The sequence below is a fragment of the Phyllobates terribilis genome, unplaced genomic scaffold (genome assembly GCF_046119375.1).
Source record: "Phyllobates terribilis strain yellow unplaced genomic scaffold, ASM4611937v1 Scaffold_11__3_contigs__length_659146591, whole genome shotgun sequence".
Taxonomy (NCBI): domain Eukaryota; kingdom Metazoa; phylum Chordata; class Amphibia; order Anura; family Dendrobatidae; genus Phyllobates; species Phyllobates terribilis.
This window is the reverse complement of record NW_027362771.1, coordinates 124,953,997-125,026,085: the sequence shown is the minus strand read 5'-3', so window position 1 is coordinate 125,026,085 and position 72,089 is coordinate 124,953,997.

Sequence of the window (72,089 nt, the reverse complement as noted above, 5' to 3'; positions counted from 1 at the left end):
TGGGAAACCGCCCGCTTCAGGAACAAACAACACAAGGTTTAGCTTTCCTTCCATAGCTTGTGCCTCCAGACCAACCCCACACCAAATGCTCTAAATGGCTTTGAATTTATCCTCTGAACTCCTCCCTCTCTACAGGTGTTTAATCACCCTAGCACTAAACATGGCCGATTAACCCCTCTCTTCACTTCATGTGCTGGAACACTTTTTCTATGTTTATATTACTGGAGCTAACAATCTCAGTGCTACATATCTCTCCTCCAGTACTTTGCCAGTGACTTTGTCACAATGTACAGAAAGAAAAATGTGGTAAGCAGGCCATAATATAAGTTTGGTATGTATGATTATTAACTAGTAAGTCACGTGTGCAAAAACAAACATTGACCGTTTAAGGAGTTTAATTTTTTCATTTTTTTTCCATTTATTAAACAAAATTCAACCCTTTTCCAAAAATGACAAAATAAGAAATACAAAGTACTCACATGACCAAAAGCCAGCAACTACAATGGGACACTATATTGTTGTGGCGTGTATGGATGCAAAACTTGATTAGTAAAACAGATGTGTAACAAAATTGTTTGCGACTCAGACATTTTGTGAGGTATACAGTCGCAGTTAAATATCTGGCTCTTAGGGAGTTTTCTTTTGTATTGAAAAAAATATTCTGTTTCACAAAAATGATTGTACAAGAAATGAACTGACACTAATTTCAGATTTTTTTTTCTGTAAAAAATATTGTACTGTCTTCCTTCTTCTTTCTAAGGCATTATGAATTAAATAAAAAAGGTGTAATTGTAATGTAAATGCAGCAGTACAAAAGCCAGCTACACAATGTCACTAGAGATAAGTGGATCGAACTGAGGAGGATAGAGTTCAAGTCAAATTTCATGAAATTTGTAGTTTCACAAGAATTGAAACATTTTGAGATTCGATTTTCAGTTCACAAAAAAAAGCCACTCGCCCAGCACCATTAACCAAACTGCTGAAGCATCAGAGAGCTGGCTAACATAATTTTGCATTGCCGCACGGGCCTCCCCTTAATGACCTGCAAAAAAAGCATCTTACGGATTGTTATACCTTATACAGTGGTGGGCCATCTACGATCAGCTGTAGTTTTCTCCAGAGTTATTTGATAAGTCTCTCTTTTCTGTAGTGTGTAAGATCTTAAGATCGGCGGGATTCAAACTTTCTCTCTTCTGTTGTGTGTATGCTATTATGGTCAACGGGATCCTCCTCTCTCACTTGTATAGTGTAAGCTTTTATGGTCAGTGGGGTTATTTTTCTCTCCTCTCCACCACATATATATTTTATGAGCAATTGCAAGCTTTCAAATATTGAGATTTGCACAAATGTATTCTTTGTGAATCAAATTCAGCAAATTTGAATTTCAAAACTTCCACCAATCTCTACATATCACTGATCATCATGCAGTGCTGCTGCAAGCACCTCTAATATATCACCCACCTTACCCAATTATTTGAATTTCTGCATTATTCTCAAACTACTACTATGATCATCTTCAGTTCTAAAGTTATACAACACATTACTATCTGGAGTATTTGTCCAATGTTTTAGGGCCTTTTCTATACTATTTCTACAGTATCTGTATTGCTGAGTTGTGAGCTCGGATGCATTCTCATCATCACTCTAAAATGGCAGATGCAATCCTTGTGTAGGCTTTTATACAGACTATGCTAGTCCCTCCTGATTGGCTGTGTGGTACCGTGTTATCTGATAACTGCAAGGCATTAAGGGAAGCCCACCTGGTTTTCACTGACATCATGTCAGCCTTCTGTAAATGGTGAAATCTCCTGAAATGTATGAAAAGGTAATGGGCATATTTTTGGGTGATTCATGCAAATCAAATTGCATATAGTTTGCATTTTCTGGGACTTGAGAATTTCATAAAATTCAGCACAAGTTCATTTGCATCGAACAGATTTAATCATCTCTATCATAAACTGTAGCTTAACCCCTTAATGACCGCCGTAACGCATTTTCAAGGGTACTTATTCCTCAGTGCCGTGAACATGTGTTGCTGATGAATTAGGCTGTAGTGCCCCCAGAGTCGTAAATTTTCTGGGCTCTCAGCTACCAGGCATAGCTGAGACCCTGGAGAATATGATCAGGGCCGTTTTTTACAGTCCCCTGTAACGTGATCGGCGTTAATCACCGAATAACGGTGATCACAAAAAAAAGTGTGCCCACGGTTACAAGCCCCTGAGCCCTCCCGGTACCTTCACCATCCCCTGATCTCCCCCGGATCATCCCCTGACCCTCCAGGATCTTGCTGCAGAAAAAAAATGGCGGGCGCATGCACAGTGCACCCACCGAGATCATCCAGCCGCTACCTGGCAACAACAAGGAATTTTCCCTATTGCTTCCTTATTATCAATGTGATAAACCCTATCACAGTGATCAAAATAAAAAAAAAATAATAAATTAAAAAAACCTTTGTTCCTTTCTTAGTTAGATATTTAGTTAGATTTTTTCCCATTCTTTGCAGTTATGGTTAGGGTTAGGATTAGGGTTAAGGTTGTGTTAGGGTCAGGGTTAGGGTTGTGTTAGGGTTAGGAATAGGTTTGTGTTAGGATTAGGGTTAGGGTTTTGTTAGGGTCAGGGTTAGGGTTGTGTTAGGGTTAGGATTAGGTTTAGGGTTAGGGTTGTGTTGGGATCTTTTCAAAAGTAAAGAAAAATAGTGATGACAATATGGCGACTAGTGTCACTTGAGCACCCGCGATACTTGGTGGATACACGAGTACCCGATGCAAACTCAAGTAGCGAGCACTTGCGCTCAACACTAATGACAACTTATTCAATATGTTGACCTAATGTTATCAAATTCTGTGTCGTACATCCGGCTTCAAAATGTTCACTATACCCCTTGATAAAATCCTTGAGGGATGTAGTTTCCAAAATGGGGTCACTTGTGGGGGGTTTCCACTGTTTAGGCACATCAGGGGCTCTCCAAACGTGACATGGCGTCCGCTCTCGATTCCAGCCAACTTTGTACTCAAAAAGTCACCCAGTGCTCCTTCCTTTCTGAACCCTGCTGTGTGCTCAAACAGTGGTTTTTCCCCACTTATAGGGTATCAGCTTACTCAGCACAGCAAATTGTAAGGTGCAAATGACGCACCCCCTGGGCCTGTGTTGTGCAGGGGAACCCGGAACCGGGCCTGTTGTAGAATGCTGGGGGTTGTAGTCTCCGTGTGGCGGTGACCCGGTCCGTGCCCAGGGTGGTCAAACCAGTGGCAGTCTTAATGTATAGCAAATGTCCGACTACGCCACCCGTGGATTGCGGTCAGTGGGGACCGCCGCTGCGCTGTCGACCGCTGAGGCTGATGTTGTTTGCGCAGCCGAGTATGGGATAACTCCCCACGGGAGAAGTATTGCCTCAGGGCAGCTAATGTGAGAGATGATGGGAGTGATGGTGTGAGGGTCCCAGTGCTAATGGTGCTGGTGCGGCAAGGAATCACAGAGATATGAGGTGCAGTTCAGGGTCTTTACTGATGGTACAAGGCCGACCCTCCCGGGAGTACTGGCTAGTATAAGGGGCCTGGTCAGTCTGCGAGCAAGCAGGAGTTCCCCTGGCCAGGTGGAGTTGTAGGCCTTCCCGTTTATCTGCACTCTTCCTGGCTACCTTGCTGTCAGCGGTTACAAGTAGCCCACGTCCCTGAGTATACCGTGTGGTGCTCACCCGTATGGCTGGTGACTTGGGGCCTTCTGTTAGCCTCCGCTCCTGGATGGCGGCGCTGGTCCCTTCCTTGTGACTGAGCCTCCGGGCTTCTATGGCCAGAGGACCTGGAATCCCCTGCAGGCTGGTTTCTGCTGCTGGGTATATATCAGTCCCCACAGCCTCAGGCTCCTGTGTCCGGTTTTAGTAACTTCAGCCAGGGCGAGCTATATCTCTGCTCACAGCCCCTGGCCTTCAGCTGCTGCTCCTACAGAGCTCCTGTTCTCACTTTCCCTCTCCAGGCTCCGACTCACTTAATCCCGCCCCAGACCCAGTTTATAAGGGCAGATTCCTCCCCTCCCAGGTCTGGGTGGGTAGTGTTGCATGCTTAGGGCTCCTGACCAGAGAAACCTCCCACTTGCTCTCAGACATAATATCTGTATTACTGTGGCAACCAGACCCCTGGGTGTCACATTCCCCCCTAGTAAATTTTAGTACTCCGGGACTAAACACATTTTTAAAACATAATAACAGGGTATAACAATAACACAATAACATATTTACAAGAAGCTTTAGTTCTTTAAAGGTCACGGCGTGTCCGCAACCGGGTGTCCATATCACCCAAGGTGAAGTTTTTGAAACAAGAGGGTGTCCATGTCACCCAAGGTGAAACTTTAAGCGAAGTAGGGGACCTGTCCAAAGCAAACCCCTTGCGTTGGCCTTGGGCGTGGCTGCAAGGGTAGACTAACTACTTTGGGCCGCAAGGAGGCCACGCCAGACAGGTTTTCTCTTCCGCGGCCGTCTTCGCAAGAGGCACCATGGTGCAACTATCTACAAAACTGTTCCGGTTATCCAGCGTCCATAACCTGTTAGTCCATAAAAATCTGCAGGGTAACTGAGAAACATAATTAATAACAGGCAACAAACATAAACCATAAACAGTTAGCAGATAAATTCACAGTGCATTAGTTTAGATTCTCCAGCGAGCGGGCATCTGACCTCTAGTGATTCTAGTGGACCTACGGAGCTCACTAACTGGTTCTGCACTACAGGGTGTAGGAGGTGTTATGGGTAAGCTGGGCAGCTGTCTGCGCACTCTTTGGCTCACTAGGGGCACGGCAGGCTCACTACTAGCAGAGGGTTGATCCTCCTGTACTGCTGGTGTGGACTCTTCTGCCTCTTGGGCCGGCTGCTCTTCCAGCTCTACCGGTTCCTCTGTAGGCACTTGCGGGGCTGGCTGGAGAAAGGTGAGGACGGGTACCACGACAGCGCCGTTTACTTGTGTCCAAGACCGGGGGAAGTCTCCGAGTACGGTACTGATCATTTCTTCCCTTTCCTCTGCGGGTTGAGGGTTTCCTTGATCTTCTTCAGGGCTTTGCAGCTGCTCGGGACACTTCTTCAGGTGGTCTCTGGAGACAATGGCTGTGGTTTCTCCTCCATCCTTACTGATTACGCAGATTTTTGGGTTCTCATGGCTTGATGGCAGTACGGTGTACGGGTCCTTCTCCCACTGGTCGTCCAACTTGTGGAGCCGCCTCTTCCTCTTCAAGACCTGCTCTCCAGGTACCAGGGGAACAGCGGGAGCATACTGGTTATAAGCCTTCTCTTGCCTTTCTCTAGCTTGAGACAGACTTCGCTCGACGCTCTCCTGTACTTTCCGATACTGCTGCTGCCGTTCTGTATCCCAGTCTGCCTCTGGCGAGGTGTCCTCAGGCGTCAGGACTCCCATATCCAGGTCAATAGGCAGCTTACCAGGTCTTGCTCTCATTAGGTAAGCCGGGGTACAGTTGGTGGAACCTACAGGGATGTGGTTATACAGGTCCACCAGATCGGGCAGTTTCTCAGGCCACAGACTGCGTTCTTCCAGGGGCAACGTTTTTAGCAGATCTATCACCACCTGGTTCATCTTCTCGCAGTGTCCATTGGTTTGAGGGTGATAGGGCGTTGTTCTTATCTTCTTGCAGCCATACAGGTTGCAGAACTCCTGGAAGACCTCCGCTTCGAAGGCTGGTCCTTGGTCTGTCAACACTTGGTCCGGGTACCCGTGTGGACGGCAGAAGTGCTGCTGGAAGGCTCTAGCTGCTGTTTGAGCCGTTAAGTCCTTGACCGGTACCACCACCAGGAACCGGGAGTAATGATCTACGATTGTGAGGGCGTAGACATACCCAGATCTGCTTGGAGCCAGTTTCACATGGTCCAGGGCTACCAGTTCCAGTGGCTGTCTGGTGATGATGGGCTGCAGGGGAGTCTTCTGGCTGGCTCAGTCTTTTCTTCTTAGGTGGCACGGGCCACAGTCTCTGCACCACCTCTCGATGGCTCCTCTCATGCCTACCCAGTAGAACCGTTCACGCAACAAGAACTCCAGCTTCTTCCATCCGAAATGCCCTGCTCCATTGTGGTACGCCTTCAGAACCATAGCCTCGTCTCGTCTTGGGACCACTACCTGCCAGGTCAACTCATGTGTTCGAGAGTTAACCATTCTCCGGCACAGCTTCTCCCTGTAGAGGAACAGCTTACTTTTCTCCTTCCACAGTTGCTTGGTCTCCTCCGGAGCATCTGGGTCAAGACGGGCATCGGCCTGGGTCAGCATTTCCTTCACCAAATGGACTGCGGGATCACTGTCTTGCGTCTCCGCCCAGTTGTAGTGGGGCAAGGGATTGAACGTCACGGAGCGCCTGTCCTTCACACGGTGGGAATACAGGGTAATCCCATGACGGTGGAACGCAGGGAGCTCAACTTCTTCCAGATCTTCTGGATCTTCCCCTACGTCCGGTAAGTTCGGCATTCTAGACAGGGCATCTGCGTTGGCATTTGAGCGTCCTGCCCGGTATTTGATGGTGAATTCAAAGTTGGACAGGCGGGCCATCCATCTCTGTTCCAGGGCACCGAGCCTTGCAGTGTCCAGGTGTGTCAACGGGTTGTTATCCGTGTACACGGTGAATTTGGAGGAGGCAAGGTAATGCTTGAAACGTTCGGTCACTGCCCACACTACTGCCAGGAACTCCAGCTTGAATGAGCTACAATTCTCAGGGTTCCTCTCCGTGGGCCGTAGCTTTCGGCTGGCGTAAGCGATTACCCGTTCTTTCCCTTGCTGGATCTGGGACAGTACGGCTCCTAGCCCGATGTTGATTGCGTCCGTGTGGAGGATAAAGGGCTGGCTGTAGTCTGGATATGCCAGGATTTCATCCCCCGTGAGGGCCATCTTCAGCTGGCAGAAGGACTCCTCTTCCAGCTTTTCCCACCTAAAGGGCGGCTTCTGGTTTTTGGCTTTCCGAGATTGACCTATCAGGAGGTCCTGCATAGGGGCTGCCATTTTGGTGAAACCGGGAATGAATCTTCGGTAGTAGCCTACCAACCCGAGGAACTGCCGCACTTCCTTTATGCTGGAGGGTCTTGGCCAGTCCTTAATCACGGTGATCTTATCAGGGTCAGGAGCCACTCCGTCAGCACTCACCACGTGTCCCAGGTATTGCACCTTTGGTTTCAGGAGGTGACACTTGGAGGGTTTCACCTTTAGGCCGTAGTTTGCCAGAGCTTCGAACACTTCTGACAGGTGTTTCAGGTGGTCCTCGTAGGTCTTGGAATAAACGATGACATCGTCCAGGTATAACAGGACCGTCTCGAAGTTCCGGTGTCCCAGACAGCATTCCATCAACCGTTGGAAGGTTCCTGGTGCGTTGCAGAGCCCGAACGGCATACAGTTAAATTCGCTGAGACCCATCAGGGTGGTGAATGCGGTCTTCTCCCGGTCTGCCTCTGCTACAGGAACCTGCCAGTACCCGCTAGTGAGATCCAAAGTAGAGAAGAAGTTAGCAGATTTTAATGCAGCTAAGGACTCTTCTATCCTTGGTAACGGGTACGCATCTTTGTGTGTGATACGGTTGACCTTCCTGTAGTCTACACACATTCTCATGGTGTTGTCTTTCTTTTTCACTAACTCTAGTGGAGCTGCCCAGGGGCTACAGCTGTCCCTGATTACCCCAGCCTCCTTCATGTCTCTAAGCATCCCCTTGGTGTGTTGGTAGTGTGCCGGGGGTACGGGTCGGTATCTCTCCTTTATGGGAGGATGGTCTCCCGTGGGGATGTGGTGTTCTACCCCCTTTACTCGCCCGAAGTCTAGCGGGTGTTTACTAAACACTCTCTCGTACTCTCGAACCAACCGATAGACTCCCTGTTTCTGGTGTGAGGGAGTGGAGTCAGTACCCAAATGCAGTTGCTGACACCAGTCCTCCATTGGTTTCTTAGAGCCGTTACCTTCCTCTGGTTGAGATGGAGGCAAGGGTTCCACGGCCTGTACAGAGTTCTGGTTGATGGTGAACAATTTGGCTAGCGTGGCATACCGGGGCAGGTGTACTTCTCTCTCCCCGATATTTATGATGCGAACGGGCACCCTCCCATGGCGTACATCGACCACCCCCCGTGCTGTCAAAATGGTGGGCCTACTGTCTGAGTAGACGGGTTCTACCATTGCTTGGTAGTCTCTACCTCTTAGACCAATAGCTGCCCGGCACCAAATCATCATCTCACTTTTTGGGGGCATGGCAATAGGGAACGGGTCACACATTCTCACGCTACCTATCTCACCACCAGATAGTTCCACCTGTTGCTGCTTCATCAGAGCCTGGATCTCTTTTTGGAGCACACGCTGCTGGCTGGAACTGGCGTTCTTGGCAACCTGTTGCAAAATAAGAATCACCTCTGCAAGACAGTTTTCAATCACATTAGTTCCCAAGGTTATTCTAGGGTGACTCTCATGACGGTCTATGTCCACTATAATCAGTCCTTGTGCCGCCAGTTCGACTTTACCGACCTGAATGGTCACCTCTTTGAATCCCACCTGCGGCACGGGCTGAACATTGCTGGCGATGATACTCAGGTCGTCATCTGGGTAGCGGGTTATGTCCGAGTCATTCCAGTACTGTTTAAAGAGCACGTACGGGATGGTGGTCACCTGTGACCCAGTGTCTAGTAGGGCACTCATAGGAATGCCATCCAGTACCACAGGCAAAATTGGACGTCCCCCTACGTATTTATCACGCCAGTTTGATGGGCCTGATGGTCTTATGCCTGGGGGTTGGCCCTCTACCCCAGGTTGTGCCCGTTTAAATGACAGTACCTTGCCACATGTCCGGGTTGATTGCAGCGGCGGCAGATGGGTCGTCCGTCCTCGTTGTATCTGTCGCTGGGTCTTCCTCTGGCCGGTGGGGTCCTCCTCAGTCGGCGCCACGGGACGTCCTCCGGTCCGGATGCCAGCTGGATCTTTCCTGGAGAAGAGACCTGTAAAGACTGCACAGTTCTGGTTAGCGCGGCAACGCTCTTAGTCAGCTCTTGGACCTGATGGTGCAGGTCTGTAGCCGGGTCACTATTTAAAGCCTGCGCATCAGCTCCCACAGGCCCTGCAGACAAGGGCGCCGTCTCCTGGTGGTAAGTGATAGCAGGGCGCCTGTGGGTCACAGCGCCACCTGGTGCCGGTTCTCGGAGCACCCGGATGGCTCTGTCCTTGAACTGTGCAAAGTCCATGTCAGGGTCCTGTAAGGCCATTGCCCGCAACTGGGTTCGGTGGGCATTGCACAGTAGACCCTCAATAAATTGTTCAGTCAACAGCTTATCTTCATTTCCCACGCTGTCAGGGTCTGCCTGCTTAATGGCTCTCAGGGCCTCTTGTAGGTTTAGAGCATAGTCTCTTATACTCTCATGTGCCCGCTGTTTACACCCGTAAAATCTGAGCTTTATTTCGGCTGAGGTGCGGGTATCAAATGTGTCTTTCAGCCGGGCTAGTATTTCTCTGACAGTCCTCTTCCTCCCAGGTGGCCAGGACTTTACCTCCCTTTGGGCTGCCCCGATTAATTGGGCCACCAGAATGCTCATTTTTTGCTCTTCTGTGAGGGGGTACACCTGGAAGAGGCTATCCAGTCTTTCTCTAAAGTCATTTAGAGTATGTGACTCCCCTGAGTACTGGGGTAGCCAGGTTGCCCCCGGGATATAGGGCATGGTGAATGGCATGGCTGCTGCAGCGGTTGCGCTGGCGGTGGCTGTGGCAGTGGAGCTCCCCTCGGTATCCGGCATCCTCCTCCCCCCTAGTGGACCGTGGCCTACCTTGCGATGCTCTTCTTCCGTAGGCCACGGCTCCGCAGTCGATCGTCGTGGTTGAGGACCTGGCATCGCGCTCCGATGATGTCAGCGTCGCTCTTCCTCCCTTCCAGGACCTTGCGCAGCGTCAGAGTGTGGGGCGGAGCATGGGGCGGAGCTTCAGATCTCGCGCACTTTCGGCGTCCACGCCCCTCTTCTTCCCGTGCGGCGTCCCGAAGATGGCGTCCGAAGGCGGGAAGCAGCTGCGGATGGCGGGAAGAAGGCAGAAGACGGCGGGAAACGGTCCAAGATGGCGTCTGATGGCGGGAATCGGCTCCGGATGGCGGGAAACGACTCCGTACGGCGGGAAACTTCACCACAGGTAAGTATAAAAGTCTCTTTTTCAGGCACGCAGTACCCGGTGGTTGCAGGCACGAAATCCTGCCGACTACGCCAAAGTTGACGCGCCCCCTGGGCCTGTGTTGTGCAGGGGAACCCGGAACCGGGCCTGTTGTAGAATGCTGGGGGTTGTAGTCTCCGTGTGGCGGTGACCCGGTCCGTGCCCAGGGTGGTCAAACCAGTGGCAGTCTTAATGTATAGCAAATGTCCGACTACGCCACCCGTGGATTGCGGTCAGTGGGCACCGCCGCTGCGCTGCCGACCGCTGAGGCTGATGTTGTTTGCGCAGCTGAATATGGGATAACTCCCCACGGGAGAAGTATTGCCTCAGGGCAGCTAATGTGAGAGATGATGGGAGTGATGGTGTGAGGGTCCCAGTGCTAATGGTGCTGGTGCGGCAAGGAATCACAGAGACATGAGGTGCAGTTCAGGGTCTTTACTGATGGTACAAGGCCGACCCTCCCGGGAGTACTGGCTAGTATAAGGGGCCTGGTCAGTCTGCGAGAAAGCAGGAGATCCCCTGGCCAGGTGGAGTTGTAGGCCTCCCCGTTTATCTGCACTCTTCCTGGCTACCTTGCTGTCAGCGGTTACAAGTAGCCCACGTCCCTGAGTATACCGTGTGGTGCTCACCCGTATGGCTGGTGACTTGGGGCCTTCTGTTAGCCTCCGCTCCTGGATGGCGGCGCTGGTCCCATCTTTGTGACTGAGCCTCCGGGCTTCTATGGCCAGAGGACCTGGAATCCCCTGCAGGCTGGTTTCTGCTGCTGGGTATATATCAGTCCCCACAGCCTCAGGCTCCTGTGTCCGGTTTTAGTAACTTCAGCCAGGGCGAGCTATATCTCTGCTCACAGCCCCTGGCCTTCAGCTGCTGCTCCTACAGAGCTCCTGTTCTCACTTTCCCTCTCCAGGCTCCGACTCACTTAATCCCGCCCCAGACCCAGTTTATAAGGGCAGATTCCTCCCCTCCCAGGTCTGGGTGGGCAGTGTTGCATGCTTAGGGCTCCTGACCAGAGAAACCTCCCACTTGCTCTCAGACATAATATCTCTATTACTGTGGCAACCAGACCCCTGTGGTGTCACACAAATTCTCCTGTTACCATTATGAAAATGCAAAATTAGGGGCTGAAAAACATTTTTGTGGGAAAAATGTGAAAATTTTATTTTTACGGCTCAATGTTATAAAATTTTGTGAAGCACCTGGGGGTTCAATGTGCTCACCACACATCTAGATAAGTTCCTTGAGGGGTCTAGTTTCCAAAATGGTGTCACTTGTGGGAGGTTTCCATTGTTTAGGCACATCAGGGGCTCCCGAAACTCGACATAGTGTCCACTAATTATTCAAGCAAATTTTACATCCAAAAAGTCAAATGGCACTCCTTCCCTTCCAAGCCCTGCCGTGTGCCCAAACAGTGGTTTTCCCCCACATAAAGGGTATCGGCATACTAGGGAGAAATTGCACAACAAATTTTGTGGCCCATTTTCTCTTGCTATCCTTGAGAAAATTTGAAAATTTGAGGCCCGAAGAAAAATTAGTGTGAAAAAAGTTAAATGTTCGTTTTTTCCTTCCACGTTACTTCAGTTCCTGTGAAGCACATGAAGGGTTAATAAACTTCTTGAATGTGGTTTTGAGCACCTTGAGGGGTACAGTTTTTAGAATGGTGTCACTTTGGGGTATTTTCTTTCATATAGGCCCCTCAAAGTCGCTTCAAATGTGATGTGGTTCCTAAAAAAATGGTTGTGTAAATTTTGTTGGAAAAATGAGAAATTGCTGGTAAATTTTAACCCATATAACTTCCTAACACAAAAAAATTGTTGCAAAAATTGTGCTGATGTAAAGTAGACATGTGGGAAATGTTATTTATCAACTATTTTGTGTGACTTATTGCTTTGATTTAAGGGTATAAACATTCAAAGTTTGAAAGTTGCTAAATTTTCAAAGTTTTCGCCAAATTTCCATTTTTTTCACAAATAAACGCCAGTCGTATCGAAGAAATATTACCACTATCATGAAGTACAATATGTCACGGAAAAAAAAATCTCAGAATCAGTGGGATCCATTGAAACATTCCAGAGTTATTGCCTCATAAAGTGACAGTGGTCAGAATTGTAAAATTTGGCTTAGTTATTAAGGACACAATTGGTTCCATCCTTAAGGGGTTAAAAATCACAACGACCTGCCAATTTAAGGATACTCTGACCCAGTCATCTAATCATCATTTAACCCTTGTCTAAGTCTCTATGATCCTTACAATATCCCACTTTTCTTCAACAGATAAACTTCAAGAAAAGACTGTTCACTTGCTGCCCGATATACAAATCCCTTAACATGTGTCATTGTTATTCACATGGCAATTATTATAATGGAGAGAAATCAAAATGCACTCAGTTGAGGAGTTTGAGGTGTTGGTGAAATCAGATATATAATACCCGACATCTAATTGTTTCACGCATTCCACCACAGGTAACCCCAAAATAAATTTTATGAAAAAAATATTTTTCAGAAAACATTTTTTTTTGTCAGAGGAAATGTTCAACCTCCCAAATGTCTACCACCGTACAATAATAAACATAAGTCTAGGAATCCCACACACCATTTTGTCTAAATTATTCCACATATCTATTTCATGTTTGTTAACTGGTCAATTATATCCCTACAACCTCTATGATCTTTCATTTCTCCCATAGCATACAATATGTATACCATGCAAAACCACTAACACACTTATCAACTAAGTTTGTTTATTAGGTGACTTTGTATGCATGACAACATATAAACAGTGCATCAAGAGCCCTGACCACTATAGTGCATGCGCGGGCTAAGCCCGTCTCTATGGTTGCATTCAATGTCAGCCAAGTCAACCGCCTGTGATGCAACATCTGGTGGGCATGCCTGCCCCAATGTTTTCCTGCAACACATCTTCATCGTGTGCCACATCACCTGTATCAGCCACTTTTGGCTGGGTTTACACGGCGACATGTGTCATGCGACAGCAATTCTCGGTCATGTTGCGTGAACAGAAATGTCTGTGCAACGTGTCTGCAACTTACTGTCATACGAATATTTAAGAGCTGTGATTTTACTGTAAAAAAATGGCCAAATCACAGAAAAACCACACGTAAATCCCAGTCGAATGTGACTTGCTTTGATGTCAAAGACAAATGAGTCACATGCCACCAGCAACAGAAAATCCGAAACATTTGGAAACAATTTTGACTCGGTGTTGTAGTCGCAGGAGGTTGCAATTTATTTGAAGAGTACCTGTCACCAGTAGTGTTGAGCCACCCCCGTAGTGTTCGAGTTCGGTTCGGTTCGTCGAACACCCATGTGTTCGCCGAACTGTTCGTCGAACACCTTCGAACACCGTTAAAACCAATGGCAGGCAAACAAAAACACAAACACATAGAAAACACCTTCAAAGGTGTCCAAAAGCTGACAAACTGCTCAGAAGACACAACTAACACATGGAAAAGTGACAAGTACATATAGTCATGCGAAAAGAAAAGAGGTGGAGGAGTAAAAGGAGGGGGAGACACAGATATAGGCATGTCATGCCCTTCTAAAATCCAAAAAGTGAGAAGCCGACACGTTCAGTCCGCTCCTGCCCGTGCCACCTCCGCGTCGCAGGGTTTGTGCCAGAGCCGCGGTGAACCCTGACGGCCAGCCCCCCTCTCCCAATACTGGTGCCTGTCCGCTGGTGGGTTGAGCGAGCCCCCCTGTGGTGGAGGCAGCTCTAAGCTTTTTAATTTAAATTGTCTCTCTAATTTGAATGAATACACTTTAAATCCATTTACAAGGATCTATTGGAGGGCAAGTCTCATGCCAGCAGCCGCGTAATTCCAGCTCCAGTAGCGTCCACTAAAGCTGCTGCAGTTAAAAAGCTTTTATAAGGATCGAGCTCGGCTGTCCACCGCAAGGCATCCTACTGCCAGTCCCAGCCCCTATGCCTTGGGGTGCCTCCTGATGCTCTTCACTGAGTATCCCGTGGTCCCGAAGCATTTCCTTTGAAAAAATTAAGTGTCCAAACTACAGGTGGTGTAGCTTGCTTAACAGCCGGGATAATCCGCTGACTAGCAGACACTGCTACTAGGCACAAAGTATTTCCTGGGCTAGATGCAGTTAAAAATTTGTAATTAGATACTCTCGTTGGATGCTGAGAAAGCATTCCATAGAGTCTCCTGGCACGCCATATATGATTCTCTTAAAAAGCTTGGGGTAGGGATCTAGGGGACCCTTTTGTAGCCAAAATCACGACCCTGTATCGCAATACGTCACCTAGGCTGAAGATAAATGGAACTGTAGCACCCTGAGGGCTCGGTTGCTACAGAGGTATTGCACCTCACCCAGAGGTGTGATATCTCACTCTCAGGTAAGGATGTAGTGTGGATCAGGACCCGACACCTGCATGCATTACACCACATTGCCGTGGGGTAGGGCGACCAATATGCCCCTGAGATGGGCACGACAGTCCCTGTTCCTGGCTGGAGTGGGGGGAGGGAACACTGAGGAAGGGGAACCCTGTAGTGCAGGAGCAGGGAGGAAGCAGTTCCTGGGTGCATTGAGAAGGGAGTATAAAAGGTGGGCACCATCTTAGTTCAGTGCAGAGAAGTCTGAGCAGAAGTGGCAGGGAGCAGGGGCTCTGCATGAGCTCTGCTCCGGAGGCGGGCCTAGTAACAGAGGCCCAGGCCTGGAAGAGGGAGAAGGAAGGAAGAGGAGCGGAGAAGGCTCCAGGAACGAGGAACGAAGGGATCCCAGGGGTGCGGACGGGCGAGTCGCCACCGCACGCCCGAATCCACCTGCGTGGAGGGGTCAGGCCAAAGGGGGAGACCGGTCCCCGAAACTAGTGGAGGCAGGAAACGACCCTCAGCTAGAAACAGGAGGCTGTGACATTTTATGTGGCGCAGCCCCTCGCTACACCCGCTAGGAAGGCACCACATAGGGTCAGGGAAACTGGCGCCAAGTTTACCAAGAGGAGGCCCGAGGCAGCCGGACAGAAGGGTTGGTAAGAAAGGCCAGACAAAGGACACACAAAGGGGGTCCTGTGAAGCGCTCCAAAGTTATCTGGGAGTTGTCTGAGCCCCTCACCTAGTGAGCACAGTACGACGTGGGCAGCCGTTACCTGCAGACGTGGTCTGGATAATAAGAACTGTGAGTAAAGGCCCTGGACTGCATCACTGACTCCGTGTCGTTACTGCTGCTGCCCTGCACCATCACCCCCATCCTCCGCATACACTGCCCTGAGGCTATACTCCTCCCGTGGGGAGTTATGCTACGCTCTGCTGCACCCACAACACCAGCCTCAGCGGTCTGCCCTGGAGCGGCGGTTCACTCTGACCGCAATCCACGGGTGGCGTAGTCGGACATTTAAACATCAAAACCACATAAATAGTTCCGCCACTGGTTTGACCGCCCTGAGCCATGGAACCGGGTCGCCGCCACGGAAACTACAACCACCAGCATCCACCAAAAAGGGTCCGGCTCCGGGTGTCCCAAGGCCCAGGGGGCGCGTCAGAACATTTTCATCACCTTTCACAATCACCAATGGGACAAGGCAGGGATGTTCTCTGTCCCCTCTCTTATACATCCTAGTGACGGAGCACCTGCTCTCATCAATTCGCCATAACCCCAATATTAGGTGGATTGAGGTGGGAGGCACCGAGTACAAGTGCTCTCTATTTGCTGATGATGTCCTAGTATATATCACTCAATCACATATATCCATCCATGCTGTTATGGCTGAAATAGATCACTTTGTTACATGGTCAAATTTTAAAATCAATGCAGCGAAGTCTGAGGCCCTCGATGTCTCCCTCCCCAAATCCATATAGGATTCCATCCAGTCCAACTTTCCCTTTGCCTGGCCCTCACAGGGTATCAAATACTTAGGAATTCCTATTCATAGAGACCTCTCCCATCTATGTTATCTTAATTTTGGGCCCTTTATTGAACAACTCCATACAGACCACGGTTGGCAAGTTAGAACTGTAAGATTCACTACGTGAACCACTGGTGTTTTGTGGAAAAGCACACGTACACTGTGTTCCAAATTATTATGCAAAAAGTGTTTAGGAGTGATAAGGGAAGAATTTGTTTGTTTGTCAGTTAAACTCATTGATGGTGATGTGTGTCAGGGCTCTTTATATCACTGTAAGCAATTGCAGACACCTGTGCTAATTAGTTTGGCAGGTGTGTCCAATGAAAGGCAAGACTACTTAAGAAGGCTGTCTCACATTATTAAGCAGCCTACATTTTCTGCCAAAATGGGAAAGAAAAAGGATGTGTCGGCTGCTGAGAAGCAACAAATTGTGGAGTGTTTAGGTCAAGGCATGACTACAATCAACATTGTGCGATGATCAGGATGAAGTGTCTTGGCAATCAAGAAGTATGTAGCTGATTCACAGTACACACGTGTGCGTGCTGATAAGGGCAAATTGAGGACTCTTTCCTACAAGCAATTACGTCAGGTTAAAAGAGCAGCGGCAAAAAAGCCTTGTCATAGCAGCAGACAAGTTTTTGAAGCTGCTGGTGCCTCCAACGTCCCCCGAACAACAAGATGCAGGGTCCTTCAGAGGTTTGCAGCTGTGCATACGCCATCCTGTCGACCTCCTCTATCCACTTCACACAAGCAGAAACGGCTCCAGTGGGCCAAACATTATATGAAGACTGATTTCAAAACTGTTTTGTTCACGGATGAGTGCCGTGCAGCGCTCGATGGTCCAGATGGATGGAGTGGAGGATGGCTGGTTGATGGACACCCCACGCAAACACGGCTACAACGCCAACAAGGAGGAGGTGGAGTAATGTTTTGGGCTGGAATCATGGGGAGAGAGATTGTGGGCCCCTTTAGGATCCCTGAAGGCGCTAAAGATGAACTCCATAATGTATGTGGATTTTCTCAAACAGCACTTCCTGCCATGGTTCAAGAAGAAGAACCGTGTATTTCACAGCAAGATCATTTTTTTGCATGATAATGCACCATCTCATGCTGCACATAAAACATCTGCATCTCTGGCTGATATGGGCATAAAAGGGGACAAACTTATGGTGTGACCCCCATGCTCCCCTGACCTCTACCTCATTCAGAACCTTTGGAGCATCATTAAAAGGAGTGTCTATGATGGCGGGAGGCAGTTCACATCTAAGCAACAGCTCTGGGAGGGTATTCTGTCCTCATGCAAAACAATTGAAGCAGAAACCATCCAAAACCTGACAAATTCAATGGACGAGAGAGTTCAGAAGCTCCTTTCGAACAAGGGGTCCTATGTGAAAATGTAACATCACCTAGAATAAAGTTTTGAGTTGAAAACTGTTTGATTTCAGTTTCTAACAACCTGCTAATGCTTATAATTTCAGAAATGACCATTTTTTTTTTCTTTATTAAAATGAAAAGGTTGATCGAAAAGTTTGGGGGATCTAAGAGTGTGGCAACCCAGTAGTCATGATTACTTCGAATTCTGACAATATGAGGGTCATGCTGCAGGTAGTGCAGCAAGAAGGCACTTATGTGTCTTGCGCATCTCGGAGCCCCAAAATTATTTTCCGGGCTAGATGCAGCTAAAAATTATTATTAATTTTAAATCTGGTGAAGCTTTAGTATAGATGGCCTAATAGGATCAGTGCTGCACACTGCTACAAAGCCCAAATTATTTTCCAGTCAAGATACAGATAAACATGATTAGTAATTTGAAAGCTTAAAACGGTTGGTAGGGTGATTTTAACCAATCATCAAGCTTTTACTCTCCCCAGGATGACACAGGAGTAGAAAAGTCGTTTCGGATCCATGATTTGTTCATCTTTATGAACGTGAGTCTGTCTACATTATCAGTGGAGAGCCGCGTGCGCTTATCTGTCAGCACACCACCAGCAGCGCTGAACACACGTTCAGACAGAACGCTGGCTGCGGGGCATGACAAGATCTCCAAGGCGTAAGTGGCTAGCTCCGGCCATTTATCCAGATTGGAAGCCCAAAAAGAGCAAGGGTCCAGTGACACAGTCATGGCTTCAATGTTTACTTGGAGATACTCCTGTACCATTGTCTCTAGGCGTTGACTATGTGTCAGACTTCTTGTCTCCTGTGGCCTTGCAAAGGATGGGCTAAAAAAGTGGTGAAATGATTCCGCAAAATTGATGTTACCAGCAGATACTGTGGTTCTGTTACGGTTTGAGTGCTGAACACTTGACGGTCCCACGGTTGGCAAGTTGGAACTGTGAGATTCACTACGTGCACCACTGGTATTTTGTGGAAAAGCACATGTAAGATTCTGCAACAGTCTCTGCTGATACTCCTGCATGCGTGCATCCCTTTCTATGGCAGGAATAATTTCTGCAAATTTACTTTTGTACCGGGGATCTAACAGTGTGGCAACCCAGTAGTCAGGATTATTTCTAATTCTCACAATTCGAGGGTCATGTTGCAGGTAGTGCAGCAAGAAGGCACTCATGTGTGTTGCGCATCCAGGAGCACCAAGTCCCTGTTGTGTTGGTGGCGAGGTAACAATCATGCTTCCTTCCTCTGTCCTCTCCCCCCAACCTCGCACAACAGAAATGTGATCAAGGTCTCCCTCATCTGATGAGTCTTCCATCAATTCGTCCTCCACTTCTTCCTGGGCTCCTGCACCTTCCTCACTAGTTTGGCTGCTACCATGCGCCCTGGTAAAACCATCTCCCCCACCATCACATGCCTGCCGCCTTGTTGCTGCCGACCGTCTGGACCTTGCAGATGTTAGCCCTTCCGCATACAACTCCTCCTCCTCTACTTCCTCCACCTCCTCTTGTGCCACCACCTGACTCCGAATTCTGTTTAACATGTGCTCCAGCATGTAAATCACCGGAATAGTCATGCTGATAATGGCATCGTCAGCACTAAACATCTTCGTTGCCATTTTAAAACTGTGCAGAAGGGTGCATAGGTCCCTGATCTGAGACCACTCCTCCAGCGTGATTTGCCCCACCTTTGGATCTCGTTGGCCCAGGCTATACGTCAGAACATATTGCACCAGGGCTTGTCGGTGCTGCCACAGTCGCTGCAACATGTGCAGAGTTGAATTCCACCGGGTAGGCACATCGCATTTTAGCCGGTGAAGTGGCAGGCCCAACGACTTCTGTAGAGATGTAAGTCGCTGAGCTGCGGGATGCGAACGGCGGAAGTGAGCACACAGCGACCGTGCCCTCTGCAGAAGGCCATCTAGTCTGGGATAGTGGGCTAAAAATTGCTGGACAACCAGGTTCAACACGTGAGCCATACAAGGCACGTGTGTGACATTGCCCCGGCGAAGGGCCGCACCCAGGTTTGCAGCATTGTCGCACACGGCCTTCCCTGGTTTCAGGTCCAGTGGAGACAACCATTCATGAAATTGGTTCTCCAGAGCTGACCACAACTCCTCAGCTGTGTGACTCACATTTCCCAGACAGTTCAAAGTAAAAACCGCCTGATGACGTTGAGCCCTACTGCCAGCATAGTAAGGAGGTGTGCAGAATCCCTTCTGCACAGTTAGAAAGCTTGTGGCATGACCAGACAGGCTTTGGGTGCAGGTGGAAGACCGAGAGGAGGTTGAGGAGGCAGAAGCAGTGGAGGAACTTTGACATAAAGAGGATTGACGCACAACTCGTGGGGACGGCAAGACTTGGACAGCAGCCCCTTGTCCTGCTGTCACCATAGTTACCCAGTGCCCAGTCAGCGACATGTAACGCCCCTGTCCATGCCTACTCGTCCAAGTGTCTGTGGTGAAATGCACCCTGTCACACACAGAGTTTCTCAAAGAAGCGGTGATGTTGTGTGCGACATGCTGGTGGAGCGCAGGCACACCTTTCTTTGAGAAGTAGTGCCTACTGGGCATCTGGTACTGGGGCACTGCGACGGACATAAGGTCTCGAAAATCCTCTGTGTCCACCAGGCGGAAAGGCAGCATTTCTGTAGCCAAGAGCTTGCAGATGGTGAAATTCAACCTCTTAGCTTTCTCATGGCTAGGAGGAAATGGTCTTTTACTTGTCCACATCTGAGGGACCGAGGGCTGGCTATTGTGCTTAGACGGGGTTGATAAGGGTGTCCCCGGCAAACTGCCGGTCTGTGAGGAAGATGCAGGCGGACATGTTAGGTTGCCTTGATCCAAAGGTGGTGCTATCGATGTCGGACAGCGCTCAACACCAGCTGGTGTTACCACCTCCAAAGAAAATGATGACCTGCCAATCACGCTGGCTGTTGCGGGTAAAGAGGTGGCAGGTCTGCGCCCCAAAACAGGTGTGACTGTTGTCCCCTCAGTCACAGAGGATGAAGAGGCCGCGGATGCACAAGATATGGCAGACGGTGGTTGGCCCGGCCGGCTAGGCCGCATTGTAGCACACTGAGCTTCCCACTGCAACTTATGCTTCATGTCCATGTGCCGGTTCATGCATGAAGTACTCAAACTATGTATTTTTTGGCCTCTACTTAGCTTTTGCTGACAAATGTTACAGATAACACGAGTTGGGTCATCTTTATCGATCTGAAAAAATGCCCAGGCTATGCAAGGCTTAGCACCCATGCGACCTGAAGAGCCACCACGACTTGTGGTGAGAGGCAGAGTTGTGTTTGAGGATGCAGTTGTTGACGTGCTTCCAGTACTACGTCTCTGTCCAGGAAGGCGCAACCTGACCTCGTCGTCACTAGCATCTTCCTCCACCTCCTCTGCTGACCTCATCTCTTGGCTGACTGTGGGTTGACAGTAAGTGGGATCTCCGACCTCATCATCATCACCCTGTGCGTTATCACACCCGTCGTCCTCAGAGCCAACCTGTTCCTGCCCTGACAAAAAACTAAAGTTGTCGCTCCAATCAGGTATTTGAGTCTTATCATCGTCTTCCTCATTGTCTCCACCAACAGGAGTTACAGTTTGGGAATGAGGGTCTACATTATGGTCAGAACCTTCTGCGTCTGGTCCTGGATCCGACTCATAAAGATTCTGGGCATCAATGCAGATCATTTCCTCGTCTTGATTCACAGAAGCGCTGGAGTCGACCTCTGATTCCCAGGCTATAGTATGAGTAAACAGCTCTGCAGACTCAACCATCTGTTCTACCTCATGCTCAGACGGGCAGCTGGAGATTTGGGAGCTGTGAGGAAGCAAATGCGATTGGGGTGACACCTTTGAGGACTGTAGTATTTGTGATGTTGAAGTTGATGTGGAGGAGAGCCCACTTAAAGGAGCACTTGATATCCGTTGAAGCACCTGCTGTTTTTGTGCCTCATCTGGAATTTGTAGCGATTGGCGTGGCCGTAAGAAAGGGATCTTATCACATTGTCCGCTAAAAGAAGTAGACATTTTAGTTTGGCTGGAAGATGGTCTTTCTTCTGCAGATGTTACTGTTGCTTTAACACCTACCCCACGGACACAACCTTTTTTCCCCTTCCCAACACGCCTATTCCCCTTTCCACAGCAGCAGGCCTTTTTCCACTCATTTTGGTGGTTAACTAATTCACAACTCTGGAGTTGTTTGCACAAAAAAACAATGGATGGGAAACGAGCAGAGCTGAGTGGCCAAACTGTGGTATTAGGCCAAAACTATTGGCTGGGTTAGATGCAGAAAAAAATTATATTCAATTTGCAACCTGATGGAGGTCAGTATAGATGGACTAATAGAGAAAGTGCCACACACTGCTAGAAGGCCAAATATTTTTTCAGAGCTAGATGCAGACAAAAAATTATTTTGAATTTGCAACCTGATGGAGGTCAGTATAGGTGGACTAATAGAACAAGTCCCACACACTGCTAGAAGGCCAAATATTTTTTCAGAGCTAGATGCAGAAAAAAATTATATTCAGTTTGCAACCTGATGGAGGTCTGTATAGATGGATTAATAGAACAAGTCCCACACACAGCTAGAAGCCCAAATATTTTTTCAGAGGTAGATGCAGATAAAAATTATTTTTAATTTGCAACCTGATGGAGGTCAGTATAGATGGACTAATAGAGAAAGTCCCACACACTGCTAGAAGGCCAAATATTTTTTCAGAGCTAGATGCAGAAAAAAATTATATTCAATTTGCAACCTGCTGGAGGTCAGTATAGAAGGACTAATAGAACAAGTCCCACACACTGCTAGAAGCCCAAATATTTTTTCAGAGCTAAATGAAGAAAAAAATTATTTTTAATTTGCAACCTGATGGAGGTCAGTATAGATGGACTAATAGACCAAGTCCCACACACTGCTAGAAGCCCAAATATTTTTTCAGAGCTAGATGCAGAAAAAAATTATTTTTAATTTGCAACCTGATGGAGGTCAGTATAGATGGACTAATAGACCAAGTCCCACACACCGCTAGAAGCCCAAATATTTTTTCAGAGCTAGATGCAGAAAAAAATTATTTTTAATTTGCAACCTGATGGAGGTCAGTATAGATGGACTAATAGACCAAGTCCCACACACTGCTAGAAGCCCAAATATTTTTTCAGAGCTAGATGCAGAAAAAAAATATTTTTAATTTGCAACCTGATGGAGGTCAGTATAGATGGACTAATAGACCAAGTCCCACACACCGCTAGAAGCCCAAATATTTTTTCAGAGCTAGATGCAGAAAAAAAATATTTTTTATTTGCAACCTGATGGAGGTCAGTATAGATGGACTAATAGACCAAGTCCCACACACTGCTAGAAGCCCAAATATTTTTTCAGAGCTAGATGCAGAAAAAAATTATTTTTAATTTGCAACCTGATGGAGGTCAGTATAGATGGACTAATAGACCAAGTCCCACACACCTCTAGAAGCCCAACTATTTTTTCAGAGCTAGATGCAGAAAAAAATTATATTCAATTTGCAACCTGCTGGAGGTCAGTATAGAAGGACTAATAGAACAAGTCCCACACACTGCTAGAAGCCCAAATATTTTTTCAGAGCTAAATGAAGAAAAAAATTATTTTTAATTTGCAACCTGATGGAGGTCAGTATAGATGGACTAATAGACCAAGTCCCACACACTGCTAGAAGCCCAAATATTTTTTCAGAGCTAGATGCAGAAAAAAATTATTTTTAATTTGCAACCTGATGGAGGTCAGTATAGATGGACTAATAGACCAAGTCCCACACACTGCTAGAAGCCCAAATATTTTTTCAGAGCTAGATGCAGAAAAAAATTATTTTTAATTTGCAACCTGATGGAGGTCAGTATAGATGGACTAATAGAGAAAGTCCCACGCACTGCTAGAAGGCCACATATTTTTTCAGAGGTAGATGCAGAAAAAAATATATTCAGTTTGCAACCTGATGGAGGTCAGTATAGATGGACTAATACAACAAGTCCCACACACAGCTAGAAGCCCAATATTTTTTCAGAGGTAGATGCAGAAAAAAATATATTCAGTTTGCAACCTGATGGAGGTCTGTATAGATGGATTAATAGAACAAGTCCCACACACAGCTAGAAGCCCAATATTTTTTCAGAGGTAGATGCAGAAAAAAATATATTCAGTTTGCAACCTGATGGAGGTCAGTATAGATGGACTAATACAACAAGTCCCACACACAGCTAGAAGCCCAATATTTTTTCAGAGCTACATGCAGAAAAAAATTATATTCAATTTGCAACCTGATGGAGGTCAGTATAGATGGACTAATAGAATGATGCTATGCCCAAAAGATTTTACTTCACTAGGTGCAGTAAAAAAATTGGTATTCTATACACAGGTGGTATATCTTGCAACACAGATAGGCTACTCCACTGACTAACACACTCTGCAATAGGCCAAAAAGGATTAGCTTTGCTAGATTCAGCCAAATGCTGTGAAAAAAACTTGCACAGCACTGGCACAGACCTGCCTGGCAAAAACTGATAGGAACTGATGTAACCTAGTCCTGAAAAGGACTCCAATTACAATTAGTCTTTACTCCCACAATCTATCTATTTAAGAGCACAGACCTGCCTGATAAAAGTCGTAGGAAATGCTGTAACCTAGTCCTTAAAAGGACTGCAATCACAACTATTCCCTACTCCCAAGCTATCTGTAGATTTATGCGAAAATTGGCTTGAAATTAACAAGGTATATCGCACACAGCAACAGCGGTGCCGTCTAACACGCAGCTGCAGCAGTGAGAAAATGGTGGCGACGGGGAAAATGGCTTGGTCTTATAGGGCAAGGACATGTGACATACACTGCCAATGACACATGCCCTTGCTTGTGTGAAAAAAAGCACTTCGCTCCGTGTGTGCGCTGCTGATAGGCTGACAGATTGCACCTCCCCACTGTAAATGCGGGAAAGAGAAAAAAAAATGGAGATCTTCATTGTTCCTGCAGAGATCCATCCCCTGCCCCTCCCCCCACCCCGCTGTACACTCAAACTGCTTATTAACATTAATTTTCATCATTACTGAGAAAAAATCCAGTTATGATTTTGGTGCACGAACAGTTATCGAACATAACCTCGAACAGCCGAATTTTTCTCAAATTGTTCGTGTTCGCCGAACGGCTCGAACACCGCCCAAAACAGCTCGAATTTGAGATTGGCGAACAGTTCGAGTAGAACAACGCTCATCTCTAGTCACCAGTTCAAAAGTGTATTTAATGCTAATTTTTATATTCTTTACCAAGGTAATGGTGCTTACAGGGTACGGTAATTGTGCAGAGCAATTGTGCCAGGAAGACAACACAATGTTCAGTGATTCAGTGTTTTTTTTGGGCAGATTTCCCTATTCCCTAAATAATTGAATCCTACACTACCAAAACCTGTGAGCTCCATTCCCTTTTTACTGTATCAGACATTCTCCTGGCTTTAAGATCTGAAGCAGTGCTGCCACTGTACTTATATCCACTTGATCAATATACAAAGAGGCTTAGGTGGTTACTAGTGATGAGTGAGCACTAAAATGCTCGGGTACTCGTTACTCAGGTCAAGCAAATCGTAATGCTCGGGTGCTCGACCCGAGTAACGAGTATAATGGAAGTCAATGGGAAACTCAAGCAATTTTCCGGCGGCACCCTCCCCCGGAGGTCTGGAGTCTGGGGTGTAAAAATTGCTCAAATCACTGGAAACATCGCTGAAAAGGCATGGGAACGACATGGGGAAGACCCCTGGAAGCATCTCTGAATTCCAGGTTGCTGCTGGGAACAATGTTGTCAGAGTATTACGCCACTTTTTTGGACTGACAATAAAACATACAAAACCGAAGCTCTAATGGATTTTACTGGAAAGAATGTTAAGAAACATTTACTCTTATATAAGGCAAAATAAATAAAAGAAAAAAAAATGCTCCTCCACACCTTGGGCTATGTTCACACATAGTGTTTTTGCTGCGTTTTTGCACATTTACATTGCTTTCAAAGGTGAAAAAAACATTCACCAGTAAATTTAATTTTAACACTTTATTATCTTATCTGTCCATGTGGTGTGTGAGACATGATCAAACACATCCAGTTTAATTAATGAAGGAGGGATTCTGAAAGTCCCATTTTTTTTTCAGGGACACTATTTGTAGAGGGCCATCAGGCGGCCCTTAACATTAATAGAGGGCCAGAAAGTGGTCCTTACTATTGTTAGAGGGCCAGTAATCAGCCCTCACTATTGTTAGAGGGACAGCAGGTGGCCCTCACTATTGTCAGAGGGACAGCATGTGGCCCTCACTCAAATTTTAGAGGGCCAGGAGCCAGCCCTCAGTAAGTATTTTTGGAGGGCAAGCCTCCAGCTATGCTTTGCTGCTGCAATATAATGTATCCATCCGAGGTGGTCAAATTTTTTTTTCGTATATATTCTATAAAGTTTGAAACTTGGAGCGTCAGCAGGTGGCCTTCACAATTTATAGAGTGCCAGCAGGTGGCCTCCACTATTTTTTGACGCCCAGCAGGCATCTTTTGGACAGATGAGACCAAGATAGAGCTTTTTGTTAAAGCACATCATTCAATTGTTTACTGTAAATGGAATGAGGCCTACAAATAAAAGTACTGGGTGCCTTGACTGTGAAGATTCCCAAAGGATTTTGGGCCACAATGTAGTGCCCAGTGTCATAAAGCTGGGTTTGCATCCTAGGTCATGGGTCTTCCAGCAGGACAATGATCCCAAACATACTCCAATAAGCACCCAGAAATGGATAGAAACAAAGCACTGGAGAGTTCTGAAGTGGTAATTCCAGATCCATTAGCGTAAAGTCTCCCACCACTACCTCTTACATACAGATGCTACAGAAAAACTGTGAATGAACACATTAAATCAGTTAATTTTGCCTGCTTTGATGAATTTCTGAGTACAGGTCACTGTAAAAATCATGAATCTGTCAATGAGGTTTTTGAAAAAAGCAATCAAGTTATAGACAATGGAAGAGATGTATGTGAACAGAATGAACACTCATTTCCACCAGATGATACCTAGCACCTGTCCCTATAATAAATGGAGCTAACAGAAGTATTAATAGGGAAAAGAATATAATTTTTTTTCTTTTTTTGGGGGGGTTGCACCACAGACTATAATGCAATAATCCCTGACTAGATGCCTGCAATATGCTATCTCTTGTGCAATAGCTCACTGTACAAGAATTAGATAAGAGGTAATATAGTAATATTGTAAAAAATAGAATAGATTTGAATCGGCCGTGAAAAGAGCTTATTTTTGTATGTAGCAGCAGAAAACTGTGGAGGAACGCAAGCAACTCTGCTTGCTTATATGAATTTCTGAGTACAAATTACCATAAAAATTATGAATCTGTCATTGATTTTTTGGAAAAAGCAATCTAGATATAGCCAGTGTAAGAGATGTATGTGACCACAATGAGGACTCCTTTTCAGCAGCTCATAACTAGCACCTGTCCCTATACTAAATGCAGCTAGCAGTGGTATTAAAAGGGAATAGAATTTTTTTTTCCCGTTGCAGTTCGGTCCAATTAAAGCCTTCTCTTTAATTGTGAGCATTGAGCTTTTCAGTACACAGAGAAGCGGGATGGTTACGCTGATTATAGCATCATTGCCGCTCACCATCTTGGTCGAGTCCTCCAAGTTTTAGAGACCGGCACAGATGTCAGACATCCATGCTCACTCATCAGCTCTTACGTGCAGAGACTGACTGGCATACCGACAGGCATGTTGAAGCTGGTATTCAACTACTGCCCTCTGCTACTCACAAAGCCTTGCCAACATATGTAACAGTTCCAAGGCATGGTGACATCGCACACCAATTGATAACCTGGAAGTTGCAAATGATGTTAAAACATTGCCAGGGTGGCGGAAGCTGTAGCTGATTTGCGGAAATGGGCACACATGGAGCATACTTTCACAGGCAGATCAGGGTAGGTTTTGAGAAACCGCTGAACCACTAAGTTGAGCACATGAGCCAGGCATGGTATGTGTGCGAGGTTTCCAAGCTTCAGTGCCGCCACCAGGTTATGACCATTGTCACAAAATGTAGGGAAGGAGAAAGAAAAGAAAGGGTGTGACTATATAAAATATAATCTTTATTAGAAAATCTATTAAAATTGATGTAGTAAAATTGATAATTCTTATGCATCTACTGATACATATAAGGTAACCGTTTAGATGGTATTCAGACAGTAACCCACAAGTATTACCGGTTACATAGTGTGTTGAGATTAGTTTAATTTTTGGGAATGCCTAACTCAGTCCCTTAATTAAATGGGTTATGGCTGTATATTATACACAATATTGCCCAGTTGGTAAATGATGATAGCTATCCCTATTATACTTATTGCAGGAATTAACATATTTGTGGGTCTCATAGGACGACAATAATTATCCCAAACTTATGACAGACATAAATGGCAATGATGAATTGTCTGTCATCAAAATCATTCCCACAAATATAGGACTTATAATGGTTGACTAATTAAAGTCCCTATTCACATTGGTCAGTCCCTAGCCAAGGCACATTAATCATATAAGTGCTGATATGGCCAATATAATGATATGGATGGTTTAATGATTGCATTAATAGGGTTAGCTTTATAGCATGAGACTCTGTGGTAGCGAGTTGTGCAGTGTATCCACACTACCGTATGCAACATGTGTCTGACAGCGTAACTAGACAGACGCAGCTTATCGAAGCCAGATAACTGTTGTACTCACCAGCTAAGGAGGGCTAAGCGGTAGTGATTTACTATCAGGGCAAGGCGTGGTCCGTATTATACTGGACGACACCATGCAACCCTGACTCCGCTACCCTCACGTGCGGTCAGTGTGCCCGACATGCACAGCTGACTGCTGTAGCTAGAAGCACACGCTTGCAGTGGCTGTGCTAATCCACAATATAAGCGCCGCCTCTACATGCATTACCACTGGGCTATTCTATTAGATTTTATGTGTAATTCCCTTTCAACCACTACTAACATAACTCAGGACAGAGTCCCTGACATGCGTTTCGCCGGTAGTCAGGCTGGTAATTTTGCTGCCCCTACTGATGCCGGCATGGCAGATGTTGCAAATAGTCTTATTTGTGGGTTAACTGGACAGTCTTTAAAAAAGCGCAAGACTGTGGAAGACCTAACCCTTGGACTGGCAATTTCCCTCGTGTTGGTGTTCTGGGGAACAGTTGCTCACCTTTTGTTTCTGGACACTCCACTGCCTCTTCCTGCCTGTTGTGGTGTTGCAGATCCCTCCCCCTTTTCACTGCTGTCCTTGCTCTGCATGTCATCTTGTCAGGTTGGGTCATTGACTTCATTGTCCATCACTTCTTCTTCCACTTCCGCACCCTGGTCCTCCTCCTGACTTGCTGGCAATTGTGTCTCATCATCATCATCCACTTCTTGTGACAGTAAATGCACTTTTCCACCATCACCTTCTTGTGACCATGGCCGCTCAAATATTTGGGCATCACTACATGCGATCTCCTCATGTACCGCTTGAAGTGGGCAGGGAGAGAGGCCAGAATCTATAAATGGAAATGTGAACTGCTCTTCGGAGTGTCCAAGTGTGGGGTCAGGATTATGTGGTCCAGACTCATGGCTACTGAGACTGGAGTGTGTGGAAGACAGGGTGGTGCGGGCAAACTGACTGGAAGCATTATCTGCTATCCAACCAACAACCTTTTCACACTGTTCTGGCTTCAAGAGTGGTGTTCTGTGCCCCCGTAAAAAGTGGAACAGGAAGCTAGGTTGACATGATGTGTGTGTTTGTTGTGCTCTCACAGCAGGCACAGTTTCACTTTGCCCACAGCCTCAGGTTCTGAGATCACCATCAGCATCATGTCCACTTCCCTGTCCCTTACCACACGTCTTGCCCATTGTAAAGTATGTATGATATTTCCCTGCTGAGAAAACTGTACAGTAAAATTTGCCCACATCAGATCAACTTGTTACAGTGCAATAGCAATATAGCTATGCTATTGCTTACCAGCCAAGTCTGGATTCATGTTTTGAATGCACAACTGCCGCAGTTTAAATAGCATAGAATTTTTTGATGCTGAGAAAACTGTACAGTATTTTCAGCCAGCATACCCAGAACAATAAACAGAATTTTTTAAAACAATTCCAAAGTCAAATTAGAAAACAGCAAAAAGGCAATGGTACTCACCAGCCAAGATGTCAAGAAAAAATGCATACCCGGACGCAGCCGGCCCCCTTTTGTAAGAACGAGGTAACACAGGTGCAGAGTGCTGATGAACAATCACTCTCATCCCCTCTCACTGGAGGAGCGACTGCCTAGAACTAAAACTGCACGGTGCCTAGTCAGCATCCTATTACATGCCCCTACTAATCAATTAGGCAGGATGCCCGGCACCCTATGCATGTATCGCAGAGGTGCAAAGCCCCTAATTCACAAGGTCACCATTAATGGGCCTGGCTGTGCCCTGGCAGACAAAAAAGTACAAAAATATCATAAGAGGTATTAGCTAATATTTTGGTCAAAATACATAAGCTCGCAACCCAAACGTCAAGGGTCCTCACGATTTTGCGAGTCCCTACTCTATCATTAAAAACAAACAGCACAGCCAGAACAATAAACAGAATTTTTTTAAAAAATTCCAAAGTCAAATTAGAAAACAGCAAAAAGGCAATGGTACTCACCAGCCAAGATGTCAATAAAAAATGCATACCAGGACGCAGCCGGCCCCGTTTTGTAAGAAGGAGGTAACACAGGTGCAGAATGCTGATGAACAATCACTCTCATCCCCTCTCACTGGAGGAGCGACTGCCTAGCACTAAAACTGCACACAGATGAAACTTGCAATAGGGTGCAATTCACACACTCGCGGCACCATGCCTAGTCAGCATCCTATTACACGCCCCTACAATTCGATTAGGCGGGATGCCCGGCACCCTATCCATTCATCGCAGAGGTGCAAAGCCCCTAATTCACAAGGTCATCATTATGGGCCTGGCTGTGCCCTGGCAGATAAAGAAAGTGCAAAAATGTCATATGAGGTATTAGTTAATATTTTGGCCAAAATACGTAAGCTCGCAACTCAAACGTCAAGGGTCCTCATGATTTTGTGATTCCCTACTCTATCATTAAAAACAAACAGCATAGCCAGAACAATAAACAGAATTTTTAAAAAAAATTCCAAAGTCATATTAGAAAACAGCAAAAATGCAATGGTACTCACCAGCCAAGATGTCAAGAAAAAATGCACACCAGGACGTAGGGACGTGTAATAGGATGCTGACTAGGCATGGTGCCGCGAGTGTGTGAATTTCACCCTATTGCAAGTTTCATCTGTGTGCAGTTTTAGTGCTAGGCAGTCACTCCTCCAGTGAGAGGGGATGAGTGTGATTGTTCATCAGCATTCTGCACCTGTGTTACCTCCTTTTTTCTTGACATCTTAGCTGGTGAGTACCATTGCCTTTTTTTTTTTGCTGATTTCTAATTTGACTGCAGCATTTTCAGCACAGTAAAATTTACCCACCCCAGATGGACTTGTTACAGTGCAATAGCAATATAGCGATGCTACTCGTTACCGGCCAAGTCTGGATTTATTTTCTGAACGCACAACTGCCGCAGTTTAAATGGCATATAAATTTTTGATGGTAAGAAAACTGTAGTATTTTTAGCACAGTAAAATTTTCCCACCTCAGATGGACTTGTTATAGTGCAATAGCACTTTTCATTGCTTGCACAATATAGCGATACTACTGCAACCAAACAAATCTGCCTGCATGCTTTTAACGCACAAATGGAGCAGAATTTTTGTTATAGAAGATTTTGATGCTGAGAAATCTTCGCAGTATTTGTATCACAGAAAATTTAGCACATCTCAGATGGACTCTTTTCACACTTTGCACTATATAGCGATGCTATTGCAACCAAACAAGTCTGCCTATATGCTTTTAATGCACAACTTGAGCAGTGTGAATGGCTTATAATATGCATTTTCACAACAATTTGCAGGATTAAAAGCAAAAATATTATTATTTGCCTTCAGAAGGGCTATTAAATATGAGTTTGAGCATTAGAAAGGACGTGCAATGAACCCTATCCTGTCCTACACTTTCCCTCCACAATCTCTCCCTAACTACTGCTAGCAGCAGTATTAATATTCACTAGAATGAGCCCTTATATGGGCTCTTGTTGTAGATTTCAGAAATAGTCACTGCAAAATAGTCCCTTTTGCGTTTTTTTTTCTACTGTTCTGGCACCTTAGAGGCTCTGCAAATGTCGCAAACTATTCTAGAGAAATCTGTGCTCCCGAATCCAAATAGCGCTCTTTCCTTCTCAGCCCTGTCGTGTGACTTAACAGTAATTTCTAATGACATATGGGGCATCACCGCGTTTGGAAGAAATTGCGCAATAAATTGTGGGCTCCAGTTTCACCTATTAACCCTTGTGTAACTGACAAATTTGCAGAAAATAAAAAAATTACATTTTTAAAACTAAAATATTATATTTCCACATCCCAATGTTATAAAATGTTGTGAGACACCTATGGGTTCCCAATACAGTCACTACACCCTTAAATGAAATCTTGAAGCAGTGAAGATTCTAATATGGGGTCACCTGGAGGGTTTCTGCTGGTCTGGCACCTCGGGGGCTCTGCTAATGGCACCCACAATCTATCAAACAGAATCAGCATTCTAAAAGCCAAGCAGCTCTCCTCATCCGATCACTGCTGTGTGCTCAAACAGTAGTGTACCACCACATATGAGGTATTTCTACATTCAGTAAAAATTGTTTAATTGTTCATATTATGGGGTCCATTTTCTCCTGTTACTTCTTGTGGAAATTATAAATTTGGTGCAAAAACTGTATTTTAGTGAAAAAAATTATTTTTTTTGGGTTCACATCTAAATGTTATAAAGTTTTGTGAATTACCTGTAGGTTAGAAATGCTCACTACACCCCTAGATGAATTCCTTGAGGGGTCTAGTTTCCAAAATGGCATTACTTGTGGGGAATTTCTGCTGTTTTGCCACCCCAGGGGTTTGGCTAATAGAGAGCACCAGTTGTTCAAATAGAATCTGCCTTTTTAAAGCAAAGTAGCGCTCCTTTCCATCCAATTTCCACCGTGTGCTCAAACAGTAGTATACAACCACATATGGGGTACTGCCACGTTGGGTAAAAATAGCATAAAAAATTATGGGTCCATTTTGTCCTTTTTACCCCTTAAGTAAATTATAAATGTGATGCTAAGGCAATATTTTAGTGGGAAAAAAAATATTATTTTCACATCTAATGTTATAAAGTTCTGTGAATCACCTGTAGGTTAAAAATGCTCAACACACCACTAGATGAATTCCTTGAGGGGTCTAGTTGCCACAATGGGGACACTTTTGGGGGGCTTCTGCTGTTTTGGCATGTCAGGGGGTCAGCAAATGCGACATGGCATCCACATTCTATTCCAGACAAATTTAAGTTCCAAAATTTAAATAGTGCTGTTGCCTTTCTAAGCCCTGCCATGTGCCTAAACAGCGGTTTTTGACCATATATGGGGTAGTATTGCATTGGGGAGAAATTGTGTAGCAAATTATTTTCTCCTATTATTCATTATGAAAAGTACAAATTTGGGGCAAATACAACATGTTAGCGGAAAAAATGTAATTTTCATTTTTACATCTACATTTTAAAAAGTTCTGTGAAGAACCTATCGGTTCAACATACTCAACACAGCTCTAGATGAATTCCCTGATGGGTCTATTTTCCAAAATGGGGTCACTTGTGGGGGTTTCTGCTGTTTTGGTACCTCAGGAGCTCTGCAACTGAAACATGGTGCCTGTAATCTATTCCAGCTGAATTTACATTCCAAATACCAAATATCACTTCTTCCCTTCTTAGCCCTGCCGTGTGACCAAACAGTATTTGTTAACTACATGTGTGGTATCCCTGCACTCAAAGAAAGTGAGTAACAAACTGTGAGGTCCACTTTTTTGAGTTTCCTTTTGCAAACATGAAACATTTGGGGATAAAGCAAAATTTTCGTGAAAAGAATGAAAATTTTAATTAAAACGACCTAATGTTATCAAATTATATGTAATACCTGTGGGTTTGAAATGCTCACTACTCCTGGATAAAATCCTTGAGGGGTATAGCTTCCAACATTGGATCATTTGTTGGGGGTTTCTGTTGTTTTGGCATCTCAGGGGCCCTGTAAATGCGATATGGTGCCCACAACCTATTTCAGCCAAATTTGTGTTCCAAAATTCAAATGGTGCTTGTTCCCTTCTGAGCCCTGTAATTTGTCCAAATAGAGGTCTCTGACCACATGTGGGGTATTAGGGTGCTCAGAAGAAACTGGTTAACAATTTATGTGGCCCATTTTCTTTTTTAGAAGAAAAATTACAATTTATTTTTTTTTCATTCCACTTTGCATTAATTCCTGTGTAACACCTGAAGGGTTAAAAAATGTCCTGACAACAGTTTTGAAGTACTTGAGGGGTGCGGTTTTTAAGAGGCTATCATCTTTGGGGAGTTTCCGATATATATGCCCCGCAAAGTCCATTTAAATCTGAGTAGGTACCTAAAGAAAAAGATTTTACAAAATGTCTTGAAAAAATGAGAAATTGCTGCTCAACTTTAACCCTTCTAAAATCCTAACAAAATAAAATGACATTTGAAAAATGATGCAGATGTAAAGTAGACAGACATATAGGAAATGTTATTTATTTATTTATTATTTTGTACAGCATGACTAACTGGTTTTAATTTAAAAATTTAGTTTGAAAATTGCACATTTTTCAAACTTTTCACCAATATTCTGATATTTTTACAAATAAATGCAAAAAAAATCAAACTAAATTTACCACTAACAAAATGTACAATGTGTCATGAAAAAAACATTCTCAGAATCACTGGGATACATTGAAGCATTCCAGAGTTATTACCACATGAAGTGACACTGGTCAGATTTAATAAATTTAGCCTTATTACTAAGGTCACAATTGGCTTAGTCACTAAGGGGTTAATATTCTGTATATTTTTTTTTATTTTGTTGTTTTAAATTCACTATACAGTTCTCGCGATATGGACCTTTTTATTTAGTGTTAATTTTTATGGTCCAAAGGGGGTGGTGCTCACAGGGTAATAATGCGGAGAAGCGTAAGGCCCCCATCACACGTCCTAATTCCGGAACTGGAGAAAAACAGTACCCGTGTTATCCGTGTCTGTGTGTATAATCCACGTGGTATTTGTGTGCTTTCCATGTGGCATCCGTGTGCCATCCATGTGCGCCATCAGTATGACACATACAGGAATAGAATGCAAAATAGAAATGACAGATGTTTAGGTGTTAGATGTGCATAAATAATAGATGATAGTTAGATAGATACATACATACATAGAAATAAGTCAGTTATATAATCAGTGCTTTGCATGTGTAGTTTTCTGTACTTTCATTTAGCACAAAAATAAATAAATTAATAAAAATGGCGTGGGGTCCCCCCTATTTTTAACCCCTTTACCCCCGAGGGTGGTTTGCACGTTAATGACCAGGCCAATTTTTACAATTCTGACCACTGTCACTTTATGAAGTATTACTCTGGAACGCTTCAACGTATTCCCCTGATTCTGAGATTGTTTTTTCGTTACATATTGTACTTCATGATTGTGGTAAAATTTCTTCGATATCACTTGCGTTTATTTGTGAAAAAAATGGAAATTTGGCAAAAATTTTGAAAATTTTGCAATTTTTAAAATTTGAATTTTTATGCCTTTAAATCAGAGAGATATGTCACACAAAATACTTAATAAATAACATTTCCCACATGTCTACTTTACATCAGCACAATTTTGGAACCAACATTTTTTTTTGTTAGGGAGCTATAAGGGTTAAAAGTGGACCAGCGATTTCTCATTTTTCCAACAAAATTTACAAAACCATTTTTTTAGGGACCACATCACATTTGAAGTCACTTTGAAAGGTCTTTATGACAAAAAATGCCCAAAAGTGACACCATTCTAAAAACTGAACCCCTCAAGGTGCTCAAAACCACATTCAAGAACTTTATTAACCCTTCAGGTGCTTCACAGGAATTTTTGGAATGTGGAAGAAAAAAATGAACATTTAACTTTTTTCACAAAAATGTTACTTTAGACCCAATTTTTTTTATTTTCGCAGGGGTAACAGGAAAAAATGGACCCCAAAATTTGTTGTGCAATTTCCCCTGGGCACGCAGATACCCCATATGTGGGGAAAAAACACTGTTTGGGCACGCGGCAGGGCTCGGAAGGGAAGGAGCGCCATTTGACTTTTTGATTGTAAAATTTGCTTGAATAATTAGCGGACGCCATGTTGAGTTTGGAGAGCCCCTGATGTGCCTAAACAGTGGAAAACCCCCACAAGTGACCCCATTTTGGAAACTAGACCCCCCAAGGCACCTATCTAGATGCATAGTGAGAACTTGGAACCCCTAGGTGCTTCACAAATTGATTCGTAAAAATGAAAAAGTATTTTTTTTTCCACTTTTTCATTTTTACAAATCAATTTGTGAAGCACCTGAGGGTTCCAAGTGCTCACTATGCATCTATATTGGTGCCTTGGGGGGTCTAGTTTCCAAAATGGGGCCACTTGTGGGGGAGCTCCACTGTTTAGCCACATCAGGGGCTCTCCAAACGCGACATGGTGTCCGCTAACAAATTGAATGGAAAATCGGCTCAAATTGTTAGCGGACACCATGTTGCGTTTGGAGAGCCCCTGATGTGCCTAAACAGTGGAACCCCCCACAAGTGACCCCATTTTGGAAACTAGACCCCCCAGGGCACCTATCTAGATGCATAGTGAGAACTTGGATCCCGCAGGTGCTTCACAAATTTATTCGTAAAAATGAAAAAGTGGAAAAAAAAATCACTTTTTCATTTTTATGAATCAATTTGTGAAGCACCTAGGGGTTCCAAGTTCTCACTATGCATCTAGATAGGTGCCTTGGGTGGTCTAGTTTCCAAAATGGGGTCACTTGTGGGGGAGCTCCAATGTTTAGGCACACAGGGGCTTTCCAAACGCAACATGGTGTCCGCTAACAATTTGAGGCAATTTTTCCATTCAATTTGTTAGCGGACACCATGTCGCGTTTGGAGAGCCCCTGATGTGCCTAAACAGTGGAGCTCCCCCACAAGTGACCCCATTTTGGAAACTATACCCCTCAAGGATTTTATTAAGGGTATAGTGAACATTTTGAACCCAGAGGCACAACACAGAATTTGATAACATTAGGTCATCATATTGAATAAGTTGTCATTAGTCTTGAGCGCAAGTGCTCGCTACTTGAGTTTGCATCGGGTACTCAGGTATGCACCATGTATCACGGGTGCTCAAGTGAAATGCTCGAGTCGCCGCCCGCATGTTTCACGGTTATTAGACACCCCCAAAAAAACATGAGGGGATCGCTCATGCATGGCAGGCAATCCCCGCGAGTTTTTTTTGGCAGCGAAGAATATGGGGCGGAGACTCGAGCACCCGCGATACTCAGTGCATACCCGACCACCCGATGCAAACTCAAGTAGCGAACACTTGCGCTCAACACTAGTCGCCATATCGTCATCTTTTTTTTTTTTTTTTTTTTTTACTTTTGAAAAAAAAAAACACCCCAACCCTAACATTAGCACAACCCCAACCCCAGCTCTAGCGTTTATTTTTTATGCTGTTCCTCGTGCAGTATAAGTGATGAGATTACTTTATTCTTTGGGTCGGTGCGATTACAGCGATACCAGAATCATATCGGGTTTTTATGATTGACAGCTGTCACACACTAAAAGACACATATTTTGTAAAATCTAGTTTTTGCATCGCCATATTTTGGCCGACAGAGTCATGTGATGGCTTGTTTTTTGCGGGATGAGTTGCGTTTTTATTGGTGCCATTTTCAGGCACGTGACATTTTTTGATCGCTTTCTATTCCTATTTTTGGGAGGCAGAATAAACAAAACCAACAATTCAGGAATTGTGTTTTTTTTACATTTTTTTATTCTGCTCCGGGTGTGGTAAAATTGATAAGGTAGCTTTATTCTTCGGGTCAGTACGTTTACAGCGGTACCACATTTATATCGTTTTTTATGTTTTGGCGCTTTTGCACAATAAAAGCTATTTTATAGAAAAAATTATTCTTTTGCATCGCTTTATTCTGAGAGCTGTAACTTTTTGATTTTTCGGATGATGGAGCTGTATGGCGGCTTGTTTTTTGCGGGACGAGATGACGCTTTCAGCGATACTATTTTTATTTATATTTGTCTTTTTGATCGTGTGTTATTCCATTTTTTGTTTGGCAATATGATGATAAAGCATTGTTTTTTGCTTTTTTTTCTTTTTACCGTATTCACTGAAGGGGTTAACTAGTGGAACAGTTTTATAGGCCAGGTCGTTACGGACGCGGTGATACCAAATATGTGTACTTTTATTGTTTGCTTGTTTTTTTTTCATAATAATATTTATTGATGAGTACATTATATTTTTATTTTTAGTGGATTATTTTTTTTATTTATTTTTTTAATATTTTTACAATTTTTTTTTCTTTTTTTTTTACTTTTTGGGAGTTTTTTTACTTTTTTACATTGTCCCACTATGGGACTTTCACTTTTTTTATTCTGATCGCCTGCACAGCATAGGGATGGAGCACCATCCCTGTGCCATGCAGGCAGTCAGCGCTGGACAGGGAGAAGATAGTTTGGAGATGCACTGGGCATGTCCAAACAATCTTCCTGCTGTCTGGTGACTCGGATGTTGTCATGACGACATTGGGTCGTCATGGCAACACCCGGGAAGCCGCGGCAGACAGCGCTGGAGGCCGGAAGAGGAGGTGAGTATTGCGATCACCTCCCCTTGCCTCCGCAATGCTGCGATCGACTTCGATTGCAGCATTGCGGGAGTTAATGTGCTGGGAGCGGTGCGGGACCGTTCCCTGCACATAGTACCGGGTGTCAGCTGTTACAATCAGCTGACACCCGGCGGCGATCGTGCCCGCACAGCCTGTTTGCGCGCGCGATCGCGATGACGTACTAATACGGGTCAGCCTCTTAAAGCCCAGGGCACTGACGCGTATTAGTACGACATGGGCTTTAAAGGGGTTAAAATCAGCTAAGGGAAAGCAGACAGCTTGAGCTCGTCTTAATAGTCTGGGGGATGTTGACCCCTTCCCAGACTGATCATACCAGCCCTCAGCCGCCTCAAAAATGGCACATCCACTAGATGTGCCAATTCTGGCACTTAGCTTTGGCTCTTCCCGACAGCCCTGGTGCGGTGGCTATTGGCATAATGGTTTTGGGGTTGATGTCAGCTGTGTAATGTCCACCGACATCAAGTCCAGGAGTTAGCAATGGAGAGACGTCTATCAGACACCCCCATTACTAACCCTGTAGTGAAAAAAAAGAATCACACACACAGAAAAGTTATTTAATTGTAAAAAACTCTCCCTGACAATTACCCCCTTTTACCCATTTATTTAAATAAATATAAGTAATCCACAGGGTCCTCCGCAATTTATTTTTTTAAATAAATGGGTAATAGAGCAATTGTCAGGAAGTGCTTTTTACAATTAAAGGACTTTTCTGTGTGTGTTTATTTCTTTTAGCTACGGGGTTACTAATAGGCGTGTCTCACTGACACCTCTCCGTTACTAACTCAAGGGTTTGATGGTAGCTGTCATTTCTGACAAATCACAGCTGTCATCAAATCCATTTATTACCTCGATTTCCACTGCACTAGGGCAATTGGGATGAGCAGGGTACAGCGCCAGAATTGTCATCCGTGTGTCATCAGTGTGCACGTGTGCGGGATGTATTGTGGTCCGTGGTGTCGGAAAAAACGGACATGTCCACATGTGGGTCACAAAGACACGTGGTCCGTGTGAATACACAGACATGGGAGCAGCCAGATAAATTTAAATGGGTCTACTTGTGTAAGTGTCTCCAGTATGTGTGAAAACAGTTATCACATGTACTGGAGACACTGACATGTAAAGGGGGCCTTAAGACATACCCAAAGAGGATTCTGTGAGCCACACTCCTTTGAAAAAGGCCATAAAATTAGCACTAAATAAAAAGACCCACATCTCTGGAACAATATGCAAATATAAAATGACTCCTATGACTGATAGAGTGAGCCTGCTGGGGGGAATAAAGTTCATTTCCTCCAGGCAGAGTGGCTCTCTGTGCATGTCAGATTATTAACCTGCAGATTAACCCTATATCTGTTTGTTAATAGCATTATTTTACATGATAGGTTCCCTTTAAGTAATAATTATTGCTTCTGAAAGTCTGTTTTTTTAAAGCTACAGACCATTTCATCCACTACTAAGGGTTATCTCTTATCAATACATAGAGATACATTGCTTGTTACCAAATTGTGTGGGATTTTTTAGCCATCAAAGTATCTTCAAAAGATGACCTCTTATTTTAAAGAAATTTGAATTTGTGACTGGCAGTCAAAATAAAGGCAGTATACTATATGAAAGAGACAGACAGACATAAATACAGAGATACTTTAGGAAGTATGTAGACACATATGTCAAAGTAAAATATTCCAACAAATAGTATTGTAACAGTTCTAAAGAAATTCCAGGCATCAGAATATCTAATATAAACAAAACTTGACACATCCTGCTTTATGCACAGATTTCCTAACACATGTGAGTTCCGAGACCAACCACAGAATCTTTTGTATACAGGGTGGTCATATGTTCATATAAGTTCAGTTTTAACCTCAAAGGCATGTAGCAACATCAACCACAGTCTTCTTTAAATCTTAAACACTTTTTAATACTTCAGTCGGGTCAATGATTCATGCAAGAAACTTTATCTGATTCTTTAGCAAACCTTACTTCTTTATAGTTCATTTGCTAAATCTAGGGTATGATATCATTGACATTTTATGGCACAATGCAAAGTCAACCTGTGATAACTCGGGTGTTTATGAAAGAGAATATTTTTTTTGGCCTTTATAATAATAATAATAATAATTTTTATAGCGCCAACATATTCCGCAGCACTTTCCAATTTTAGGGGGGACTTATACAAACAATGCAGAATAAGCACATCTCATATCAAAAGGAGTGAGGGCCCTGCTCGCAAGCTTACAGTCTATGAGGAAATGGGGGAGACACAAAAGGTAAAATGTACATATATTGTATAATGCAGCCTTGATATACTAATAGGATAAATAATAATAATACATGGACTGGTCGCCAGCCAGTATGTGTACAGTCCTGACTGAGGTTATTAAGTGCATGGATGGTATGAACCTGAAACTGAAGATTTTAATATGGGGGAAAACTGGGATGGACAGATAGTGTGTTGAGGCGATACACCAGTCTAAAGAAATGGGTTTTTAGGGTCCGCTTGAAACTGTGGGTATTGGGAATTAATCAAACTGTCCTGGGTAGTGCATTCCAAAGAATTGCCGCAGCACGCGAGAAATCTTGGAGACGGGAGTTTGAAGTTCGGATTATGGAGGATTCTAGTTTTAAGTCATTGGCAGAACGGAGGGCACGTGTAGGGTTGTAGACTGAGACAAAGGAGGAGATGTAGGGGGGGTACTGAAGCATGGAGCGCTTTATGGGTAAGCGTGATAAGTTTAAATTGAACTCTATATTGGATGGGCAACCAATGCAATGACTGGCACAGGGAAGAGGCATCTGAGTAGCGATTGGCGAGGATTATGATACTGGCTGCTGCGTTAAGGACGGATTGGAGAGAGGAGAGTTTAGTAAGAGGGAGACCGATTAGTAGAGAGTTGCAATAGTCGAGACGAGAATGAATAAGAGCTACAGTAAGAGTTTTTGCAGAGTCAAAGGTGAGAAAAGTCCTGATTCTTGAGATGTTTTTGAGGTGTAGATGACATGAACGAGCGAGTGATTTGATGTGAGGAGTGAAGGAAAGATCTGAACCAAAAATGACCCAAGACAGCGGGCTTGTTGCTGGGGAGTAATGGTTGAGCCACAAATGGAAATGGCAATATCGGGCACAGGTAGGGTAGTGGAGGGAGGAAATACTAGTAGTTCAGTTTTTGACAGATTCAGTTTTAGACAGAGGGAGGACATAATATTAGACACAGCAGAAAGAAATCACGGGTCTTTTGTAGCAATGCAGGGTTGATGTCTCCGGAGCAGAGGTGTATAATTGGGTGTCATCAGTAGAGATGAGCGTTGTTCTACTCGAACTGTTCGCCAATCTCAAATTCGAGCTGTTTTGGGCGGTGTTCGAGCCGTTCGGCGAACACGAACAATTTGATAAAAATTCGGCTGTTCGAGGTTATGTTCGATAACTGTTCGTGCACCAAAATCATAACTGGATTTTTTCTCAGTAATGATGAAAATTAATGTTAATACGCAGTTTGAGTGTACAGCGGGGTGGGGGGAGGGGCAGGGGATGGATCTCTGCAGGAACAATGAAGATCTCCATTTTTTTTTCTCTTTCCCGCATTTGCAGTGGGGAGGTGAAATCTGTCAGCCTATCAGCAGCGCACACACGGAGCGAACTGCTTTTTTTCACACAAGCAAGGGCATGTGTCATTGGCAGTGTATGTCACATGTCCTTGCCCTATAAGACCAAGCCATTTTCCCCGTCGCCACCATTTTCTCACTGCTGCAGCTGCGTGTTAGACGGCACCGCTGTTGCTGTGTGCGCTATACCTTGCTAATTTCAAGCCAATTTTCGCACAAATATACAGATAGCTTGGGAGTAGGGAATAGTTGTGATTGCAGTCCTTTTAAGGACTAGGTTACAGCATTTCCTATGACTTTTATCAGGCAGGTCTAGGTTGTGGGAGTAAAGACTAATTGTAATTGGAGTCCTTTTCAGGACTAGGTTACATCAGTTCCTATCAGTTTTTGCCAGGCAGGTCTGTGCCAGTGCTGTGCAAGTTTTTTTCACAGCATTTGGCTGAATCTAGCAAAGCTAATCCTTTTTGGCCTATTGCAGAGTGTGTTAGTCAGTGGAGTAGCCTATCTGTGTTGCAAGATATACCACCTGTGTATAGAATACCAATTTTTTTACTGCACCTAGTGAAGTAAAATATTTTGGGCATAGCATCATTCTATTAGTCCATCTATACTGACCTCCATCAGGTTGCAAATTAAAACTAATTTTTATCTGCATCTACAGTACCTCTGAAAAAATATTTGGGCTTCTAGCTGTGTGTGGGACTTGTTGTATTAGTTCATCTATGCTGACCTCCATCAGGTTGCAAATTAAAACTAATTTTTATCTGCATCTACAGTACCTCTGAAAAAATATTTGGGCTTCTAGCTGTGTGTGGGACTTGTTGTATTAGTCCATCTATACTGACCTCCATCAGGTTGCAAACTGAATATATTTTTTTCTGCATCTACCTCTGAAAAAATATTGGGCTTCTAGCTGTGTGTGGGTCTTGTTCTATTAATCCATCTATACTGACCTCCATCAGGTTGCAAACTGAATATAATTTTTTTCTGCATCTAGCTCTGAAAAAATATTTGGCCTTGTAGCAGTGTGTCGGAGTTTCTCTATTAGTCCATCCATACTGACCTCCATCAGGTTGCAAATTAAAACTAATTTTTATCTGCATCTACAGTACCTCTGAAAAAATATTTGGGCTTCTAGCTGTGTGTGGGACTTGTTGTATTAGTTCTTCTATACTGACCTCCATCAGGTTGCAAATTAAAACTAATTTTTATCTGCATCTACAGTACCTCTGAAAAAATATTTGGGCTTCTAGCTGTGTGTGGGACTTGTTGTATTAGTCCATCTATACTGACCTCCATCAGGTTGCAAACTGAATATATTTTTTCTGCATCTACCTCTGAAAAAATATTTGGGCTTCTAGCTGTGTGTGGGACTTGTTGTATTAGTCCATCTATACTGACCTCCATCAGGTTGCAAACTGAATATATTTTTTTCTGCATCTACCTCTGAAAAAATATTGGGCTTCTAGCTGTGTGTGGGACTTGTTGTATTAGTCCATCTATACTGACCTCCATCAGGTTGCAAACTGAATATATTTTTTTCTGCATCTACCTCTGAAAAAATATTGGGCTTCTAGCTGTGTGTGGGTCTTGTTCTATTAATCCATCTATACTGACCTCCATCAGGTTGCAAACTGAATATAATTTTTTTCTACATCTAGCTCTGAAAAAATATTTGGCCTTCTAGCAGTGTGTCGGACTTTCTCTATTAGTCCATCTATACTGACCTCCATCAGGTTGCAAATTAAAAATAATTTATATCTGCATCTACAGTACCTCTGAAAAAATATTTGGGCTTCTAGCTGTGTGTGGGACTTGTTGTATTAGTCCATCTATACTGACCTCCATCAGGTTGCAAATTAAAACTAATTTTTATCTGCATCTACAGTACCTCTGAAAAAATATTTGGGCTTCTAGCTGTGTGTGGGACTTGTTTTATTAGTCCATCTATACTGACCTCCATCAGGTTGCAAATTAAAACTAATTTTTATCTGCATCTACAGTACCTCTGAAAAAATATTTGGGCTTCTAGCTGTGTGTGGGACTTGTTGTATTAGTCCATCTATACTGACCTCCATCAGGTTGCAAACTGAATATATTTCTTTCTGCATCTACCTCTGAAAAAATATTTGGGCTTCTAGCTGTGTGTGGGACTTGTTGTATTAGTCCATCTATACTGACCTCCATCAGGTTGCAAACTGAATATATTTTTTTCTGCATCTACCTCTGAAAAAATATTGGGCTTCTAGCTGTGTGGGACTTGTTGTATTAGTCCATCTATACTGACCTCCATCAGGTTGCAAACTGAATATATTTTTTTCTGCATCTACCTCTGAAAAAATATTGGGCTTCTAGCTGTGTGTGGGTCTTGTTCTATTCATCCATCTATACTGACCTCCATCAGGTTGCAAACTGAATATAATTTTTTTCTGCATCTAGCCCTGAAAAAATATTTGGCCTTCTAGCAGTGTGTCGGACTTTCTCTATTAGTCCATCTATACTGACCTCCATCAGGTTGCAAATTAAAAATAATTTTTATCTGCATCTATAGTACCTCTGAAAAAATATTTGGGCTTCTAGCTGTGTGTGGGACTTGTTTTATTAGTCCATCTATACTGACCTCCATCAGGTTGCAAATTAAAACTAATTTTTATCTGCATCTACAGTACCTCTGAAAAAATATTTGGGCTTCTAGCTGTGTGTGGGACTTGTTGTATTAGTCCATCTATACTGACCTCCATCAGGTTGCAAACTGAATATATTTTTTTCTGCATCTACCTCTGAAAAAATATTTGGGCTTCTAGCTGTGTGTGGGACTTGTTGTATTAGTCCATCTATACTGACCTCCATCAGGTTGCAAACTGAATATATTTTTTTCTGCATCTACCTCTGAAAAAATATTGGGCTTCTAGCTGTGTGTGGGACTTGTTGTATTAGTCCATCTATACTGACCTCCATCAGGTTGCAAACTGAATATATTTTTTTCTGCATCTACCTCTGAAAAAATATTGGGCTTCTAGCTGTGTGTGGGTCTTGTTCTATTAATCCATCTATACTGACCTCCATCAGGTTGCAAACTGAATATAATTTTTTTCTGCATCTAGCTCTGAAAAAATATTTGGCCTTCTAGCAGTGTGTCGGACTTTCTCTATTAGTCCATCTATACTGACCTCCATCAGGTTGCAAATTAAAAATAATTTTTATCTGCATCTACAGTACCTCTGAAAAAATATTTGGGCTTCTAGCTGTGTGTGGGACTTGTTGTATTAGTCCATCTATACTGACCTCCATCAGGTTGCAAACTTGATATATTTTTTTCTGCATCAAACCCAGCCAATAGTTTTGGCCTAATACCACAGTTTGGCCACTCAGCTCTGCTCGGTTACCATCCATTGTTTTTTTGTGGAAACAACTCCAGAGTTGTGAATTAGTTAACCACCAAAATGAGTGGAAAAAGGCCTGCTGCTGGTGGAAAGGGGAATAGGCGTGTTGGGAAGGGGAAAAAAGGTTGTGTCCGTGGGGTAGGTGTTAACGCAACAGTAACATCTGCAGAAGAAAGACCATCTTCCAGCCAAACTAAAATGTCTACTTCTTTTAGCGGACAATGTGATAAGATCCCTTTCTTACGGCCACGCCAATCACTACAAATTCCAGATGAGGCACAAAAACAGCAGGTGCTTCAACGGATATCAAGTGCTCCTTTAAGTGGGCTCTCCTCCACATCAACTTCAACATCACAAATACTCCAGTCCTCAAAGGTGTCACCCAAATCGCACTTGCTTCCTCACAGCTCCCAAATCTCCAGCTGCCCGTCTGAGTATGAGGTAGAACAGATGGTTGAGTCTGCAGAGCTGTTTATGACGCACCCCTGGGCCTGAGTCGCGCAGCGTTGCGCACGCGGGAGCCTACCCGGAGCCGGATCAGATAGGGGTAGTAGTCTCGTGGCGATGACCCGGTCCGTGCCCAGGGAGTCAGACTAAGTGGCAGTATATTAGCAGTAGATGTAGGACGACTACGCCAACCGTTGAATGCAGCTATGGAGCTGCCACTGCAGGGCAGACCGCTGAGGCCGGTGGAAGGATGGTGCAGCGTGGATGGTGTAACCCCCAACGGGAGGGGTATGGCCTCAGGGCAGCCGACGTGGATGATGGGGGTAGCAGGAACCACTCAGAGACGATGCGGTGTAGTTCAGGGTCTTTACTGGTGACAAAGATAGACCCTCCCGGAGTACTGGCTAGCGGTCGGGGCCTGGTCAGTCCTTGAGCAGATGGGATCCCCCTTGGCCAGGCGGAGTTGTAGGCCTCCCCAACTAATTGTACTCTTCTGGCTCCCTTGCTAGAGGCGGGTAAAGGTAGCCCACGTCCCTGAGTGTACCGTGTGGTGCTCACCCATATGGCCGGTGACTCGGGGCCTTCTAGTGGCTTCCGCTCCACGACAGCGGTGCTGGTCCCACGCGTGTGACCGTGCCTTCGGATTTCTTGGCCAGAGGACCTGAAATCCCCTGCCGGTCGGTTTCTGCTGCTGGGTCAGGGTTAATCCCCACAGCCTCGGACTCCGGGTCCGGTGGTAACTCTTCAATCAGGGCGAGCTCTTCAGCTGCCAGCCCCTGATTCCTTTTAGCACTGCTCCCACTGAGCTCCTGATCTTTCTTTCCTAAGCTGCTCCACTTCTTCTCTCTAACCCTGCCTCAGCCCCAGTTTTATATAGGGGAAGTCCTTCCCCTCCCAGGACCGGGCAGGAGGTGTGGCATGAATAGGATTCCTGACCAAGAGACCTCCCACCTGCTCTCAGACATAACATTGCTATTACTGTGGAGACCAGACCCCTGGGGTGCCACATTCCCCCCTAGTGAAAGTTAGTACTCCGGGACTAAACATACTTTTGTAAACATAACAAGGTGCAAACAATAACATTCTAATAGAGACAACACATAAGGTGGTCACGGCGTGTCCGCAACCGGGTGTAACTTTTGAGGAAAACAAGGGTGTCCATTTCACCAACACAAGGAGACGTAACCAGGTAGGGGTCTGTCCTGCCCCGAGTCCTTAACAGTCTTTCAGTCCGTCCTGGGTTACGCTCCAACTATATGCACAAAGGATTCCCGGTAAATCCACCAAAGACTCCTATAAATAACTAGAAACACATAATTATACACAAGCAACAATAAACAGGTAAACATTAATAAAATAGCTTGAACATTTAGATCCTCCACCGTATGGGCAGCTGGCCTCTAGTGACCCTAGTGGACCTACGGAGCTGGTTGATTGGTCCTGAGCTACAGGGTATAGGAGCTGTCAAGGGTAAACTGGGCAGCCGTCTACGGACTCTTTGGCTCACTAGGGGTATGGCAGGCTCACTATAAGCAGAGGGTTGATTTTCCTGGTCTGCTTGTGTGGGGCCTTCTGCCTCCTGGACCGGCTGTTCTTCCAGTTCTACCTGCGTCTCCGTAGGCACTTGGGATGCTGGTTGGAGGAACGTGAGGACGGGTACCACAACAGCACCATTGACTTGAGTCCAAGACCGAGGGAAGTCTCCGAGCACAGTATTAACCATATCTTCCCTTTCCTCTACGGGTCGAGGGTCCTCTTGTTCCTCTTCAGGGTTCCGTAGCTGTTCGGGACAGTTCTTTAGGTGATCCCGGGATACAATGGCTGTGGTTTCCCCTCCGTCTTTACTGATTGTACAGATCTTTGGGTTGTCGTGGCTTGAGGGCAGTACGGTGTACGGGTCCTTCTCCCATTGGTCGTCCAACTTGTGGAGCCGTCTTTTCCTCTTCAAGACCTGCTCTCCGGGCACCAGGGGAACAGCGGGAGCATACTGGTTGTAAGTTTTCTCTTGTCTTTCCCTAGCTTGACAGAGACTACGCTCCACGCTCTCCTGTACTTTTCGGTATTGCTGCTGCCTCTCTGTGTCCCAGTTGGCTTCTGGTGAAGTGTCCTCGGGTGTCAGGACTCCCATCTCCAGATCAACAGGAAGCTTACCAGGTCTTGCCCTCATTAGGTAAGCCGGGGTACAGTTGGTGGAACCTACAGGGATGTGGTTGTATAGGTCCACCAGGTCGGGCAGCTTCTCAGGCCACAGACTGCGTTCCTCCAGGGGCAATGTTTTCAGGAGATCTATCACCACCTGGTTCATTTTCTCACAAAGTCCATTAGTTTGCGGGTGATAGGGTGTTGTTCTTATCTTCCGGCATCCATACAGGGTGCAGAACTCCTGGAAGACCTCCGCTTCAAAGGCAGGCCCCTGGTCCGTCAGCACCTGCTCCGGGTATCCATGCGGACGGCAGAAGTGCTGCTGGAAGGCTCTAGCTGCTGTGTGAGCCGTTAAGTCCTTGACGGGGACGACAACCAAGAACCGGGAGTAGTGATCCACGATGGTTAACGCGTAGACGTAGCCACTTCTGCTTGGGGTCAGTTTTACATGATCCAAGGCTACCAGTTCCAACGGCTGTCTGGTGATGATGGACCGCAGGGGAGTCTTCTGGCTGGCACGGTCCCTCCTTCTTAAGTTGCATGGGCCACAGTCTCTGCACCACCTCTCGATGGTTCCTCTCATGCCTACCCAATGGAACCGCCCGCGCAGCAGGAACTCCAGCTTCTTCCATCCGAAATGCCCAGCTCCGTCGTGGTATGCCTCCATCACCATAGCTGCGTCTCTTCTTGGCACCACTACTTGCCAGATTAGTTCATGCGTCCGGGAGTTAACCATTCTGCGGCACAACTTTCCCTTGTAAAGGAACAGTCGACTCTTCTCAGCCCACAGTTGCTTGGCTTCCTCCGGAGCGTCTGGGTCAAGGCGTGCATCTGGCCGAGTCAGCATCTCCTTTACCAGACGGACGGCAGGGTCACTGTCTTGCGTCTCCACCCAGTTGTAATGAGGTAAGGGGTTGAACGTAGCGGTTTGCTTACTTCTTACACGGTGGGAATACTGGATAGTCCCATGACGGTGGAACGCGGGGAGCTCAACTTCTTCCAGTTCCTCTGAATCTTCCCCTACGTCCGGTAGGTTTGGCATCCTGGACAGGGCGTCTGCGTTGGTATTGGAGCGTCCTGCCCGGTATTTGATTGTAAACTCATAGTTGGACAAGCGGGCCATCCACCTCTGCTCTAGGGCACCGAGTCTTGCAGTGTCCAGGTGTGTCAACGGGTTGTTATCCGTGTACACGGTGAACCGGGAAGAAGCGAGGTAGTGCTTAAAGCGTTCGGTGACTGCCCACACCACTGCCAGGAACTCTAGCTTAAATGAGCTGTAATTCTCAGGGTTTCTTTCGGTGGGTCGCAGTTTTCGGCGGGCGTAAGCAATTACCCGTTCTTTCCCCTGCTGGATCTGGGATAGTACGGCTCCTAACCCGATGTTACTGGCGTCGGTGTAGAGGATAAAGGGCTGGCTATAATCAGGGTACACCAGGATTTCATCCCCCGTGAGGGCCATCTTCAGCTGGCGGAAGGACTCTTCTTCCAACTTCTCCCATCTGAAGGGCGGCTTCTGGTTCTTGGCCTTCCTGGACTGGCCTATCAGGAGGTCCTGCATAGGAGCTGCCTTTTTGGTGAAACCGGGAATGAACCTTCGGTAGTAGCCTACCAACCCGAGGAACTGCCTCACTTCCTTTACGCTGGAGGGGCTTGGCCATTCCTTAATTGCGGTGATCTTATCAGGGTCAGGAGCCACTCCGTCAGCACTCACCACGTGTCCCAGGTACTGCACCTTTGGCTTCAGGAGGTGACACTTGGAAGGTTTCACCTTTAGGCCGTAACTTGCCAGAGCTTCAAACACTTCCGCCAGGTGCTTTAGGTGGTCCTCGTAGGTCTTGGAGTAGACGATGACATCGTCCAGGTATAACAGGACCGTCTCAAAGTTCCGGTGTCCCAGACAGCACTGCATCAATCGCTGGAAGGTTCCTGGTGCGTTGCAGAGTCCAAACGGCATGCAGGTAAACTCGCTAAGTCCCATCGGGGTGGTGAATGCGGTCTTCTCCCGATCCGCCTCTGCTACAGGAACCTGCCAGTACCCGCTAGTGAGATCCAAGGTGGAGAAGAAGTTAGCAGATTTTAAAGCAGCCAAAGACTCCTCTATTCTTGGTAAGGGGTACGCATCTTTGTGTGTGATACGGTTAATTTTCCGGTAATCTACACACATTCTCATGGTGTTGTCTTTCTCTTTGACCAAGACTAGTGGAGCTGCCCAGGGGCTACAGCTATCCCTGATTACCCCAGCCTCCTTCATGTCTCTAAGCATCCCCTTGGCGTGTTGGTAGTGTGCAGGGGGTACGGGCTGATACCTCTCTTTTATGGGAGGATGGTCTCCCGTGGGGATGTGGTGTTCTACCCCCTTGACTCGCCCGAAGTCTAACGGGTGTTTACTAAACACTCTCTCGTACTCTTGAACCACCCGGTAGACTCCCTGTTTCTGGTGGGAGGGAGTGGAGTCAGTACCCAAATGTAGTTGCTGACACCAATCCTCCATTATTTTCTCAGAGCCGTTACCTTCCTCCGGATGAGATGGAGGCAAGGGTTCCACAGACTGTATAGAATTTTGGTTGATAGTATATAATTTGGCTAGCGTAGCATACCGGGGCAGGTATACTTCCCTTTTCCCAATATTTATTATGCGAACGGGTACCCTCCCATGGCGTACATCAACTACCCCCCGGGCTGTCAAAATGGTGGGCCTACTGTCTGAGTAGACTGGCTCTACCATGGACTGGTAATCTCTACCTCTCAGACCAATAGCTGCCCGGCACCAAATCATCATTTCACTTTTCGGGGGTATGGCAATAGGGAAAGGGTCACACATTCTTACGCTACCAATCTCACCGCCGGAGAGTTCCACTTGTTGCCGTCGCATCAGTGCCCGGATCTCTTTCTGGAGCACTCGCTGCTGGCCGGAGCTGGCGTTCTTGGCAACCTGCTGTAAAATGAAAATCACCTCTGCAAGACAATTTTGAATCACATTAGTTCCTAGAGTTATCTTTGGGTGACTCTCGCACTTGTCAATGTCCACAATGATCAGTCCCTGTGCTGCCAGTTCGACTCTACCGATTTTAATGGTCATCTCTTTAAATCCGATCTGCGGCACGGGTTGACCATTGCTGGCAATGATACTCAAGTCGTCGTCAGGGTAGCGGGTTATATCCGAGTCATTCCAGTACTGCTTGAAGAGCACGTACGGGATGGTGGTGACCTGTGACCCGGTGTCCAGTAGGGCACTCATAGGAATGCCATCCAGTACCACAGGCAAGACTGGACGTCCTCCCACATATTTGTCGCGCCAGTTCGATGGGCCTGGTGATCTTTTTCCTGGGGGTTGGCCCTCTACCCCAGGTTGTGCCAGTTTAAAGGACAGTACCTTGCCATATGTCCGGGTTGATTGCAGCGGCGGCAGATGGGTTGTCCGTCCTCGTTGTATCGGTCGCTGGGTCTTCCTCTGGCCGGTGGGGTCCTCCTTGGTCGACGCCACGGGATGTCCTCCGGTCCGGATGCCAGCTGGATCTTCCCTGGAGTGGAAACCTGTAAAGACTGCACAGTTCGGGTTAGCGCAGCAACGCTTTTAGCTAGCTCTTGGACCTGATGGTGCAGGTCTGGAGCCGGGTCATTGTTCAAAGCCTGCGCATCAGCCCCCACAGGCCCTGCCGACAAGGGCGCCGCCTCCTGGTGGTAAGTGATAGCTGGGCGCCTGTGGGTCACCACGCCACCCGGTGCCGGTTCTCGGAGCACCCGGATGGCTCTGTCCTTGAACTGTGCAAAGTCGAGATGAGGATCCTGTAAGGCTATGGCCCGCAACTGGGTTCGGTGGACATTGCAATATAGTCCCTCTATAAATTGTTCGGTCAACAGCCTGTCCTCGTTTCCCACGCTGTCGGGGTCGGTCTGCTTAATGGCTCTCAGGGCCTCTTGTAGGTTTAGTGCATAGTCCCTTATACTCTCATGTGCTCGCTGCTTGCACCCATAGAATTTAAGCTTAATCTCGGCTGAGGTGCGGGTATCAAAGGTGTCCCTCAGCCGGGTTAGTATCCCCGCGACAGTCCTCCTCCCAGGTGGCCAGGACTTTACCTCCCTTTGGGCTGCCCCGGTTAGTTGGGCCACCAGGATGCTCACTTTTTGCTTTTCTGTGAGGGGGTACACCTGGAAGAGGCTATCCAGCTTTTCTCTAAAGTCATTCAGGGTATGTGACTCCCCTGAGTATTGGGGTAGCCAGGCTGCTCCCGGGATATAGGGCATGGTAAAAGGCATGACTGCAGCAGCGCTGGCGCTGGCGGGGGTTGAGGCAGTGAAGCTCTCCTCCGTATCCGACATCTTCCTCCCCCCTAGTGGACCGTGGCCTACCTTGCGATGATCCTCTTCCGTAGGCTGCGGCTCCGCAGTGGATCGTCAAGGTTGAGGACCTTCCGTCGCGCTCCTGTGACGTCAGCGTCTGCTGGGCTCCTTCCAGGACCTTACGCGACGTCTGTACGTGAGGCGGGGCTTCAGTTCTCGCGCGCTTTTGGAGTCCACGCCCCTCTTCTTCTCGCGCGGCGTCTTCAAGATGGCGTCCAACGGCGGGAAAACTCCACGGAAGGCGGGAAGAAGGCTGAAAATGGCGCCGGATGGCGGGAATCTTCACCGATGGCGGGAAGAAGGCTGAAGATGGCGCCGGATGGCGGGAATCTTCGCCACAGGTAAGTTTAAAAGTCTCTTTTTTCAGGCACGCGGTACCCGGTGGTTGCGGGCACGGTATCCTGCCGACTACACCAAAAGCTGACGCGCCCCTGGGCCTGAGTCGCGCAGCGTTGCGCACGCGGGAGCCTACCCGGAGCCGGATCAGATAGGGGTAGTAGTCTCGTGGCGATGACCCGGTCCGTGCCCAGGGAGTCAGACTAAGTGGCGGTATATTAGCAGTAGATGCAGGACGACTACGCCACCCGTTGAATGCAGCTATGGAGCTGCCACTGCAGGGCAGACCGCTGAGGCCGGTGGAAGGATGGTGCAGCGTGGATGGTGTAACCCCCAACGGGAGGGGTATGGCCTCAGGGCAGCCGACGTGGATGATGGGGGTAGCAGGAACCACTCAGAGACGATGCGGTGTAGTTCAGGGTCTTTACTGGTGACAAAGATAGACCCTCCCGGAGTACTGGCTAGCGGTCGGGGCCTGGTCAGTCCTTGAGCAGATGGGATCCCCCTTGGCCAGGCGGAGTTGTAGGCCTCCCCAACTAATTGTACTCTTCTGGCTCCCTTGCTAGAGGCGGGTAAAGGTAGCCCACGTCCCTGAGTGTACCGTGTGGTGCTCACCCGTATGGCCGGTGACTCGGGGCCTTCTAGTGGCTTCCGCTCCACGACAGCGGTGCTGGTCCCACGCGTGTGACCGTGCCTTCGGGTTTCTTGGCCAGAGGACCTGAAATCCCCTGCCGGTCGGTTTCTGCTGCTGGGTCAGGGTTAATCCCCACAGCCTCGGACTCCGGGTCCGGTGGTAACTCTTCAATCAGGGCGAGCTCTTCAGCTGCCAGCCCCTGATTCCTTTTAGCACTGCTCCCACTGAGCTCCTGATCTTTCTTTCCTAAGCTGCTCCTCTTCTTCTCTCTAACCCTGCCTCAGCCCCAGTTTTATATAGGGGAAGTCCTTCCCCTCCCAGGACCGGGCAGGAGGTGTGGCATGAATAGGATTCCTGACCAAGAGACCTCCCACCTGCTCTCAGACATAACATTGCTATTACTGTGGAGACCAGACCCCTGGGGTGCCACATTTACTCATACTATAGCCTGGGAATCAGAGGTCGACTCCAGCGCTTCTGTGAATCCAGACGAGGAAATGATCTGCACTGATGCCCAGAATCTTTATGAGTCGGATCCAGGACCAGACGCAGAAGGTTCTGACCATAATGTAGACCCTCATTCCCAAACTGTAACTCCTGTTGGTGGAGACAATGAGGAAGACGATGATAAGACTCAAATACCTGATTGGAGCGACAACTTTAGTTTTTTGTCAGGGCAGGAACAGGTTGGCTCTGAGGACGACGGGTGTGATAACACACAGGGTGATGATGATGAGGTTGGAGATCCCACTTACTGTCAACCCACAGTCAGCCAAGAGATGAGGTCAGCAGAGGAGGTGGAGGAAGATGCTAGTGACGACGAGGTCAGGTTGCGCCTTCCTGGACAGAGACGTAGTACTGGAAGCACGTCAACAACTGCATCCTCAAACACAACTCTGCCTCTCACCACAAGTCGTGGTGGCTCTTCAGGTCGCATGGGTGCTAAGCCTTGCATAGCCTGGGCATTTTTTCAGATCGATAAAGATGACCCAACTCGTGTTATCTGTAACATTTGTCAGCAAAAGCTAAGTAGAGGCCAAAAAATACATAGTTTGAGTACTTCATGCATGAACCGGCACATGGACATGAAGCATAAGTTGCAGTGGGAAGCTCAGTGTGCTACAATGCGGCCTAGCCGGCCGGGCCAACCACCGTCTGCCATATCTTGTGCATCCGCGGCCTCTTCATCCTCTGTGACTGGGGGGACAGCAGTCACACCTGTTTTGGGGCGCAGACCTGCCACCTCTTTACCCGCAACAGCCAGCGTGATTGGCAGGTCATCATTTTCTTTGGAGGTGGTAACAGCAGCTGGTGTTGAGCGCTGTCCGACATCGATAGCACCACCTTTGGATCAATGCAACCTAACATGTCCGCCTGCATCTTCCTCACAGACCGGCAGTTTGCCGGGGACACCCTTATCAACCCCGTCTAAGCACAATAGCCAGCCCTCGGTCCCTCAGATGTGGACAAGTAAAAGACCATTTCCTCCTAGCCATGAGAAAGCTAAGAGGTTGAATTTCACCATCTGCAAGCTCTTGGCTACAGAAATGCTGCCTTTCCGCCTGGTGGACACAGAGGATTTTCGAGACCTTATGTCCGTCGCAGTGCCCCAGTACCAGATGCCCAGTCGGCACTACTTCTCAAAGAAAGGTGTGCCTGCGCTCCACCAGCATGTCGCACACAACATCACCGCTTCTTTGAGAAACTCTGTGTGTGACAGGGTGCATTTCACCACAGACACTTGGACGAGTAGGCATGGACAGGGGCGTTACATGTCGCTGACTGGGCACTGGGTAACTATGGTGACAGCAGGACAAGGGGCTGCTGTCCAAGTCTTGCCGTCCCCACGAGTTGTGCGTCAATCCTCTTTATGTCAAAGTTCCTCCACTGCTTCTGCCTCCTCAACCTCCTCTCGGTCTTCCACCTGCACCCAAAGCCTGTCTGGTCATGCCACAAGCTTTCTAACTGCGCAGAAGGGATCCTGCACACCTCCTTACTATGCTAGCAGTAGGGCTCAACGTCATCAGGCGGTTTTACATTGAAATGTCTGGGAAATGTGAGTCACACAGCTGAGGAGTTGTGGTCAGCTCTGGAGAACCAATTTCATGAATGGTTGTCTCCACTGGACCTGAAACCAGGGAAGGCCGTGTGCGACAATGCTGCAAACCTGGGTGCGGCCCTTCGCCGGGGCAATGTCACACACGTGCCTTGTATGGCTCACGTGTTGAACCTGGTTGTCCAGCAAGTTTTAGCCCACTATCCCAGACTAGATGGCCTTCTGCAGAGGGCACGGTCGCTGTGTGCTCACTTCCGCCGTTCGCATCCCGCAGCTCAGCGACTTACATCTCTACAGAAGTCGTTGGGCCTGCCACTTCACCGGCTAAAATGCGATGTGCCTACCCGGTAGAATTCAACTCTGCACATGTTGCAGCGACTGTGGCAGCACCGACAAGTAGTGTTGAGCCACCCCCGTAGTGTTCGGGTTCGGTTCGGTTCGTCGAACACCGGGATGTTCGAGGAACTGTTCGTCGAACTGTTCGTCGAACACCTTAGAACACCGTCGAACACCGTTAAAACCAATGGCAGGCAAACAAAAACACATAGAAACACATAGAAAACACCTGCAAAGGTGTCCAAAAGCTGACAAACTGCTCAGAAGACACTCTCTTTAAAAAAGCCGGCCGTCAAATTCAGCAGCGGCATACACCGGTACCCGACAATTTAGACAAGAAGGAATAGAGCATCACACATAGATTAGATAGATAGAAACATGTCAGTCACACATATAAGAAGCACAGTGACAGTGTTGGTTACTGCACTTGTCATTTAGTGTAAAGGATTTATTTAAAAAAATATTAGTGTTTTCATGCACTGTCTCTTTAAAAAAGCCGGCCGGCAATTCAGCATCTGTACCCGACAATTTAGAACAGAAAGAATAGAGCATCACACATAGATTAGATAGATAGAAACATGTCAGTCACATATATATGAAGTACAGTGATAGTGTTGGTTACTGTACTTGTCATTTAGTATTAAAATAAAGGATTTATTATTAAAAAAATTGGCGTGGGGTTCCCCTTAATTTTAGGCTCTAGCGGAGGTTAAGCAGACGGCTGGGGCAGATGTTTGAAGCCTGGGAAGGGGGTAATACCCACGGAGCTTCCCAGGCTACTAATATCAGCCCCCAGCTGAATACATAGCCTTTACTAGCTATTAAAATGGGGACCCCCCAAAAAAAATGACGTAGGGTCCCCCCTAATTTAATAGCTAGCAAAGGCTAGGCAGACAGCTGGGGGCTGATATTAATAGCCCAGGAAGGGAGCCATGAATATTGGCCCCCTCCCAGGCTAGAAACACCAGCCGTCAGCCGCCCCAGAAATGGCGCATTCATAGGATGCGCCAATTCTGGCACTTAGCCTCGCTCTTCCACGCTGCCCTGGTGCGGTGGCAGGGGGTAATAGGGTTGGGGTTGATGTCAGCTTATAATGCCAGCTGACATCAAGCCCAGGTTAGTAATGGAGAGGCGTCTATAAGACACCCCCATTACTAACCCCATAGTCAAAGTTAAAAAAAACACAAACACCCAGAATAAAGTCCTTTAATTGAAATAAAGACACAATCCTTTATTGTTCTAAATTAAACCATACTTACCATCACGCCCATTCCAGCTGAAGCCAACGATCTCCTGCAATAAAAGAAAAATAATAAAGCAACCTCATCCTTACCTTTCCATGGTTCCCACGACAGCTTCAGCTCTGCTACATCGAGATGACAGGCTGGACCGCAGCAGAACGCTGCCATCCAGCCTGTCATCCCGCAGACACTGAGAAGCGCAGGCTTGCTTGCGCTGCTCAGCGTCTCTCTGTGACGACATCCAGATGAGCCGAGTTCATGTCCAATGAACTCGGCTCACCTCATGCACGTCACTGACAGCGTGGGAAAATTCTCACGCTGAAGCGCTGATTGCAGGAGAATTTTCCCACGCTGTCAGTGACGTGCATGAGGTGAGCCGAGTTCATTGGACATGACCTCGGCTCATCTGGATGCCGTCACAGCGAGACAGTGAGGAGCGCAAGCATGCCTGCGCTTCTCAGTGTCTGCGGGATGACAGACTGGATGGCAGCGTTCTGCTGCGGTCCAGCCAGTCATCTCGATGTAGCAGAGCTGAAGCTGTCGTGGGAACCATGGAAAGGTAAGGATGAGGTTGGTTTATTATTTTTCTTTTATTGCAGGAGATCGTTGGCTTCAGCTGGAATGGGTGTGATGGTAAGTATGGTTTAATTTAGAACAATAAAGAATTGTGTCTTTATTTCAATTAAAGGACTTTTTTCTGGGTGTTGTGTTTTTTTTAAATACTTTACTAGAAATTCATGGCGGTCATGTCTAATACTGGCATGACCCCATGAATTTTGGGCTTGGGGCCAGCTGATAATACCAAGCTGGCCCTAACCCCTTTATTACCCAGTGAGCCACCGCACCAGGGCCCTGGATGAGTTGGGTACAGCGCCAGAAGATGGCGCTTCTATGAACGCGCCATTTTCCGGGGTGGCTGCGGACTGCAATTTGTAGCGGGGGGGGGGCCCAGAAAGCTTGGGCCTCCCTGCGCTGCAGATTCCAGCCCCCAGCTGCCTAGTTGTACCTGGCTGGACACAAAAATAGGGCGAAGCCCCACGTACTTTTTTTTTAATTATTTCATGAAATTCATGAAATAATTAAGAAAAAAAGGGCTTCCCTATATTGTTGTGTCCGGCCAGGTACAAATAGGCAGCTGGTGGTTGGGAGCAGCCCGTTCCTGCCTGCTGTACCTGGCTGGACACAAATATAGTGCGAAGCCCCACTTCAATTTTTTTTAATTATTTCATGAAATTCATGAAATAATTAAGAAAAAAAGGGCTTCCCTATATTGTTGTGTCCGGCCAGGTACAAATAGGCAGCTGATTGATGGGGGCAGCCCGTTCCTGCCTGCTGTACCTGGCTGGACACAAATATAGTGCGAAGCCCCACTTCAATTTTTTTAAATTATTTCAGGAAATTCATGAAATAATTTAAAAAAAATTGACGTGGGGCTTCGCACTATATTTGTGTCCAGCCAGGTACAGCAGGCAGGAACGGGCTGCCCCCAACCACCAGCTGCCTATTTGTACCTGGCCGGACACAACAATATAGGGAAGCCCTTTTTTTCTTAATTATTTCATGAAATAATTTAAAGAAAATTGACGTGGGGCTTCGCCCTGTTTTTGTGTCCAGCCAGGTACAACTAGGCAGCTGGGTGTTTTTGTGTCCAGCCAGGTACAACTAGGCAGCTGGGGGCTGGAATCCGCAGCGCAGGGAGGCCCAAGCTTTCTGGGCCCCCCCCCCGCTGCAAATTGCAGTCCGCAGCCACCCCGGAAAATGGCGCGTTCATAGAAGCGCCATCTTCTGGCGCTGTACCCAACTCATCCAGGGCCCTGATGCGGTGGCTCACTGGGTAATAAAGGGGTTAGGGCCAGCTTGGCATTATCAGCTGGCCCTAAGCCCGAAATTCATGGGGTCACGCCAATATTAGACATGACCACCATGAATTTCTAGTAAAGTATTTAAAAAAAACACAACACCCAGAAAAAAGTCCTTTAATTGAAATAAACACACAATTCTTTATTGTTCTAAATTAAACCATACTTACCATCACGCCCATTCCAGCTGAAGCCAACGATCTCCTGAAATAAAAGAAAAATAATAAAGCAACATCATCCTTACCTTTCCATGGTTCCCATGACAGCTTCAGCTCTGCTACATCGAGATGACAGGCTGGACCGCAGCAGAACGCTGCCATCCAGCCTGTCATCCCGCAGACACTGAGAAGCGCAGGCTTGCTTGCGCTCCACAGTGTCTCTCTGTGAGGGCATCCAGATGAGCCGAGTTAATGTCCAATGAACTCGGCTCACCTCATGCACGTCACTGACAGCGTGGGAAAATTCTCCTGCACTCAGCGCTTCAGCGTGGGAGAATTCTCACACTGAAGCGCTGAGTGCAGGAGAATTCTCCCACGCTGTCAGTGTCGTGCAGGAGGTGAGCTGAGTTCATTGGACATGAGCTCACCTTATGCACGTCACTGACAGCGTGGGAAAATTCTCCTGCACTCAGCGCTTCAGCTGGAGAATTCTCACGCTGAAGCGCTGAGTGCAGGAGAATTCTCCCACGCTGTCAGTGACGTGCAGGAGGTGAGCTGAGTTCATTGGACATGAGCTCACCTTATGCACGTCACTGACAGCGTGGGAGAATTCTCCTGCACTCACCGCTTCAGCGTGAGAATTTTCCCACGCTGTCAGTGACGTACATGAGGTCAGCTGAGTTCATTGGACATGAACTCGGCTCATCTGGATGTCGTCACAGAGAGACGCTGAGCAGCGCAAGCAAGCCTGCGCTTCTCAGTGTCTGCGGGATGAGAGGCTGGATGGCAGCGTTCTGCTGCGGTCCAGCCTGTCATCTCGATGTAGCAGAGCTGAAGCTGTCGTGGGAACCATGGAAAGGTAAGGATGAGGTTGCTTTATTATTTTTCTTTTATTGCAGGAGATCATTGGCTTCAGCTGGAATGGGCGTGACGGTAAGTATGGTTTAATTTAGAACAATAAAGGATTGTGTCTTTATTTCAATTAAAGGACTTTATTCTGGGTGTTTGTGTTTTTTTTAACTTTGACTATGGGGTTAGTAATGGGGGTGTCTTATAGACGCCTCTCCATTACTAACCTGGGCTTGATGTCAGCTGGCATTATAAGCTGACATCAACCCCAACCCTATTACCCCCTGCCACGCACCAGGGCAGCGTGGAAGAGCGAGGCTAAGTGCCAGAATTGGCGCATCCTATGAATGCGCCATTTCTGGGGCGGCTGACGGCTGGTGTTTCTAGCCTGGGAGGGGGCCAATATTCATGGCTCCCTTCCTGGGCTATTAATATCAGCCCCCAGCTGTCTGCCTAGCCTTTGCTAGCTATTAAATTAGGGGGGACCCCACGTCATTTTTTTTGGGGGGTCCCCCATTTTAATAGCTAGTAAAGGCTATGTATTCAGCTGGGGGCTGATATTAGTAGCCTGGGAAGCTCCGTGGGTATTACCCCCTTCCCAGGCTTCAAACATCTGCCCCAGCTGTCTGCTTAACCTCCGCTAGAGCCTAAAATTAAGGGGAACCCCACGCCAATTTTTTTAATAATAAATCCTTTATTTTAATACTAAATGACAAGTACAGTAACCAACACTGTCACTGTACTTCATATATATGTGACTGACATGTTTCTATCTATCTAATCTATGTGTGAAGCTCTATTCTGTCTGTTATAAATTGTCGGGTACCGCTGCTGAATTGCCGGCCGGCTTTTTTAAAGAGACGGTGCATGAAAACACTATTATTTTTTTTGATAAATCCTTTACACTAAATGACAAGTACAGTAAGCAACACTTTCACTGTACTTCGTATATATGTGGCTGACATGTTTATATCTATCTAATCTATGTGTGAAGCTCTATTCTTTCGGTTCTAAATTGTCGGGTACAGATGCTGAATTGCCGGCCGGCTTTTTTAAAGAGACGGTGCATGAAAACACTATTATTTTTTTTGATAAATCCTTTACGCTAAATGACAAGTACAGTAAGCAACACTTTCACTGTACTTCGTATATATGTGGCTGACATGTTTATATCTATCTAATCTATGTGTGAAGCTCTATTCTTTCGGTTCTAAATTGTCGGGTATCGGTGTATGCCGCTGCTGAATTGCCGGCTTTTCATGTTTCACTGTGAGCACTGTTCCCATCGATTTGGGCAATCACTGTAATGCCACAACCACCATGGCTGTGGCATTACAGTGAGTGGCAGACAATCCCTGCATGATTGGTGCTCAAAATAGCACCAGACATGCAGGACACGCTTTTGGTGCACGAACAGTTATCGAACATAACCTCGAACAGCCGAATTTTTTGCAAATCGTTCGGGTTCGTCGAACAACTCGAACACCGCCCAAAACAGCTCGAATTTGAGATTGGCGAACAGTTCTAGTCGAACACCGCTCATCTCTACCGACAAGCCCTGGTGCAATACGTTCCGACGTATAGCCTGGGCCAACGAGATTCAGAGGTGGGGCAAATCACGCTGGAGGAGTGGTCTCAGATCAGGGACCTATGCACCCTTCTGCACAGTTTTGAAATGGCGACGAAGATGTTTAGTGCTGACGATGCCATTATCAGCATGACTATTCCGGTGATTTACATGCTGGAGCACATGTTAAACAGAATTCGGAATCAGGTGGTGGCACAAGAGGAGGTGGAGGAAGTAGAGGAGGAGGAGTTGTATGCGGAAGGGCTAACATCTGCAAGGTCCAGACGGTCGGCAGCACCAAGGCGGCAGGCATGTGAGGGTGGGGGAGATGGTTTTACCAGGGCGCATGGTAGCAGCCAAACTAGTGAGGAAGGTGCAGGAGCCCAGGAAGAAGTGGAGGACGAACTGATGGAAGACTCATCAGATGAGGGAAACCTTGATCACATTTCTGTTGTGCGAGGTTGGGGGGAGAGGACAGAGGAAGGAAGCATGATTGTTACCTCGCCACCAACACAACAGGGACTTGGTGCTCCTGGATGCGCAACACACATGAGTGCCTTCTTGCTGCACTACCTGCAACATGACCCTCGAATTGTGAGAATTAGAAATAATCCTGACTACTGGGTTGCCACACTGTTAGATCCCCGGTACAAAAGTAAATTTGCAGAAATTATTCCTGCCATAGAAAGGGATGCACGCATGCAGGAGTATCAGCAGAGACTGTTGCAGAATCTTACATGTGCTTTTCCACAAAATACCAGTGGTGCACGTAGTGAATCTCACAGTTCCAACTTGCCAACCGTGGGACCGTCAAGTGTTCAGCACTCAAACCGTAACAGAACCACAGTATCTGGTGGTAACATCAATTTTGCGGAATCATTTCACCACTTTTTTAGCCCATCCTTTGCAAGGCCACAGGAGACAAGAAGTCTGACACATAGTCAACGCCTAGAGACGATGGTACAGGAGTATCTCCAAGTAAACATTGAAGCCACGACTGTGTCACTGGACCCTTGCTCTTTTTGGGCTTCCAATCTGGATAAATGGCCGGAGCTAGCCACTTACGCCTTGGAGATCTTGTCATGCCCCGCAGCCAGCGTTCTGTCTGAACGTGTGTTCAGCGCTGCTGGTGGTGTGCTGACAGATAAGCGCACGCGGCTCTCCACTGATAATATAGACAGACTCACGTTCATAAAGATGAACAAATCATGGATCCGAAACGACTTTTCTACCCCTGTGTCATCCTGGGGAGAGTAAAAGCTTGATGATTGTTTAAAATCATCCTACCAACCGTTTTAAGCTTTCAAATTACTAATCATGTTTATCTGTATCTTGACTGGAAAATAATTTGGGCTTTGTAGCAGTGTGCAGCACTGATCCTATTAGGCCATCTATAATAAGCTCCACCAGATTTAAAATTTAAAATAATTTTTAGCTGCATCTAGCCCGGAAAATAATTTTGGGGCTCCGAGATGCGCAAGACACATAAGTGCCTTCTTGCTGCACTACCTGCAGCATGACCCTCATATTGTCAGAATTCGAAGTAATCATGACTACTGGGTTGCCACACTCTTAGATCCCCCAAACTTTTCGATCAACCTTTTCATTTTAATAAAGACCAAAAAAATGGTCATTTTTGAAATTATAAGCATTAGCAGGTTGTTAGAAACTGAAATCAAACAGTTTTCAACTCAAAACTTTATTCTAGGTGATGTTACATTTTCACATAGGACCCCTTGTTCGAAAGGAGCTTCTGAACTCTCTCGTTGTCACGGGTGTGTTGCCACGAAGATCGTCACGAGTACACAGCCTGACTTCTCGCAGCTGACTTGTTGGTGCTTTGTGTTTTTTCGGCAGTGAAGGAGTTAATTCTCTCTCTCTCTGGGCTAGCTGAGGTCCAGCCTCGCCCAGCTGCAATCAATGCTTCTTTAGTGAGACTCCTTCATATCCCTGCAGGTCTGTTTGGGAGGTGTCGGTGAAAGCTTTTCATTCAGACTTACAGAGCGGATCGTGGTGTTTGGAGTTGCTGAGATAAGTGTATTTGGAAGTGTTTTTTCCCTTTCCTCGCTTTATCATTTATCTCCTTTCCCGTTGGTGTTCCCTCTGTTGTAGTTGTGTAGAAGTTGTATGCAAGGTGGTTTTGGTTTTTCCCTTGTACTGTCTCGTTCGTCTAAATACTGTGTGTGGGCATATTATTTCTGGTTCCCAATTGTTGTGATCGGGGTCCTTCTCAGGACTAGATTACTGAGGTGCAGGGATCCTCAGGAGGTAGGGGTTACGCTGGCGGCCTGGACCTCTGTACCTTTAACAGTACCTCCAGGTTGAGGGATTAGTCAGGGCCCCAGCTTAGGGTCAGCTTAGGCCCCCTACCTCCAGTATTCTGTGACAGTGTGACATTTTCACCGACCAACTTAGTTTTTCTCCAGCTACCATGGATCCAGTAGCCGGTCTAGCTCGGCAGTTGCAGAGTTTGTCCATGGGGCTGGCGGACGTTAGGTCCAAGGTTTTGCATCCTCTGGAGCAAGCCGGACCAGAACCTAAAGTAGCTCTCCCTGACAGGTTCACTGGGGGGCGGGACAAGTTTTTTGTTTTCCGGGAGGCATGCAAATTGTACTTTCGGCTGCGGCCTCGGTTATCGGGCAGCGAAGAACAAAGGGTGGGAATTGTCATCTCGCTCCTACAAGGGGACCCACAATCTTGGGCGTTCTCTCTTCCCCCAAGCTCCCCGGTTCTCCAGTCAGTGGATAGGTTTTTCGCTGCTCTGGGACTCGTATATGATGACCCAGATCGGATCTCCCTTGCTGAGTCTAAGTTACGTAGGATTCAGCAGGGAGATCGTCCGGCGGAGGAATTCTGTTCGGAGTTCCGTAGGTGGGCCACGGACACCCAGTGGAATGACCCGGCTCTTAGGAGCCAGTTTTGTCATGGTTTATCCGACAAATTACAGGATGTGTTGGCACAATATGACTCTCCCGCGTCACTGGAAGCCGCTATGGCCCTTGCCATTCGCGTTGACAGACGGCTTCGGGAGAGGTGCGGGATAACTCTACCCCCTGTAATGTCTCCACCTCCTACAAGGTCCCCTCATATGGTGGTTCCCCTGGTCAGTCCGGAGGAGCCTATGCAATTAGGAGGGACATCATTTCGGGGAAGGGGACCGGTGGAGCGCCATAAGACAGGAAGGTGTTTCCTCTGCGGGAAAAAGGGACATTTTATTGGGGGGTGTCCATCCCGTCCCTTGCAGAGTAAAGAGTCGTCGAAAAAACTGTTGATCCCAGGTTGTGTGGTGGACGGCAATCTGGGAGTAGGTATTTCGTCCCTAGGTTCGTCTCAGTTTCTCGTACCGGCGGAGGTGGTGGTGGGTGCGAGAACTGAGAGGATATCTGTTCTTCTGGATAGTGGGGCCGGGGCTAATCTGGTTGATGCTCGGTTTGCCCGGGTTCAAGGTATGCGATTGAGTGAGTTGGCTAAACCCATCCCCATATTCTCGATCGATGCCAGGCCTCTCGGTCAGGGAAGTTTTTTGCAAGCTGTGCATGGCGTAAAACTTCAAGTGGGGGCAATACATAAAGAACTGTTGTCTTGCTACGTGTTGGAGGGTCTTCCCACTCCTATAGTGTTGGGCCTTCCTTGGTTAGCTAAGCATAACCCGGTTATTAATTGGCAAACCAGAGAGATAAGCCAATGGAGTAAATTCTGTAATAAAAACTGCATGAACACGGTCATCGGTGCGGTTACTCCTTGGGTCTTACCTCCATTTCTGGCGGACTTTGAGGATGTATTCTCGGAGAATGGGTGTCAGGAACTACCTCCTCATCGCGAGTATGACTGTTCTGTAAAACTGCTCCCTGAGGCCAAGTTACCTAAAGCTAGGTTGTATAACCTTTCTGGTCCTGAGAGGCAGGCCATGAAGGATTATATTTCTGAAAGTCTGGCTAAGGGGCATATTAGACCTTCATCTTCACCGGTGGCCGCGGGGTTCTTCTTTGTTAAGAAGAAAGATGGAGGCCTACGCCCTTGCCTGGATTTCCGTGAACTTAATCGGATTACGGTCCGAGATCCGTATCCGCTCCCACTTATTCCCGATCTCTTTAATCAGATCGTGGGCGCCAAATGGTTCTCTAAGTTGGATCTCAGGGGGGCGTACAATCTGATTAGGATGAAGGAGGGGGATGAGTGGAAGACGGCTTTTAACACTCCGGAGGGGCATTATGAGAACCTTGTCATGCCATTCGGTCTGACTAATGCCCCGGCGGTGTTTCAACACTTTGTTAATGATATTTTTCGCCACCTGGTGGGACAGTTTGTTGTCATATATCTGGATGATATCTTAATTTACTCGCCGGATCTGGTGTCTCATCAGGAGCACGTTAGACAGGTGTTACAGATCTTGCGGGATAATAAACTGTATGCCAAGTGGGAAAAGTGTGTGTTCGCCGTACAGGAACTCCAGTTTTTAGGCTTCCTGGTTTCAGCGTCCGGTTTTCGTATGGACCCTGGGAAAGTGCGGGCAGTTCTTGAGTGGGATCGGCCGGAGAATCTTAAGGCACTACAACGTTTCCTGGGGTTTGCTAACTATTACCGGAAGTTCATTCGTAATTTCTCGTCCATGGTTAAGCCTCTCACAGACATGACTAAAAAGGGGACGGATTTTTCTAGGTGGTCTGACAAGGCTTGTCAAGCATTCTCCTCCTTGAAAAAATGTTTTGCCTCGGCACCCATACTCATTCAACCTGATGCGTCTCAGCCATTCTTTGTAGAGGTAGACGCTTCCGAGGTAGGGGTGGGAGCAGTATTGTCACAGGGTTCGTCCCCTGGTAAGTGGCATCCGTGCGCCTTTTTCTCTAAAAAATTGTCGTCCGCTGAGAGGAATTACGATGTCGGCAATAGGGAACTCTTGGCCATTAAGTTAGCTTTTGAGGAGTGGCGCCATTTTTTGGAGGGGGCAGTTCATCCGGTCACCGTCATCACCGATCACAAGAACCTGCTATATCTGGAGTCCGCTAAACGTCTGAATCCCAGACAAGCTAGGTGGTCATTGTTTTTTACCAGGTTTAATTTCGTCGTTACATATCGTCCTGGGTCTAAAAATGTAAAGGCGGATGCCTTATCTCGTAGTTTCCCTGGGGCCGGGAATACGGACGACCCGATTCCTATTCTTCAGGAGGGGGTGGTGGTTTCGGCAGTATGCTCTGAGCTGGAGGAGGAGATATTGGAGGCTCAGGGGGACGCCCCTGTTGGACCTCCGGGGAGACTGTTCGTTCCAGATCAGTTGCGACAAAAGGTGATCGAGGCACACCATAACTCAGTTTTTGCAGGACACCCGGGGAGTAAAGCAACTGTGGATCTCCTCTCGCGTCGGTTTTGGTGGCCTAACTTACATAAAGAGGTGGTAACTTTTGTCGCGTCCTGTGGGGTTTGTGCGCGCTCTAAGACCTCACATACCCGTCCGTCTGGGGCCCTTTTACCTTTGAAGATCCCGGAGCGTCCTTGGACTCATCTGTCTATGGACTTTATTACGGACCTCCCTCCGTCTTCGGGTAAAACGGTCATACTCGTTGTAGTGGACAGGTTCAGCAAGATGGCACATTTTATCGCTCTTCCGGCTCTCCCTAATGCTAAAACTCTTGCGCAGGTGTTCATTGGGGAGATTGTGAGGCTTCACGGGGTACCCTCCGAGGTGGTGTCTGATCGGGGGTCTCAGTTTGTGTCCAAGTTCTGGAAGGCGTTTTGTGCACGGCGGGGGATGCATTTGTCATTCTCGTCGGCTTTTCATCCTCAGACCAATGGTCAGACGGAACGTATGAACCAGAGCTTGGAGACATATCTTCGGTGTTTTGTGTCAGAGAACCAGGAGGACTGGGCTTCTTTCCTACCTCTGGCAGAGTTTGCTCTCAATAATAGGCGGAGCGAGTCCACTGGTAAGTCCCCGTTTTTTGGGGCATATGGTTTTCACCCCCAGTTTTGTACTTTCAGTAGGGGGGGCTCTTCGGGGGTTCCGGAGGAGGAACGATTTTCCTCATCTCTCGCTTCAGTATGGAGAGGGGTGCTGAAGAATCTGAATACTATGGGGAACCGATACAAACGTATGGCTGATAGGAGGAGAGTGTCTGGTCCGGACCTAAGTGTGAACGATCAGGTATGGTTGTCTACCAGGAATATTAAACTTAAGGTTCCCTCCTGGAAACTGGGTCCCAGGTTCATCGGGCCGTACAGAATCAGTTCTGTTATTAATCCGGTGGCATTCCGTCTTGACCTCCCCCCTACGTTTAAAATTCACAACGTGTTTCACAGATCATTGCTTAAGAGGTATGTGGCGCCGGTGGTACCGTCACCTTTACCTCCCCCTCCTGTGGTTGTCAATGGTAACTTGGAGTTCCAGGTATCGAGGGTCATTGATTCACGCTTTAATCGCCGGTCCCTTCAGTACTTGGTTCATTGGAAGGGGTATGGTCCTGAGGAGAGGATGTGGGTTCCTGCGTCGGATATTAACGCAGACCGATTAGTTCGGGCCTTCCACACGACTCACCCGAATAAACCTGGCCCTGAGGGTCCGGAGGCCCCTCGTAGAAGGGGGGGTACTGTCACGGGTGTGTTGCCACGAAGATCGTCACGAGTACACAGCCTGACTTCTCGCAGCTGACTTGTTGGTGCTTTGTGTTTTTTCGGCAGTGAAGGAGTTAATTCTCTCTCTCTCTGGGCTAGCTGAGGTCCAGCCTCGCCCAGCTGCAATCAATGCTTCTTTAGTGAGACTCCTTCATATCCCTGCAGGTCTGTTTGGGAGGTGTCGGTGAAAGCTTTTCATTCAGACTTACAGAGCGGATCGTGGTGTTTGGAGTTGCTGAGATAAGTGTATTTGGAAGTGTTTTTTCCCTTTCCTCGCTTTATCATTTATCTCCTTTCCCGTTGGTGTTCCCTCTGTTGTAGTTGTGTAGAAGTTGTATGCAAGGTGGTTTTGGTTTTTCCCTTGTACTGTCTCGTTCGTCTAAATACTGTGTGTGGGCATATTATTTCTGGTTCCCAATTGTTGTGATCGGGGTCCTTCTCAGGACTAGATTACTGAGGTGCAGGGATCCTCAGGAGGTAGGGGTTACGCTGGCGGCCTGGACCTCTGTACCTTTAACAGTACCTCCAGGTTGAGGGATTAGTCAGGGCCCCAGCTTAGGGTCAGCTTAGGCCCCCTACCTCCAGTATTCTGTGACAGTGTGACACTCGTCCATTGAATTTGTCAGGTTTTGGATGGTTTCTGCTTCAATTGTTTTGCATGAGGACAGAATACCCTCCCAGAGCTGTTGCTTTGATGTGAACTGCCTCCCGCCATCATAGACACTCCTTTTAATGATGCTCCAAAGGTTCTGAATGGGGTAGAGGTCAGGGGAGCATGGGGGTCACACCATAAGTTTGTCCCCTTTTATGCCCATATCAGCCAGAGATGCAGATGTTTTATGTGCAGCATGAGATGGTGCATTATCATGCAGAAAAATGATCTTGCTGTGAAATACACGGTTCTTCTTTTTGAACCATGGCAGGAAGTGCTGTTTGAGAAAATCCACATACATTATGGAGTTCATCTTTAGCGCCTTCAGGGATCCTAAAGGGGCCGACAATCTCTCTCCCCATGATTCCAGCCCAAAACATTACTCCACCTCCTCCTTGTTGGCGCTGTAGCCGTGTTTGCGTGGGGTGTCCATCAACCAGCCATCCTCCACTCCATCCATCTGGACCATCGAGCGCTGCACGGCACTCATCCGTGAACAAAACAGTTTTGAAATCAGTCTTCATGTAATGTTTGGCCCACTGGAGCCGTTTCTGCTTGTGTGAAGTGGATAGAGGAGGTCGACAGGATGGCGTATGCACAGCTGCAAACCTCTGAAGGACCCTGCATCTTGTTGTTCGGGGGACGTTGGAGGCACAAGCAGCTTCAAAAACTTGTCTGCTGCTATGACAAGGCTCTTTTGCCGCTGCTCTTTCAACCTGACGTAATTGCCTGTAGGAAAGAGTCCTCAATTTGCCCTTATCAGCACGCACACATGTGTACTGTGAATCAGCTACATACTTCTTGATTGCCAAGACACTTCATCCTGATCATCGCACAATGTTGATTGTAGTCATGCCTTGACCTAAACACTCCACAATTTGTTGCTTCTCAGCAGCCGACACATCCTTTTTCTTTCCCATTTTGGCAGAAAATGTAGGCTGCTGAATAATGTGAGAGAGCCTTCTTAAGTAGTCTTGCCTTTCATTGGACACACCTGCCAAACTAATTAGCACTGGTGTCTGCAATTGCTTACAGTGATATAAAGAGCCCTGACACACATCACCATCAATGAGTTTAACTGACAAACAAATTCTTCCCTTATCACTCCTAAACACTTTTTGCATAATAATTTGGAACACAGTGTACATGTGCTTTTCCACAAAACACCAGTGGTTCACGTAGTGAATCTTACAGTTCTAACTTGCCAACCGTGGTCTGTATGGAGTTGTTCAATAAAGGGCCCAAAATTAAGATAACATAGATGGGAGAGGTCTCTATGAATAGGAATTCCTAAGTATTTGATACCCTGTGAGGGCCAGGCAAAGGGAAAGTTGGACTGGATGGAATCCTATATGGATTTGGGGAGGGAGACATCGAGGGCCTCAGACTTCGCTGCATTGATTTTAAAATTTTACCATGTAACAAAGTGATCTATTTCAGCCATAACAGCATGGATGGATATATGTGATTGAGTGATATATACTAGGACATCATCAGCAAATAGAGAGCACTTGTACTCGGTGCCTCCCACCTCAATCCACCTAATATTGGGGTTATGGCGAATTGATGAGAGCAGGTGCTCTGTCACTAGGATGTATAAGAGAGGGGACAGAGAACATCCCTGCCTTGTTCCATTGGTGATTGTGAAAGGTGATGAAAATGTTCTGACGCGCCCCCTGGGCCTTGGGACACCCGGAGCCGGACCCTTTTTGGTGGATGCTGGTGGTTGTAGTCTCCGTGGCGGCAACCCGGTTCCGTGGCTCAGGGCGGTCAAACCAGTGGCGGAACTATTTATGTGGCTTTGATGTTTAAATGTCCGACTACGCCACCCGTGGATTGCGGTCAGAGTGAACCGCCGCTCCAGGGCAGACCGCTGAGGCTGGTGTTGTGGGTGCAGCAGAGCGTAGCATAACTCCCCACGGGAGGAGTATAGCCTCAGGGCAGTGTATGCGGAGGATGGGGGTGATGGTGCAGGGCAGCAGCAGTAATGACACGGAGTCAGTGATGCAGTCCAGGGCCTTTACTCACAGTTCTTATTATCCAGACCACGTCTGCAGGTAACGGCTGCCCACGCCGTACTGTGCTCACCAGGTGAGGGGCTCAGACAACTCCCAGATAACTTTGGAGTGCTTCACAGGACCCCCTTTGTGTGTCCTTTGTCTGGCCTTTCTTACCAACCCTTCTGTCCGGCTGCCTCGGGCCTCCTCTTGGTAAACTTGGCGCCAGTTTCCCTGACCCTATGTGGTGCCTTCCTAGCGGGTGTAGCGAGGGGCTGCGCCACATAAAATGTCACAGCCTCCTGTTTCTAGCTGAGGGTCGTTTCCTGCCTCCACTAGTTTCGGGGACCGGTCTCCCCCTTTGGCCTGACCCCTCCACGCAGGTGGATTCTGGCGTGCGGTGGCGACTCGCCCGTCCGCACCCCTGAGATCCCTTCGTTCCTCGTTCCTGGAGCCTTCTCCGCTCCTCTTCCTCCCTTCTCCCTCTTCCAGGCCTGGGCCTCTGTTACTAGGCCCGCCTCCGGAGCAGAGCTCATGCAGAGCCCCTGCTCCCTGCCACTTCTGCTCAGACTTCTCTGCACTGAACTAAGATGGTGCCCACCTTTTATACTCCCTTCTCAATGCACCCAGGAACTGCTTCCTCCCTGCTCCTGCACTACAGGGTTCCCCTTCCTCAGTGTTCCCTCCCCCCACTCCAGCCAGGGACAGGGACTGTCGTGCCCATCTCAGGGGCATATTGGTTGCCCTGCCCCACGGCAATGTGGTGTAATGCATGCAGGTGTCGGGTCCTGATCCACACTACATCCTTACCTGAGAGTGAGATATCACACCTCTGGGTGAGGTGCAATACCTCTGTAGCAACCGAGCCCTCAGGGTGCTACAGTTCCATTTATCTTCAGCCTAGGTGACGTATTGCGATACAGGGCCGTGATTTTGGCTATAAAAAGGTCCCCTAGACCCCTACCCCAAGCTTTTTAAGAGAATCATATATGGCGTGCCAGGAGACTCTATGGAATGCTTTCTCAGCATCCAACGAGAGTATCTAATTACAAATTTTTAACTGCATCTAGCCCAGGAAATACTTTGTGCCTAGTAGCAGGGTCTGCTAGTCAGCGGATTATCCCGGCTGTTAAGCAAGCTACACCACCTGTAGTTTGGACACTTCATTTTTTCAAAGGAAATGCTTCGGGACCACGGGATACTCAGTGAAGAGCATCAGGAGGCACCCCAAGGCATAGGGGCTGGGACTGGCAGTAGGATGCCTTGCGGTGGACAGCCGAGCTCGATCCTTATAAAAGCTTTTTAACTGCAGCAGCTTTAGTGGACGCTACTGGAGCTGGAATTACGCGGCTGCTGGCATGAGACTTGCCCTCCAATAGATCCTTGTAAATGGATTTAAAGTGTATTCATTCAAATTAGAGAGACAATTTAAATTAAAAAGCTTAGAGCTGCCTCCACCACAGGGGGGCTCGATCGACCCACCAGCGGACAGGCACCAGTATTGGGAGAGGGGGGCTGGCCATCAGGGTTCACCGCGGCTCTGGCACAAACCCGGCGACACGGAGGTGGCACGGGCAGGAGCGGACTGGC